The sequence below is a fragment of the Cervus canadensis genome, chromosome 4 (genome assembly GCF_019320065.1).
Source record: "Cervus canadensis isolate Bull #8, Minnesota chromosome 4, ASM1932006v1, whole genome shotgun sequence".
Classification (NCBI taxonomy): domain Eukaryota; kingdom Metazoa; phylum Chordata; class Mammalia; order Artiodactyla; family Cervidae; genus Cervus; species Cervus canadensis.
The window spans coordinates 72544314-72616402 of record NC_057389.1 but is presented as its reverse complement, the minus strand read 5'-3'; the positions used below and the strand labels follow the sequence as shown (position 1 = coordinate 72616402).

The 72089-nt window shown below is 38.2% G+C and overlaps 1 long non-coding RNA gene and 1 pseudogene across 1 annotated transcript; one reads left to right on the top strand and one right to left on the bottom strand.

The window, feature by feature from the left end:
• Nucleotides 1-5525: 5525 nt before the first annotated feature.
• LOC122440067 lies at nt 5526-6342 on the bottom strand (annotated as a pseudogene).
• A 12141-nt stretch (nt 6343-18483) lies between these two features.
• On the top strand, nt 18484-63678 carry LOC122440068. Its single transcript, XR_006269037.1, has 3 exons — nt 18484-18550; nt 18807-18903; nt 63589-63678. It is a non-coding gene; the product is annotated as an uncharacterized LOC122440068 (long non-coding RNA).
• Nucleotides 63679-72089: the final 8411 nt, after the last annotated feature.

Below are 72089 nucleotides of genomic sequence, written 5' to 3'. Positions count from 1 at the left end.
TCTCGGCCCTCCTGCAACCGCGCAGCCGCCGCTCCTTGAGCAGGGGCTAGCTCCTCTCCGCCGCCGCCCCTGACCTTGGACATGGGGTAGCTCCTCTCGGCCACTCCTGCACCGTCGCAGCCTGGTGCTCTCGGTCACCACCCCTGACCTTGGCTATGTAGACAAGTGTGTAAAAATGGGAAATATTCAACTTTGCCAAATTTTCCAATTCTCTTTTGTGCTTTAGATACTCTTGAATTATGCCATATTTGACCTAACTAGGTGAATGTAATAGAAAGTAATTCTTTCATGTTTTATACATAAAATCAATGGGAAGCAATGAGAGGTCAATAATGTCTTCCTCTTTTGGTAATAGTAGTAGTGAAAGTCCCGTGGTCGTGTCCGACTCTTTGCAACCCCATGGACTGTATAGTTTATGGAATTCTCCAGGCCAGAGTACTGGAGTGGGTAGCCTTTCCCTTCTCTAGGGGACCTTCCCAACCCAGGGATCAAACCCAGGTCTCCTGCATTGCAGGCGGATTCTTTACCAGCTGAGCCACAAGGAGTTTTGGACTTTCTGAGGATGTAATTGGTATTGTTGAATAAATATTGGACACCTAGTTACATATAAATTTCAGGTAAATAGTGAATGTTTTGGGGATCGAGCTTCATTCTCCTGCATTGCAGGCAGATTCTTTACCATCTGAGACACTAAGCAAGGCCTTTAAAACATAAGTATGTACCAAATACTACATGGTACATGTTTATACTTAAAAAAAGTTTATTATGTAGCAGGGTGCCCTATATTTTTATTTACTGAATTTGGCAACCCTATTCTAGTTCTGGTTAGTATACTGCTTCTTATTGGACACTGATTTTTCTCAGGCATTCTATTTAAAACTAAGAATTTTATCATTTCTAAATGTCAAATTGACCCCAGAATGGGATTTAAAGGCATTGTGAACAAAATCAGATAAATAAATGCAGGAAGGACAGCCATGCAAAGATTGTAATTAATTCATTTTTGTTCGTTTAAGGCCCACAAGGAAGAACAATAAAATCACCCCTCTCCTCCATGCTAAATCTGTCCTGGAGACAGGGTCGTAGGCCAGGGGTTGGACAGAGGCTCCTAAGCCTTATCCTAGCAGCATGGTTACCCCACCTGGTCGTTCTGCAGCTCTCAAACCGGATCAGCCTTCTTTATTGATAGACGTGTTATATAGAATGTGAAAGCAGCCCAGACAGCTTATTGCTGCTGGGAAATACTATATTCAGTGCACTTCTTCCCCTTGCTCCCCTGCTTTCTTCCTGTCCTGCCTTTTGTCTGTCCTTGCCCTATGCAGGCAGATTTTTTGATTGCCAGCAAACACTGGGAGGGATAACCCACTTAAACTCATCCCCAGTACTTAGCACAATGCTTTGGACCTACTAGATATTAAAAAAATTGTTACACCAAACAAAATACTATAATCCTATCACAGCAAAGGCTGAGAAAAAAAGTGTTCAGATCCTATTTGGGATATTAAATTAATATACATAAAATTGAGAAATTATGTTGACTTGGTTTATAATGATATTTTCTGTAATAGTATTGACTTTTATAATGGGAATGGTCTTTGCTATGAACCCTGAATTGCCAAGCCAATCCCATTCTAATTTATGCAAACAATAGTATTATTAAAATCTTGATAAATATTCCCTTTCCCTCTTAAATACAGATTAATGAGAGTGAAAGTGCCTTCTTCAGGGACAAGAAATAAACAAAGTGAAGTCTATTTAATTTAACTTTTTTGTTTGTTTGAATCGAATACTTCTGTAAATTTTCCAAGCTTTAACTTTTATTTCTCCAGTTTTAGCTTAATCTATTGAAAAAATAAACTAAAAGTTGTGTTGATATAAAAAAAGAATAATTTCATTTGGTAGATCTTATTTCACTCAATTTTTTGAGTGATTCATAAAGTATCTATCTTTCTGTGGCTAAAATAAAGTGTTGTTTTTCTGAACTTTGATCTAGAAATACAAATAAAGCACATAAAATGAGCACCAACACACACATATATTCTTGTTATATATTATTACAAAATATTTAAGATTCTTTTCTATTATCAGTTATTACATGATACTGAATTTAGTTCCTGTGCTATACAATAGGTCCCTGTTTTTTATTTATTTTAAATATAGTAGTGTATATCTGTTAATCCCAAATTCCTAATTTATCCCAGTCCCTCCTTTCCCCTCTGGTAACCATAAATTTGTTTTCTACATCTGTGAGTTTATTTCTGTTTCATAAACAAATTCATTTGTATCATTTCTTTTTCAGATTACATATATAAGTGATATGATATTTTTCTTTCTCTAGCCAACCAAATTTTGGCATTCTTAATTCCATCTTGGGACTTGGTTACCAGGCAGGCTTTTTTACTTCCCTTCAAGAATATCATCTACAACTCTTCAATGAAAAAGAAAACATTGTTGATGGAAGAACCTTCTTCGGAAACTGAATCTTCTTTTTAGTTCCAGAAATGGCTCATCACTTATGGAGAAAACTTGAACTAAAGAAAATATATTCAGAACACTGACAGTTCAGTGAGGATTGTTATTCAACAGAAAAATATTTGACCTCTAGGCAAGGGCTCTGACCCCGTGCCCTTTCCCCAAACAGGCTGTCTGACTGTCAGGCACTCAGATAATTTTCCACCCTGTGACACCTTATGCGCTGGAAGTGACAGCCTGTCTGCGGTGGGACAGCATGTGGCCGCTCGCTGCAGCGTAGCAGAGGGGGCACGTCTTTGTTTTTCTAAGCTCTCTAGTATGTGACTAGTTCAGTTAATAGTGACAGTAATGTATATCCAGTCCCTTCTCAGGGACTGGACTATTCATGAAACATGCTTTTGCTCAGATCAGCTGAGTTAATGGCAAGTGGACTATTCTTCATTTTAGTTATTCTCAAATTCCTTCTTCTCACAAGATTACCTTGTGCAGGACACTTGGGTGAGTAGCATTTCCATCTCCTTTCCTCACATGTTGATGCCCTAAGAGGTCTTCTTAATCAAGGAAGGGTGAGGAAAATAAAGGGGAGTAGCTGAAAGAAAGATCCATTTTCATGGCCTGTAGTCTGTTGATTTCATTTTTGGACAGAAGTATACACCATTCAAATGTCTTTGGATCCTTGACTTCTTCAGGAAATCATTTTGCCTGGAATCATTACCCTTCTCAATATAATTAGGTCGCGTGATTGTTTTGTGCAAACCACAATGTTAGTTCTATCCTGAATTATTCAGTTTTCACTGGCACCATCCTTAGGAAGCTCACATTACAGCTAGCCAGTCAAGCTGCCCTGCGATTGTGAGGCACAGCACAGTAAAGGACAGAACGTTTGAGACCGGAACCTTGCTTCCTGGGGTGGTGTGGCCACATATTTCCTATTTATTCCCGAAGAAGCTTAACTCTGAAGCTCCTCAGCATTAACAAACAAGAGGAGCTACCAAATGGTCTCTAACAGGTCCTCCAAATTGGCAGTTGAATGATGTCAGGTGACCTTTTTGTCAGAGGGCTTCTTATGATCATGAGAGTAAAGTGACTTTCCCTTTAGGCCCTGGTGTTGGGTTATTTCTTTGTATCTGATTTTGATTTTGCCTCATTCTATAGGGATTGTTTCTGGTCTGCACAACATTCTTCAAAGGACACATTCATAAAGGCCATTTTCCAGGTGAGTCTAGAGACACTAACTTCCAGGCATGATACTTGTGGCGCTCTATCAAGTTCCAACGTGTCATATTACTCAGAATGGTCCACTCATAAATAGGCTGCATTCAAAACAGAGACCCTTGTTTTTTGTTTTTTTTTTTTTTTTAAATAAGCTAAGCCTTTCTGAGGTTTCAGGCTGCTCTCAAGTGTTTGTCCATTGACTCTATTTTTTTCTCCTAGAGAATGGACTTAATTTCCTTGTCTCTGCTTTGAATAGGAAAACAACAATAACAAATCGATGAGACTGCTTTGTTTGTAAAGGGAAGGTGGGGGCAGAGAGAAGGCAAAGGATGTGTGTGGGTGTGTTTGTGTGCACATGGGGGACTCCAGGGAGGAATAGCATTTGTGAGATGTTTTCCTGGAGGAGCAGTTTCGAATTTGTTTTGGTGTACATTGAGCCAGAAGTTTGAAAATAAAGAAGCGACTTCATAAACGTTTGCTCTCTGTATCACCACCTTGTTAAATCAATGCAGCATTTGGACCAATTTTGTTTTTCTAGTTCCATTGTACACTTGGGAAAGCAGAAGGCATTTTACAGAATCTGGCATTATGCAGAATCTGGCATTTGGTTATTTGGAGAAGGCTGCTTTACCCACTAGGTCACAGTAAACGACTACAGACGCTAAGAATATGTTGACAGTGTCAGTAGTGAAATCTTTGCCACACAGATTGTGAAAAATTGAAGGAGGGTGGGAAATAATTTATTTTGCTAACAGTCTATTTCCCATCTGTACTTTGTATCTGCTGAAGCTGGAAGTCCTTGCCTCCCCTCCTCAAAGTCTGTCTCTTTTCTTTGACAGATGTGCAATCCTTGAAGCTTTCAGTTCAGATGAGTGTTATTAACAGCAACCTTTAGAGTACATCGGGGATTAATTTAATTTTTTGGTATGTATTTTTTACTACAGTTTCAAGATGCTGGAATGTAGGTATAGTTCTTGTTTTTTTTTTTTTTAAAAAAAAGTTTAGACAGGTTGATTCATTTAACTACCCAGCAGGATATGATTACTTTTACTAAAATTAAATTCCAAAGAAGAAAATCTAACAACTTTATCCACATACATAAGCACACGCTATATAAATAAATGTATGTGTGTGTGTGTGTGTATGTATATACACACATACACAATGTGGTAGTGAGGTCTAGACCAGGCAAGAAATGTTTTCTTAAATGGAAATTGATTGGGTTTTAATTAATATTTAAAAGCATGTTTTACTTTGGTCTGTTTTTCCTTTGGATCAGCTATGATGTATTAAATAGATATTTCTTTTTTGTTTGTTTCGATGAGCTACTGATATATTTAATACATGAAAATAAATACATGACTATTACAATTTTTAAACATCCATCCACATATCACCCAGATCCTGGTGTTCCCCGCTGGTCCACACATGGTGCCTGGGAAAATTCCTGAGGCCTTCAGGCTCAGCTGGAAACTTATCCTGAGCAGGAGCTTGGCGTGAAGGGAGGGAGGAGGAACCCTCCGGGTTGGCGATCATACCATTTATTCACACTTGGCCGTGAGACAGTGTTGATGGAGGAGGTAGGGGAACCCTCCTGGGGACTCTCTGGGCTGGCACTGATATAGCATGTGGCTATGACAGGACTGGAGATAGGGATGTCAGGGGTTGACCCTCCAATCCATATCAGTGTGGAAAGTGCCCACCCTCACTCTCTGTCCTCAGCAGTGCTCCATTAATGCCTGGTGGTCTCCCCCAAGGCCTGCTTACCAGCCCCAACCTCTGAAATTCTGCCCCTGGTTGTGACCCCAGGGGCAAATATACAGAAAGGACCAAGAAACTCACTTCCAAGGGGGCTTTGCTTTCTGGGTGGCTCCGCCTTGGGGGGTGGGGGGCATAGCTGACACTGAAACACTGACTGAAGGAGCGCTGGGAGTCATCAGGGGTCTCTAGAAGGTGACGCCTGAAGGGGCGGGCTTGGGATCCCTAGGCCCATCTGTGCAGGGGGTGCTGGCGGGTGGCGACCTGTGCCAGGGACAGTAGGTGGGTGAGGGAGTGGGAATGCTCCTGCCTCAGAGGGCGCAGAGTGTCTAACCCATTCACAGACAGCCTCCAGGAGCTGGCCACCACCCTGCACTCGGTCTTTGAGGGACCAGCTGGGTGAACGGCTCGCGCTGGAGTCTCCCTGAGGTGGGGTGATTGGCTGCCCCTAGGGATAGCTGGGGTTGTATGGAAGAGGGCATGGAACTTTGCAGCTTCTCCCCTCACCATCCACTTGGCCTCCCAGCTGGGGCTCTCAGGTCAGAAGCCAAAGAGAGACTCACCGCAGTAAGAAGGGGTCTGGCTGGTCAATCTGTATTTGTTCTTCCTTGTTGTGAGGGTTGGGGTGCTGCCACTGGAGGAGGTGGACTCACAGCTCCCGTTGGCCCCTGATGCCTGTGACACCCCTGTCCCCACTCCTCTGGTTCTGTTGGCCTTCTTCCTCCAGGGTGGGTCAAAGTCTCGTGGTGTGGGCCAGGTGCCTGCGGGGCTGCCAAACAAAGTCTCCTCCACATATGATGGTCGAACCTTGATCTGGTAGCCGTCCTGGCAGCCGTGCTGAACTTGGAGGGTCTGCATCCCGCTGATGGCCAGCTCCGCTGGGGTCTTCATGCCACCCGTGGTCCTGCCTCCAGGGCTCCCTCCTGCAAAGAGATTTACAAGCATTGTCTCATTTCATCCTCTCAACAGTCCTGTGAGGTAGCTTCCATTATGTCCATTCTACAGATGAGAAAATCGAGGCTTCAAAGGGTGAAGTCACAAGTGTCAGTCACACCTGAGCATCTTGGCTCGCTGACGTCAGTCGCAAGCCTCTGTGTCCCCTGCTCCCAGGCCTGGACTCCTTTGAAGGGGTGCTTGGGCACCAGGGGCGCACACTGTACATCCGTATCCGCAGCTCTGATCTCAGGAGCCTGTGACTTCCGGAAGTTCAGGCCACCCTCAGCCCCAGCTCCACGAGGACCAACTCAGCACGGGCATCTGGGCCCTAGCGACCTAAATAGATAGTTCTATAACTTTGTTCTTACTGAACCTTTATTTTTCAACGATTGGACCCTCCAGATTCTAATGGAAATTGGCAAGGTATTAATATGTTGAGAGCATGCAGGTGTATTTTATTTTAGCTGTTGGTTTGTAGCTGCTGCAGTTAGGAAACCTCTTTGTCTTTTTTTTTTTTTGACCTCATGGGAACTTCATTTCAATGCTGAATATGTAGGTAGAGTTATAAATTATGTGTATTGTAGATATGTTAATAACAAGTCAGTCTTTTCTTAGGGCCTTTCCAAGAAATCATTCTGGAGAAGAGGCAGCAGAAAGTCTGTTTTGCGGTTTTCGAGCTCACAGAGAGTGACTGATACTCAGGAAAAAATGAAAATGTTTAATTTTTATATTTCCACCTCAGTTTGAATGCAGATGAAAGTTGCATTTTTATTTATGGCTTGGAGGATAGCAAGGCTTGATAAGAAATCATAAAGAAAGATGGGAACCTCAATAGCAAATTTCATGCTGAAAACTTCATCATTTGTCACGTATCAGTGACTTAAAAAAAAAAAAAATAGAGAGGAACCTTGAATTTGTGCCACACTCTAAACTTTAAACAGAGCTGAAATTGCACTGTGTGGTAGGCCATTCAGACAGCACATGCAAAGGCCTGTGCTCATCTCTGGTTGAGCCATTGTCCTGTGTACACCCTGGAAACCTAAAAGTCATTCTGTGGGAGAGTTAGCTTTCCAAATAGCTTCCCTTTTTTTTCCTGACACATTGGAGTCTTAAAAGTGCCAGTGTTGTCACAATCTTTATAAGACACAGACAAGAAGAGACTTTGATTAGAAAGACTGTTGCAGTAGGGAGATTGCTCTTATCTTAGAAATCCACAAGCATGTCAAAAATCATAAAGAAAAAGGTATGAAAAAGCTACCTGTTGCAAAGATTTTCCCCTCATACTCTGTGTCTCTGGCCATACGAAGAGCCATGCTTTGCACAGAAAGACAAGAGGTCAAAAAGATAGCTGAGGATATTGAATTAGTGCATTTGGTAGTGCGGAGGTTAGAGGGCAAGAGGCCGCAAGATTTCTCATGGTCACCTAATTGCATTAATACCCTGTAAAATTAACTCAATTTTGAGGAGCTGGACTCCATGAAGTAGGGACCTTTATACTATGCATTTCATTTTAATTGAGAGACAGTGTCTAAAATAGACATTTGAATCAGATGACCCAGGCTTTTTATCTCAGTCCTATCTTTTATTAGCTGGGAGATATTGAACAAATGGCCCAGTATCTTTGAACATTGCCTTCTTTGATTTATAAATCAGGAATGGTTATCAAAAGATCCTAATGAGATGGTGCAAGTCAATACAAACATGGAAGGTGTGTAAAAATGTTAGATATCATTAATAATGAATAGTTTCCAATCTTTTTTAGAAGCATCGCTTACTTGCAAGTTAATTAAAAACCAATTAGCTATAATATGTTAGTGGAAAAAAAAGTGAACAGGGGGTGGCAAAGCAGACTTCTAAAAGATTGGGACAATTATGTAAATAGCCTGAATTTATTGATTTAATGCTAATTGTTTTTAGCTTGAGTGAGTTTGTCAGACATATAATGGTTATATTAATATATCTTTGCTAGTTGGATTGGCTTAATTTTCCATGTAATTTTCAAGGCAGCATTGAACAGACAATAGCTATCATATGGGTTATTAGAGAACATTGCAGTTACTTTACACTAAAGAGTTGTCATTTTGGGCAATGATTTTAGAGAAAAGTGTAGCAATAAAAGCACTGTTAGATTTATATTTATCCATTCCATTGGAAGAGCTTCAAAAGAAAAGAAAATACATATCAACAACTCTAATGAAGTCAGTTTTATTTCAGTGATTTACACATAAAACTTTCATTCTTAAAAGAGAATGATATAGGCTTATCCCACTGAAGAAGACTATTGAAACTCCCTTGGTTAGAAATGGAAGATCCATGCATTATCTATAAGGCTAGTGATGCAAATATTTTTGACCAGTATTCACAGGAACTAGTGATCAAAATTCATTATTTGAATATGTGAATTCTTAATACAACCTCTGGAAACCCCTGGGTTTCAGGGAAGCATTTGTGACCCAGGAGAAATGAGGAGAAATTCAAGTGAACTATTTCTGTGACTATTTATAAGGGGAATTTTAAAGAAGCCCACGGAAGGCTACAATTCAGCATGAGACACCAAGGAAAAGCACCCAGGAAATGGCTCTGATGACTCCAGGATGCTGTGTTTACCTTTCTGCAGCTCCCACTTACGTGCAATGGCACGTGGCTGGATGCGATCGGAGGAGGTGACAGGAACATTCCTTAAGCTCGCAATTACAGAGTGCTAAAAATCCGAGGGATTTTGACATCATTTGGTTTAAACTTCTCTTTTGGTGGAGGAGGTGAATGAGGTTGAAGTAGTTTGAATTCCACAAATACTTATTGCCCCAAGGAAACAGATGAGGGCAATTAACAATTATTATATACTTGTTATTTTTTTCAGTATATCCTATACCACAGAGCTATATTTAGGTATTATTATATCTATTTCACATATGAGAACATTGATGTTCAATAAGGATAAGAAATTTTCATAAAGTTCACCAGCTAATAGTTTTCAGGATTTGAACGTGGGATGACCTCACCTTTGCACTATGTGAGCGTGTCTCCTCAGGACCAGAATTCACTGCGATGAAGAAATCCACCTTGACTTTAAAGTATTGATTTCTTTTTCTTTTTATACCATTATTTGCTGTGAAAGGATTGAATCTGAGTAGATAAAGCGGAAGAAATAATCCAAGAAGGGAGACAGGAAGAAAAAAAATTCTGTGATGCTGAAGTGATATCAGTGCTAGGATGAAGTAACTGGTAAGTGGATGAATGTAATAAAACAGAGCAATTCACTACTTTGGGAGCTCTGTAAACACCTGACAGCCTAGAAAATTAAGCTATACCTTTACTGGAAGATTCAGAAAACTGGAGTATGCAAAATTCTAAAGATGTGAGAAGCACACAGAACTATAACTCAAGAGTTACTGATGGATAGTATCTTTCAGCTGTTCAGTTCAGTCGCTCAGTCGTGTCTGACTCTTTGCGACCCCAAGAACCGCAGCATGCCAGGCCTCCCTGTCCATCACCAACTCCTGGAGTTCACCCAAACCCATGTCCATTGAGTCGGTGATGCCATCCAACCATCTCATCCTCTGTCATCCCTTTCTCCTCCTGCCCTCAATCTTTCCCAGCATCAGGGTCTTTTCAAATGAGTCAGCTCTTCGCATGAGGTGGCCAAAGTACTAGAGTTTCAGCTTCAACATTAGTCCTTCCAAAGAATACCCACGACTGATCTCCTTTAGGATGGACTAGTTGGATCTCCTTGCAGTCCAAGGGACTCTCAAGAGTCTTATCCAACACCACAGTTCAAAAGCACCAATTCTTCCGCGCTTCATCATTCTTTAAGCTGAGAACTCCAGAAAAGAGTAAGTTGACATACCTACCCAGGTTGCGAACTGTTTCATGGAGGTATAAGTCTTAGATTCATTGTAATCACTAATTATTTAACTCCAGCTGGGTTTGAAGGAACAAAATAAAGCATTTGTTTCCAAAGGAAACAAATTTGTTCCAAAGGAAACTACAGTAAAAAGGGAAGAAAGACTTTGTGCTAAAATAAGCTTAGGCAATACCACAAACTAAATTTTTGCTCTTGGACAGTTTCAGGGTGTCCTGAAGTTTTGTTCAGCCCAGATAGTTTCCAAAGAGATTTGACTATGGAACACTTTTTTTGGTAATATGTATTACTGTATGGAACAAAATGTGTCAACATGCAGTTCTTGAATACCTAGTGATATTCCTTGGGCTGTCAACTGATTGGAAAAGAAAAAAAGTTAAAGACCAAAAATCCTGAAATAAAATACTAGTAAACAAAATCCAACAGCACATTAAAAGAATCATACACCATGATCAAGTGGAGTTTATCATGGGGATGCAAGGATTCTTCAATATACACAAATCAATCAATGTGATATACCATATAAACAAATTGAAAGATATAGACCATATGATAATTTCGATGCAGAGAAAGCTTTTGACAAAATTTAATACCCATTTATGATAAAAACTCTCCAGAAAATGGGCATAAAAGGAACATACCTCAACATAATAAAGGCCGTATATTGCAAGCCACAGTAAACATTATTCTCAATGGTGAAAAGTTGGAAGCATTTCCTCTCAGATCAGGAGTAACCAAGTTGCCCAATCTTGCCATTATTATTCAGTATAGTTTTGGAAGTCCTAGTCATAGCAATCAGAGAAGAAAAAGAAACCAGAGGAATCCAGATGAGAAAAAAAGAACTAAAACTCTCATTGTTTGCAGATGACATGATACTATACATGCAAAGCCCTAAAGATGCCACCGGAAAATTACTAGAGCTAATCAATGAATTTAGTAAGGTTGCAAGATACAGAATTAATATACAGAAATCCCTGGCATTCCTATACACTAACAAGAGCGATCATAAAGAGAAATTAGGGAAATAATTCCATTCAGCATTGCAACAGAAAAAATAAAATACCCAGGAATAAACCTACCTAAGGAGACAAAAGACCTAAATACCAAAAACCATAAGACAGTGGTGAAAGAAAGATGACACAACAAATGTAGAGATATATCTTGTTCTTGGATTGGAAGAATCAATATTGTGAAAATGATGAATGAGGGTACTACCCCAAACAACCTAGAAATTCAAAGCAATCTCTATAAAATTACCAACGGCATTTTCCACAGAACTAAAACAAACAAACAAAAAAATCACAACTGATATGGAAACACGAAAGGCCCCAAATAGCCAAAGCAATCTTGAGAAAGAAAAATGGAGTTGGAAGACTTCAGATTATATTACAAAGCTACAGTTATCAAGACAATATGGTACTGGCACAAAAACAGAAATATATAAAAATGGAACAATATAGAATTCCAAGAGATAAACCCATGCACCTATGGGGACCTTGTCTTTGACAAATTAGGCAAGAATTTTATGTTCTTGGAGAATGGAGAAAAGATAGCCTCTTCAATAAGTGGTGCTGGGAAAACTGGACAGCTATGTGTAAAAGAATGAAATTAAAACACTTCCTAACACCAAACACAAAAATAAACTCAAAATGGCTGAAAGACCTAAATGTAAGGCCAGAAACTATAAAACTCTTAGATGAAAATGTAGGAAAAACTCTTTTTGACATAAATCACAGCAATATCCTTTTTTACCCACCTCCTAGAGTAATGGAAATAAAAACAAAAATAAACAAGTGGGACCTAATTAAACTTAAGAACTTTTGCACAGAAAACTATAAACAAGATGAAAAGACAACCCTTAGGATGGGAGAAATAATTGCAAATGAAACAACTGACAAAAGATTAGTCTCCAAAATATATAAGCAACTTATGCAGCTAAATATCAGAAAAACAACTCAATCAAAAGTGGAAGGAAGACCTAAACAGACATTTCTTCAAAGATACTTAGATGGCCAACAAACACATGACTCATTATTCAGTTCAGTTCAGTCACTCAGTCGTGTCCAACACTTTGCGACCCCATGAACTACAGCACGCCAGGCCTCCCTGTCCACCACTAACTCCCAGAGTCCACCCAAACACATGTCCATCGAGTTGGTGATGCCATCCAGCCATCTCATCCTCTGTTGCCCCTTTCTCCTCTTGCTCTCAATCTTTCCCAGCATCAGGGTCTTTTCCAATGAGTCAGCTCTTTGCATCAGGTGGCCAAAGTATTGGAGTTTCAGCTTCAACATTAGTCTTTCCGATGAACACCCAGGACTGCTCTCCTTTAGGATGGACTGGTTGGATCTCCGTGCAGTCCAAGGGACTCTCAAGAGTCTTCTCCAACACCACAGTTCAAAAGCATCAATTTTTCAGTGCTCAGCTTTCTTCACAGTCCAACTCTCACATCCATACATGACCACTGGAAAAACCATAGTGTTGACTAGATGGATCTTTGTTGGCAAAGTACTGTCTCTGCTTTTTTTTTTTGTCTCTGCTTTTTAATATGCTATCTAGGTTGGTCATAACTTTCCTTCCAAGGAGTAAGCATCTTTTAATTTCATGGCTGCAATCACCGTCTGCAGTGATTTTGGAGCCCAGAAAAATAAAGTCAGCCACTGTTTCCCCATCTATAAATTTAAATCAAAACTACAATGAGGTATCACCTCACATGAATCAGAATGGCCATAGTAAAACAATCGATAAATAATTAATGCTGGAGAGAGTGTGGAGAAAAGGGAACCCTCTTGCACTGTTGGTAGAAATGTAAATTGATGCAGCCGCAATGGAGAACAGTGTGGAGATTCCTTAAAAAACTAGGAATAAAACTACCATGTGACCAAGCAATCCCCCTACTAAGCATATACCTTGAGGAAATCATAACTGAAAAGACACAAGTACCCCAATGTTCATAGCAGCACTATTTCAGTAACTAGGACATGGAAGCAACCTGGATGTCTGTCGACAAATGAGTGGATAAAGAAGAGGGGGTGTGTATATACAATGGAATATTACTTAGCAATAAAAGGAACACCTTTGAGTCAGTTCTAGTGAGGTGGATTAATTTAGGGCCCGCTATACAGAATGAGGGCTTCCCTGGTTGTTCAGCTGGTAAAGAATCTGCCTGCAGTACCAGAAATGCCAGTTGGATTCCCGGCTCAGAAAAATGCCCTGGAAAAGGGGTAGGTTACCCACTCTAGTATTCATGGGCTTCCCTGGTTGCTCAGGTAGTTAAGAACCCAGGTCTTCCACCTGCAGTGTGGGAGAAGTGGGGTCAATCCCTGGGTTGGAAAGATCCTCTGGAGGAGGGCATGGCAACCCACTCCAGTATTCTTGCCTGGAGAATCCCCATGGACAGAGGAGTCTGGCAGGCTACAGTCCATGGGGTTGCGAAGAGTCAGACAGGGCTGAGTGACTAAGCACAGCACAGCAGACAGAGTGAAGTAAGAAAGAGAAAAACAGATTCATATATTAACATATATATATATATATATGTATATATGTGTGAAATCTAGAAAAATGATACTGATGAACCTATTTACAGGGCAGGAATAGAGATGCAGACATAGAGAACAGACTTTGGACATAGTGGGTAAGGAAAGAGTGGGATGAATTGAGAGTAGCATTGAAACATATACGTTACCACATATAAAAGAGATAGCTAATGGGAAGTTTCTGTATAATACAGGGAGCTCCACGCAGTGCTCTGACAACTTAGAGGGATGGGGTGGAGTGTGGGTAGTGGTGGAGAAATTCAAGAGGAAGGGCATATATACATATACACTTATGGCTGATTCACATTGTTGTATGGCAGAATCCAATACAATAATGTAAAATAATTATCCTCCAACTAAAAATAAATTCAAAAAATTAAAGACATAATTTTGTTTATATATATTTCACTGTTTTTGACTAGAAGGTTAATTATTAGATTTTCAGAAATTTCAGTATATTTTTAAACAGCCTCATAATGTGCTACGTGCACATAAATTGATCAGTCCATCTTGGGTTTAAGTATTTGTACATCATTTACTTATTGCTTAAAGTTGAGTTCAGGTTTTATTTTTACAGTTGTTAATTTGAGCTCCAGTTCATGAAAAATTGATTAAAATGTTTTACAAAAGCATAAAAACCATAGTAAAATTATAAGTAAAAGTATCCTCTCAAAATCATGTGGATATAGAAATATATCTATATGTTCTCAAAAAATTAATCAAATGCTGTAAGTTCACATAAACAGCCAAAAGAAGAAATTGCAGGTAACAGATAAAAGTTTGGCTGAAATGTTCTTTCATGTTTTTCCATAAGATGAGATGTAAAAACCTGAATAAACCTTTTGGTCAACCAAATACAATGAACATTTAGATGGATATATGAGAAAGAGATTTTATAGGATCTGCAATATACTTATTTCTACACTTCTATCAAATATTGACAAGATGCCAAATTATTATGATCCTGTCTTCAAAGTATTGGTAAATCAGTCAAGTCAATCTAGATTCTTCTAGGACAAGAATAAAACTAAAATTATGTTTATTCAGAGAACTGCTGAGGTCTCCAAGGTGTCAGAGCACAATGATCACAATTTTGGAAACAAGAAAAGGAAGCAAAAGGAAATTGATGAAACTGGAAACCTGAAATTCCAAGTTTTGGGGAGCTTAAGAAAAGTTCACATAAGCAATTATTAACTCGTTATTCAGTTGAAGATAGTAAATTTACTGTGGAATACTTTAATTGAAGTGTAGTTGCTTTATAATATTGTGCTAGTTCCAGATGTGTAATGTAGTGATTCAGTATTTTAAAGATTGTTTTCCTATTACAGATTATTACAGGATAATGGGCATAAAACCCTGTGTTACACAGTAAAGCCTTGTTGCTTCTCAATTTTATACATAATAGTTTGTTAATTCCATACCCCTAATTTGTCCCTCCCTCTTCTTTCTCCTTTTTGGTAACCACAAGTTTGTTTTCTATGAGTCTATTTCTGTTTTGTGTTTACATTCATTTGTATTATTTTTTAGATTCTACATTTATATGTGGAATATGAGATCATATAGTAGTATTTGTCTTACTCTGTCTGACATTTTACCAAGCATAATATTCTCTAGGTCCATTCACATTGCTGGAAATGACAGTATTTCATTCTTTTTTAAGGCTGAGTAATAATCCACTGTAACACATAGTGTATGTATGTGTGTGTGCGTGTATATATAAAAGTATGTATCATTTCTTTTTAATCCAGTCATATGTTGATGAGCACTTGGTTGCTTCCATGTCTTGGCTATTGTAAATAGTGTTGCTATGAATATTAGGTTGGGTATATATTTTTGAATTCGTTTCTTCTCTGGCTATATACACAGGAGTGGAATTGTTGGATCATATGGTAGGCCATTTTTAAATTTTTAATAAACCTCTACTGTGAGATTTTTTTGTTACTGTATTCTTCTCCCTACCTAAAAAAAAAAAAAAGCCTGAGTCCTAATATTGGGAATAAGATTATAAACCAGTATAAGCTGGATTTAGAAAATGCAGAGAAACCAGAAATCAAATTGCCAACATCTGTTGGATGATAGAAAAAGCAAGAAAGTTCTAGAAAAACATCTACTTCTGCTTTATTGACTAAGTCAAAGCCTTTGACTGTGTGGATCACAGTAAACTGTAGAAAATTCTTTTTTTTTTTTGTCTTTAGGGAACTAATTTATTTTTGTTTTTCTGAAAACATTAGGAACTATCAAAAAAAAAAAGCTGAATATCTGGCCATATCAAAAGCAAAATATAAGTAAAAACAACATTCAGAAATTATGTTTAATCATAGAGAAATAAGTTTTAAAATATAAAATTTAACCCTTTCCTCCATAAAGCAAAACAAGTCTACTAAACCACAACACTGAAGTGGAGTTTAACTAGTTTTTTAAAATAAAAATTAAAAGAGAAAAAACACTCCATTCCTACCCTGGATTCCCATCATATAAAAATAATATGCTCAAACATTAGTGGAAATAAACAATTGGTAAACTTGAAAATAAATCTTTCAATGAATGAACTCAGAATCCAACAGAACAGAACCCAGATTACAACAGAACACAGTACTACCTTGTATTTGCAGAAGAGCTTTTGTCACACTTAGGCCTTACCAAATACAAATATAAAAGGGGATTAAAAACAAACAACTAAATCAAAATCTTTATGTAGAGTAGCAGCTTTAACAAAATAAAACGAACTTAGTTCCATACAATTGTATGCATACAGCCAATTTTATTCCCAGAGTCCCAGAGTCTTGTACTATCAAAATAAAAGTATCTTTGTCTTGGAGGAAGTCTGATGAAGGCACCAAAATCCTATTATTCACATTCCCCCAATGACACTTAGAATGCTCTTATCATCCTTTCAAGATAACTTCAACTTATTAAGAGCTAACATTCTAAAGATATATAAGGAAGTGCCAACCTCATCTGCATTAGCAAGGTCTTTTCTATTAATATAGAATGGGTTGGCCTGTTCATTCACCTCTGACTCTTTGCAACCCCATGGACAATAGCCCACCAGGCTTCCCAGTCCACGGAATTCTCCAGGCAAGAATACTAGAGTGGTTTGCCATTTCCTTCTCCAGGAAAACTCTTAAAGAGATGGAAATACCAGACCACCTTACCTGTCTCTTGAGAAATCTGTATGCAGTTCAAGAAGCAACAGTTAGAACCGGACATGGAACAACGGACTGGTTCAAATTGGGAAACGAATACATCAAGGCTGTAGATTGTCACCCTGCCTATTTAACTTACATGCAGAATATATCATGTGAAATGCCAGGCTGGTGAAGCACAAACTGGAATCAAGATTGATGGGAGAAATACCAATAACCTCAGACATGCAGATGACACCACCCTTATGGTAGAAAGTGAAGAAGAACTAAAGAGCCTCTTGATGAAAGTGAAAGAGGAGAGTGAAAAAGCTGACTTAAAACTCAACATTCAAAAAATAAAGATCATGGCATTCAGTCCCATCACTTAATGGCAAATAGATGGGGTAACAATGGAAACAGGGACAGACTATTTTTTTGGGCTCCAAAATCACTGCAGATGGTGACTGCAGCCATGAAATTAAAAGACACTTGCTCCTTGGAAGTAAAGCTATGACCAACCTAGAAAGCTTATTAAAAAACAGAGACATTACTTGGCCAACAAAGGTCCATCTAGTCAAAGCTATGGTTTTTCCAGTAGTCATGTATGGATGTGAGAGTTGGACTATAAAGAAAGCTGAGTGCCAAAGAATTGATGCTTTTGAACTGTGTTGTTGAAGACCCTTGAGAGTCCTTTGGACTGCAAGGAGTTCCAACCAGTCAATCCTAGAGGAAATCAACTCTGAATATTCATTCATTGAATATTCACAGTCCTTCCAATGAATGTTCAGCTGAAGCTGAAACTCCAATACTTTGGCCACCTGATGCGAAGAGCTAACTCATTTGAAAAGACCCTGATGCTGGGAAAGATCGAAGGCAGGAGGAGAAGGGGATGACAGAGGATGAGATGGTTGGATGGCATCACTGACTTGATGGACATGAGTTTGAGCAAGCTCCGTGAATTGGTGATGGACAGGGAAGCCTGGTGTGCTGCAGTCCATGGGATCACAAACAGTCAGAAACGACTGTGCAGCTGAACTGAACTGCATGGGTAATTCATGTTGAGAACAAAATTTAAAATCAAATAACACTATTGGATGTTGCTTAATACAAGGGTATGTGATTTAGAAAGTTGCTTATTATCATGTACTTACTAAATACAAAGCAATTTCAACTGTTACCCACCAGTGATGTGCTGAACAAGGATACACATTTGGCATATACACAGTGAGTTTATGAGTGGAAAGTACTCAGTGACTCTGTTTTGGTCATCATTAAATATAACACCACAGAAAGATTTTAAAAATTGTATTAATAAATGATTGAATATTTCAGCTATGCTGCAGAGTACTAAAAGTGTTCTGAGATTGGTATGGCGGTGTACATCATTTGTATAGGAAGGAATTGCATTCATGGGTAGGTAGAAGATTGCCTTGAACACCACAGAACAAATAGATTTATCCACAGTTAATGTCCAGTTGGACACATTTTCTTTCTCTTCACTCAATAACATTAAATAGTGAAAACTATGTATATGGTGACATTATTATCAGTGTTCATATTTCTTTTCAGTGTGATTGGAGAAGAAATGGACAGCCTCTATAGGATTGGTTTTTCACTGGAGTGTTCCGGGTGTCGATGGGAAACAGGTATTCTCACCAGTTTTTGAAATGAAGATGATACAAATTATTTCTTCTTGATATTGATGATTCTTCAAATGATGAGTCTTAGTGATATGTTTGAATCTTGAAATCTAAACTTATTGCCTAAAAATAGAAATAGCATGATTTTATTTTTTGAATTAATGTATACCAAGATTTAAAATAAGACTAAATTATGGAATAAATGGCAGTTATTTTTTGGTATGTGGTGGTTAGCTGTGTGTCCTGTGTTTGTTTTTGCCAGTTCTGACAACCCTACCCCAAAGAGGAAAGGTGTTTGGATGCCAAGCAGCCCCCAAATGACGAATGTCCATTAAAATCAGTTAAATGTGAAGATTCAGGTAAGATCAATACACAAAACTAGAATCGGAGTACAGCACACCCAGTGCTATAATAGAAATGTTTGTAAAGATTTGTAAGGGAATATCTGAGATTATTTTTTCTGACTAAAAGAGAATTTTTTTTTCCTGACTAAAAGTTGGCTGGACATTTGCTCAAAGTTGCAGATTGGGATGAATTTTGAGCTGGGTCTCAAAATGAGTAAAAGTTTGCCAAGTGAGAAAACAGAGGGAGAAGGATTCACCAGCAGAGAGAATGACAGGGACCAAGGCACACAGTCATAAAGTGACTGTCATGGGTGTGTTAGAGTTTGCATGAAAAGTTTACATGTGTCAGTAGTGACGGGAGTCAGGTCTGCACAGGGAGCTATGGATAAAGTTGGGAAGGGTTTTATGTACTAGAAGAAAAAGGGATCCTTTAGATATGTTTGAATCAGCTGAGTTTTGAAAGCTTGTTTTAAATATAGAACTACTATTCATGAATTTGATTATGGTTTTATATGTTTTTAAATTATCTTAAGACTCAAATAGAAAAAAAAACACCTTAATTTGCTCAGTTATTATTAAAAGTGTGCTTGTTGGGTGGGAAGAGACTCTTGGTGTCTTGGTGGGGATTTAAAAGCCTGGCATGAAAGCCAGGATGAATGGTAAACCTGGTTGTGAATTACAATGTTGGATGTTGAAAACATGGTGAAAACTAGTAGTGTCCTTGCTGCAGCGCACTGAGATGGCAATTAGGCTGGGTGAAAATGTATGTGAGACAAGAAAACCTCTGGGGTGACAAGCCAATGGAGGTGCATTAGATGTGTTGCTACTTAATGAGGCTATGGGTGAATGTGTAATGACTCTCAAGACTTTCCTTTCAACTGCACATTTACCCACTTTCCCTAAGCAACAGAGATGAAAAGCTGAACCCTTGAAATGAAATCATAGGTTTTCTTCAAGAAGAAAGTATGTTGTAGAAAAAGGCATAGTAACTTTTACTACTTTGAGATTTTTTTATTCTGAGTACAGACTTACTTCTCTGGACTTTCGTAAATATTTGTCTGGAGTTTTTCAGGCGAAATCAGGAGGAGATTTTTGAATAGCTCTGCATGATGGGACAGATTCATTTGTCACCCAGTTAGCTTGTAGTTTGAAGATTTTAATCAAATAGAAGTGTAATGTCAGATTTGTTTTTTCATGGTTTAAAATAGTTCTCATTATGATAGTTTTTGCTTCATTCACGTGTCATTTCATTGGTTTTTAGATATATCTCAAGCACTTTGAGTCATATCAAGCCTGAAGAGTTTGATACATCAAATTAAGTACTTTCCTAACCTCTTTAAAAATTCTTTTGCATGTTTTAAGTCTTTGGTGTATATATTTAGTTTTTACCGCTGAGTATGTATACACTACTGGAGAAAGAGAAGCCAGAGACAAAAAAATTAACAGCATATGTTTTAAATGGCCTTTTAAGAGAATTGCTCAGAAACTTGATTACTTATATATTTCATTATTTTGACATCTGCCTCTGCCTCTCACATTAATGTGAATAATGGAGAGTTTGTGTACAAAGCTTCTAAATAGATCCTGTCATTACTCATGTAATAGATTTTTGCCATTATGCTGTAGAAGATATATACACATATATTTACAAACATGCAATTCAAATATATATTTTTGGAGTTCGTATTTTATAATGAACCAATAATCAGTATTTGAGCACAAGTAATGACCCATAGGGTTGCAAAGAGTTTGACATGACTGAAGTGACTGAGCACACACAAACTAGAACTAATTTTGTTGAGTATGAAGTATGCATTGAGATAAGGGAGAATTAAATAGAAGTAAATGAAAAACTGAATACAGAAAAGGACGTACTGAGAGTATTTGGTCAATTTGATTTAGCTAAGTTTCTGGGAACACAGATTTTCTTCTAAAGGAATAACTCTATAAATACAAATAACTAGGGGAATAGAGTACCACTATGAAGGTAACAGAGGCATGTCAGAGAATTAGTTTTGTCTTGGTAGGAAGAATTATAGCCATTATATGGCCATAGAATGGCTCTAACTTCTTTGAAAACTTGAGATCTAACACTTCTCTATCAGTAGACTTCCCACTGCTAATCTCAGGTCAACGCCACTCCTTCCCTCTCTAACCCCTTCCCCAAGCCTTCTGTACTCACACACATAAATAATAGTTCAACATAAATTTTATTATTCTGGAGATTTCAGGGTGTTTATATGTGTGTTTTTTCAATCTCTAATTCTTTCAGGGTTGATCTTGACCAAGGGATCCAACAGTTTTACTATTGAGTGACATTTTATTAGAACTGAAACTCTGTTTTTTAGATTCAGTATGTATTCTTTAGTTTTTCTCAGTTGTAATTTGCATAGCTGTTTCCATGAGACTACTTATTCAAATATACTAGATTATAACCAGTATATTTTTGTGTTTTGCTTTACATAAGACACTTTAGATTACGGGTACAAATTTTTTTATTTTTTCTTCTTTTTCTGGAGGCTGTGTGATGTCCTAAGTTGTTTCAGTTGTGTCCATTCTTTGGGACCCCAGAGACTGTAATCCACCAGGTTCCTCTGTTCATGGGATTCTCCAGGCAAGAATACTAGAGTGGGTTACCATTTCCTCCTCCAGGGGATCTTCCTGACCCAGGGATTAAACTAGCATCTCTTACGTCTCCTGCATTGTCTGGCAGATTCTTTACCACTGTGCCACCTGGGAAGTCCCAGCCACAGCATAAATGTCTTTAACTGCTACATTTATACTGGGGAAATTGTCCAGCTCCATGTAAAAGAATGAAACCAGAACATCTTCTAATGCCATGCGTGCATGTTCAGTTGCTCAGCTGTGTCCAACTCTTTCAGACCCTATGGGCTGTAGCCTTCCAGGCTCCTCTGTCCATGGGATTTCCCAGGCAAGAATCCTGGAGTGGGTTTCCATGCCCTCCTCCAGGGGATCCTCCAAACCCAGGGATTAAACCCAAATTTCTTACATCTCCTGCGTTGGCAGGAGGGTTCTTTACCACTAGTGCCACCTGGGAAGCCCAAAGTGAAAGTGTCTCAGTTGTGACTCTGCGACCCCTGGACTATATATTCCATGGAATTCTTGAGGCCAGAATACTGGAGTGGGTAGCTGTTCCCTTCTTCAGGTGATCTTCCCAACCGAGGGATGGAACCCAGGTCTCCTGCATTGCAGGTGGATTCTTTACCAGCTGAGCTACTTGGGAAGCCCCTTTACTGGAGGGGTAAGTGTAAATTTTAATATAAACTTTTTTAGGGTTAAAGTTAAAATTTATTTCCTTATAAATTTCTAAAAAAAAAATCACTAATCTTTATTTCAAATATTGGAGAAATAAGCCAATTTGGAGCTAGGAATTCCTATCTACTCTCACCCATTGGAGAAATACTTATGGTTACTCAAAACCATTGGTATAGTTTAGATGCATAGAACTTCTCTAGTCATTTTTGCCCACCAGTTCTGTAACACATTCAGTAAATAACAGCATAGGCTTTTTCAATATCATGACAATATTTAGGTGTTTGCACCCATTACATTATCAATTTTCCATTTTTCATTATCTGGTACTTAACCATATGGATCCTAAAATATGATTTTGCCTGCCCTTCAAGACACTTTTCTCTACATTGAACTCATTTGATCACCTTATCTCACAACTGATAATTTAAGCCAGATTTTCTCTTATACCTTAAGGGAAATATTAAGCAAAATATTAAGTATATTAAGCAAATAGCACTACTATGGACTAAGTTATTATGAAGGAGTTTGGGTTGCACATTCTTAAAATTCTTTTAGACAGAAAATATTTACCGAGAATATGCCTTGTATCAGACTTTGCCAAGGTAGTAGAAGTTTTAATGGTAAGTAAGTCCAACTAGTCCTGCTTTCTGAAGACATACAGTTAGGAAATAGAGTCAATACTGTATGAGATTCAAATTTCAACCTTGTTAACTTAGTATGAATGTTTACTACAAAGGCATAAGAATTTTACATCTGTGAGATTCTCACCTTCTCCTTCCCTGTGGGCATATCAGTATAATCAGTAGGAAGTGGCATACATGGATTCAGAAGAAGGACTTTTCCAGGGGGTGTCCAGTGAGTGTGTATTACAACAGGAATTGTCCTATAATTTGCTCATTTCCACATTTTTTTGAACATGAATGTGAGAATAATCACTGTAAACATGCATCTCGATCAATTCTTTCAAAAGTCGAAACTCTTTCTTTAAATATCAAATCAGGTGATAACTGAATCTTATTGGCTTTATTTTGCTTCCTTAGATAAATTTATATCTGAATTTGTTTTGATTTTTTTTTTGTTACAAGCTTGTTTTCAACAGCAAGATGAACTCTCATTAGGACATTCTCATTCCTATTTCCTAGATTTTGTTTGTTTGTTTTGTTTTGAGGTAAGCAACCTTACTGTACATACCAGATGATAAAATTTATTACTTTGAATTATTTCAAAAGTGCTAGTAATTTTTCTCATCTTTGCATGAGATGTTCCCTTGGTATCTCTAATTTTCTTGAAGAGATCTCTAGTCTTTCCCATTCTATTGTTTTCCTCTATTTCTTTGCATTGATCACTGAGGAAGGCTTTCTTATTTCAACTTGCTATTTGGAACTCTGTATTTAAATGGGGTTTATCTTTCCTTTTCTCCCTTGCCTTTCACTTCTCTTCTATTCTCAGCTATTTGTAAGCCCTCCTCAGACAACCATTTTGCCTTTTTGCATTTATTTTTCTTGGGGATGGTCTTGATCACTGCCTCCTTGATCACTGCAGTCCTTTGGACTGCCTCCAAAGTCACAAAACTCTGTCCATAGTTCTTCAGGCACTTTATTAGATCCAATCCCTTGAATCTATTTGTCACTTCTACTGTATAATCATAAGGGGTTTGATTTAGCTCATACCTGAATGGTCTAGTGGTTTACCCTACTTTCTTCAATTTCAGTTTGAATTTGGCAATAAGGAATTCATGATTTGAGCCACAGTCATCTCCCAGTCTTGTTTTTGCTGACTGCATAGAGCTTCTCCATCTTTGGCTGCAAAGAATATAATTTATCGTATTTGACTATCTGGTGATGTCCATGTGTGGAATCTTCTCTTGTGTTGTTGGAAGAGGGTGTTTGCTCTGACCAGTGTGTTCTCTTGCCAAAACTCTGTTAGCCTTTGACCTACTTCATTCTGTACTCCAAGGCCAAATTTGTCTGTTACCCCAGGTAGTTCTTGACTTCCTACTTTTGCATTCCAGTCCCCTATAATGATGCGGACATGTTTTTTTTTTTTGGGGGGGGGGTGTAAGTTCTAGAAGGTCTTGTAGGTCTTCATAGAACTGTTCAACTTCAACTTCTTCAGCATTACTGGTTGGGGCATAGACTTGGATCACCATGATATTGAATGGTTTGCCTTGGAAACAAACAGAGACCATTCTGTTGTTTTTGAGATTGCAGCCAAGTACTGCATTTTGGATGCTTTTGTTGACTATGATGGCTACTCCATTCTTCTAAGGGATTCTTGCCCACAGTAGTAGATATAATGGTCATCTGAGTTAAATTCAAAGGACAGAAATGGTATGGACCTAACAGAAACGAAAGATATTAAGAAGAGATGGCAAGAATACACAGAAGAACTATACAAAGAAGATCTTCATGATCCATGTAGCCATGATGGTGTGATCACTCATCTAGAGCCAGACATATGGGAATGTGAAGTCAAGTGGGCCTTAGGAAGCATCACGCAAACAAAGCTAGTAGCGGTGATGGAATTCCCTTTGAGCTATTACAAATCCTAAAAGATGATGTTGTGAAAGTGCTGCACTCAATAGACCAGCAAATCTGGAAAACTCAGCAGTGGCCACAGGACTGGAAAAGGTCAGTTTTCTCTCCAATCCCAAAGAAAGGAAATGCCAAACAATGTTCAGACTACTCACAATTGCACTCACCTCACATGCTAGCAAAGTAATGCTCAAAATTCTCCAAGCAAGGCTTCAGCAATACGTGAACCGTAAACTTCCAGATGTTCAAGCTGGATTTAGCAAAGGCAGAGAAACCAGTGATCAAGTTGCCAACATCCACTGGATCATAGAAAAAGCAAGAAAATTCCAGAAAAACATCTACTTTTGCTTTATTGACTACGCCAAAGCCTTTTACTGTATGGATCACAGTAAACTGTGGAAAATTCTTAGAGATGGATATACCATACCACTTGGCCTGGCTCCTGAGAAATCTGTATGCAGGTAAAGAAGCAACAGGTAGAACTGGACATGGAACAACAGACTGGTTCCAAATTGGGAAAGGAGTATGTCAAGGCTGTATATTTTCACCCTGCTTATTTAACTTCTATGCAGAGTACATCATGTGAAATGCCAGACTATATGAAGCACAAACTGGAATCAAGATTGCCGGGAGAAATATCAACAGTCTCAGATATGCAGATGACACCACCCTTATGGCAGAAAGTGAAGAAGAACTAAAGAGCTTCTTGATGAAAGTGAAAGAGGAGAGTGAAAAAGTTGGCTTAAAACTCAACATTCAGAAAACTAAGATCATGGCATCTGATTCCATCACTTCATGGCAAATAGCTGGGGAAACAATGGAAACAGTGGAAAGACTTTAATTTTGGGGCTCCAAAATCACTGCAGATGGTGACTGCAGCCATGATATTAAAAGACGCTTGCTCCTTGGAAGAAAAGCTATGACCAACCTAGACAGCATATTAAAAAGCAGAGTCATTACTTTGCCAACAAAGATCTGTTTAGTCAAAGCTATGGTTTTTCCAGTAGTCATGTATGGATGTGAGAGTTGGACTATAAAGACAGCTGAGTGCCAAAGAAATTATGCTTTTGAACTGTGATGTTAGAGAAGACTCATGAGAGGCCCTTGGACTGCAAGGAAATCCAATCAGTCACTCCTAAAGGAAATCAGTCCTGAATATTCTTTGGAAGGATTGATGCTGAAGCTGAAACTCCAATACTTTGGCCACCTGATGCAAAGAATTGACTCATTGGAAAAGATCTTCATTCTGGGAAAGACTGAAGGAGGGAGGAGAAGGGAATGACAGAAGATGAGACAGTTGGATGGCATCACCGATGTGATGGACATGAGTTTGAGTCAGCTTTTGGAGTTGGTAATGGACAGGGAAGTCTGCCATGCTTCAGTCCATGGGGTCGCAAAGAGTTGGCCATGACTGCGCAACTGAACTGAGTAATTTGGCACTTAATTCACAATTAATCTCTTTCAAATAGAATTGTAATTTTACTTTATTTTATATTACTTTGGCATTTATAATTTATTTTTGTCTTTGAATTTAAGATAATCTGGGAGAGTGCTCTGTGTAGTGAATTTCAGGCATGACAGTCTTCTGATAAATTATTTGCAAATGTGACATTTTAATATATTGATTGTAATTTTTTCCTTTCTATACATTCATTCCAGAAACTATACATATAGTATATTGGCATTTTTTGAAATATTGATTGAAGTATATTTGACTTACAATGTTGTGTTAGTTTCAGGTTACAGCAAAGTGATTCAGTTATATTCTTTTTTAGATTATTTTCTATTGTAGGTAATTACAAGATATTGGGTAGAGTTCCCTGTGCTATACAATAGGCTCTTGTTGATTATCTATTTCATATACAGTAGTGTGTATATTCTGAGAAAGCAGTGACAACTCAGTACTCTTTCCAGTACTCTTGCCTGGAAAATCCCATGGACGGAGGAGCCTGGTGGGCTGCAGTGCATGGGGTCGCTAAGAGTCGGACACAACTGAGCAACTTCACTTTCACTTTTCACTTTCATGCATTGGAGAAGGAAATGGCAACCCACTCAAGTGTTCTTGCCTGGAGAATCCCACGGATGGGGGAGCCTGCTGGGCTGCCATCTATGGGGTCGCACAGAGTCAGACACGACTAAAGCGACTTAGCAGCAGCAGCAGCAGCAGTGTATATATTTTAATCCTAAACTCTTCTTTCCTCTTTGCTAACTATAAGCTTGTTTTCTATGTCTATGTGGATATTTGGTATGGCCAGGCTCTTGTTTATAGGCTCCTCTGTCCATGGAATTTTCCAGGCAAGAGTACTGGAGTGGGTTGCCATTTCCTTTTCCAGGGGGTCTTCCCGACCCAGGGATCGAACCCAGGTCTCCAGCATTGCAGGCAGACACTTTACCATCTGAGCCACCAGGGAAGCCCTGTTTATAGAGCAGATATTATCTAATTTGTTGTCTGATTATCCCTGCTAGTATTAGAACATGGAAATAAATATTAACTTAAGAAAATTCACATTAACTAAGGCTTGGAGAACTGTAGTGAAAATCAGTCTTAGGAACATTCTGTCGTTATTTCATTTTTTTGTGCTCAATCTTTATTTCATTGTTCTTTACCTTGACAGTGTCATAATAGTGTTTGTTAGGTTTCTGTCATTTTAGAAAAATAGGTGGACCAGAACACAAGGACAGAATATTGGACTGTGACCATAACATGTTATTTCTGTCATATTATCTGTTTTTAGTTTGGTTAAAAATATGTTTGAACACCTTTGGTATAGAACAAATGATGTTTTATTTCACTCTGCTGAAATCAAGGGCTGAACTGTTCAGGAAGACAAGTTGGTGGTATTGTCAGAGGCTTCTCTATGACTGGGTGAAAACCTGATTTATTAACTGAAATTAAGTCCTAAGGAACATACAAAAGTGGATATAGTGGAACCAGAATCTATCAAGATTTAATGGCTAAGCTCATGAGGTTCCAAAGAAACCTGTGGATAAAATTTTAATTTTTTTTTCAAAAAATGTGCTTACTGTGTACATTTAACTTTAGTAGTGAATCAGAAGGAAAATTGGTTTTTCTCTGCATGACTGAAATGGGTAAAAGCAAGTTATGGAATTTGGTATAATGGAAAATTTTAGGAAAGGAATGAAATTGAGATTTGTGTCTCTCACTGGCGTTTTCCAGAGAGTTTGGACAGAAGAGAAATAAAACAGAACAAAAACAACCAGTAGCTCTTTCTTTAGACAAGTCAGAATGGTGAAGAAGCAGAACAGTGTGGACAATGCTAGAAAGCTGCACAGAAGGCATCTTTTTTTTGCATGCTAATGCAACCTAGACTTTCAGAGACTCATTTTTTTCCTACCTAGAGAAGGTAGGAGATGTTTTATTAGTAAACTGTGATCTTCTAAAAAATGTTTGGCTCTATTGGGTCTTCATTGCAGTGGGCAAACTTCTCTTGTGGTAGAGCGTGGGCTCTGGGGCATTTGGGCTTCAGTAGTTGCAGCATATGGGCTTAGTAGTTGCGACTCATGGAGTCTAGATCACAGGCTCTATAGCTGTGACACACAGGCCTATTTGCTCTGTGGCATATGGGATCTTCTCTGACCAGGGATTGAACCAGCATTCCCTGCATTGGCAGGCAGATTCCCAACCACTGGACCACCAGGAAATTCCCAACTGTGTTCTTTAAATCTGGTTTAAATATATGCTCTTGGACAAACTCTATAATCAGAACAGAAATTGATGCCATGAAATGCAGAGGTGGCCTGGGAGAAAACCTATAACAAACTGTAGCTCTGTTTTTCAATCCAGATACTCTAAGTGTGGAGTGAACTCTAAAGTTGGCAAAACAAGAGAAGGGGGACTTGAAGAATGAACATCCTCCCCATTTGCTTTTATCAGCTTTATGGGAAATTGCTCGTGTTAACACTGAAATGAATATCTTGAGAAACATGCTCTGTGTGTGTGTGTGTGTCTGTGTGTGGTGTTAGATTGGTGAAAATAAAACTGAGCAAGGGAAAAAGAGCTTAAATGCTTATCTTTTGGTAAATACCTGGCTATTTTCAGGAAGAATATAGAATATGTCCCATTTAAATTCTGGAGAGATTGAAGTTGTATGATTAGGGTTTATACAGAGAGATTTATACGTGAAAGCTTTTCAGTGTTAAAAGAATCTATAAGATTCTTCAATCAAAATAGCCTCATAGTCACCTTCATTCCCACTATTCTTTCAGTTCAGTTCAGTCGCTCAGTCGTGTCCGATTCTTTGCGACCCCATGAACCGCAGCATGCCAGGCCTCCCTGTCCATCACCAACTCCCAGAGTCCACCCAAACCCATGTCCATTGAGTCAGTGATGCCATCCAACCATCTCATCCTCTGTCGTCCCCTTCTCCTCCTGCCCTCAATATTTCCCAGCATCAGGGTCTTTTCAAAGGAGTCAGCTCTTCGCATCAGATGGCCAAAGAATTGGAGTTTCAGCTTCAACATCAGTCCTTCCAATGAACACCCAGGACTGATCTCCTTTAGGATGAACTGGATGGATCTCCTTGGAGTCCAAGGGACTCTCAAGAGTCTTCTCCAACACCACAGTTCCAAAGCATCAATCTAGCCTTGACTAGACAGCCGTTTGTTGACAAAGTAATGTCTCTGCTTTTTAATATGCTGTCTAGGTTGGTCATAACTTTCCTTTCAAGGAGTAAGCGTCTTTTAATTTCATGGCTGCAACCACCATCTGCAGTGATTTTGGAGCCCAGAAAAATAAAGTCAGCCACTGTTTCCACTGTTTCCCCATCTGTTTGCCATGAAGTGATGGGACAGGATGCCATGATCTTACCTTCAGCCAGTTAATTTCCTAGATTAAGTCTCTAGGAAGAACTGACACATTCCATATGCATGGCTCTGTCTGTAGGCCCATCTTTTGTCAAAGTCAAATGTGTCTTCTGTAAAGCTGGGAGGAAGCCCCTCCCCTCCCCTTGTACACACCTGCTTGGTTCTCTTGACATCTTCAAGTTCAGAGACTTCAAGAACAATTGGCAGTTAGGGAAATTAGCGAAACCACCCAAACTCCATTTACTGTTGGAAACCCAACGACAGAATACCCATGAGAAACATCTGACAGCAAAGATGAATACCACTTGTTGTTCAGTCACTCAGCCACGTCCAACTCTTTGTGATCCCATGTACTGCAGCATACCAGGCTTCCCTGTCCTTGACCATCTCCCAGAGGCTGCTCAAATTCATGTCCTTTGAGTTGGTGATGCCATCCGATTATCTCATCCTCTGACTTCAATATTCTCTTCCTGCCTTCAGTCTTTCCCAGCATCAGGGTCTTTTCTAATGAGTTGGCTGTTCACATCAGGTGGCAAAAGTTTTGGAGCTTCAGCTTCAGCATCAGTCCTTCCAATGAATATTCAGGTTTGATTTCCTTTAGGATTGACTGGCTTGACCTCCTTGCAGTCCAAGGGACTCTCAAGAGTCTTCTCCAACACCACAGTTCAAAAGCATCAATTCTTCATACTCAGCTTTCTTTATAGTCCAACTCTTACATCCATACATGACTACTGGAAAAACCATAGCTTTTACTAGATGGATCTTTGTCAGCAAAGTAATGTCTCTGCTTTTTTATATGCTATCTATGTTGGTCATAGCTTTTCTTCCAAGGAGCAAGCATCTTTTAGTTTCACGGCGGCAGTCACCATCTGCAGTGATTTTGGACACCGCTTGTAGGTGTTTACAGTTCAGATGACACTGAGGTTAGAAGAGGATAAGGAAAGCTATAGAGAAAAGCCTCAGAGATTAGTGAATATATTGAAAAAAAAAAGAGATGTCTAAGAATATGTTGATTTGGAGATGGAGAAGACTGTGATGAATTAAGCATGGAGGTAGGATCTGTGAGATGGTGGAGCCAATGCATGTGGAAGTGTACCATGTTGGAAAGATGAAAGAAACTTGGCTTAGCAGTAGCAGGTTTGGGATTATGCAGGATATAGCCAAACTGTGAGAACCGGGCGAGTTCCTCCTCCCATCAGAAGTTTCCCAAGGCTCCCTACTGAATCAGAAGTATGGTGAAAATGGTTTGTGATGCTTTAGGATGTGACTGCTGAGTCACTGCTGCTTTCTTATAAAAGTGCAGGTACGGGCTGAGAGTTTATATAGATAGGAAACTCCCTTCTAGCTTGGTTCTCTTACTCTCATATGTGATAGGACTTCTGGACCTAGTTAAAATCCAATGAGCAGAAGTGGTAGGTTCCATTCCTATAGAGCATTTAAACTTTGATCAGAAGGTTTTTTTTCATTTATTTTTAAAGACTTTATTGCATGTTTTTAATACTGGATTTAAGACAAATTTAAGACAAATTCTTCCACAGAAGCTGGCTGACGTGAATCGATTTTTGTTTTATTTACATGAATCCTCAATGAATATCCTCTAACCACATATATAATGCCATTTTAAATCTAATTATCTGTCTCCTATTGTACTAAGTAAGTAAGTTGATGTGATCAAGTATTTCTCTTTGTACAAATGATAAGCTAGAGCTCCTAATGTGGGACACACACTTTTCTAAAAATGTACTTTTGTGAGGAAAGGGTGGCATATTCTGTGGAGTGATAGGAAGGGGGTTTTGGTCGTCTACCAGGGGGTTTCCTTTACTTATTGATTATTGCCAGCTCCCTGGGATACTCCTCAAGCTCTCAAATTCAAGTCCACGCTCACTCTTAGAGTTTAGTATACTGAAGGTGGAGGAGGTTATTTGAGAGTCATTTGCATCTAGCAATCAGCCAGCTTGATATAGATGGGCTTTCCTTACTCCCAGATATACCACTGCAGTCATGTATGATTCCACCCCCAAAGACATCACATCTTGTCCAGCAGAAAGACTGGCACATGCTTTGAGTTATGGTTCCCTATTTCATGTGTTACCTAGTTTTCAGGGGTTCCTCAACATTTTGAGGTCCCTTTAAACGTTTCTCGATTTGGGGAGCTGTTATAGATTTAATTTATATGTAATTTATTTTCATTTCTGGAGAATTTGGTGAGAAGGAGAAAAACATGCTCGGCCCATTACTTTTCTCCTCTCCTGCAGATAAGATGGATTTTGTTTCTCTGGATAAAAATAATTTGGGGACAAAAATAGATTTCCATTTCCAATAATATGCAAGTGCTCTCATTTGCACAACTGCTATTATTGTCTTATTTTATTTTGTATATATTTGGCATCTTTCTCTAGTCTGATTAGAAGAATAATTATTCACATTATTTTCATTTCTCTAAGGAAGAGGAGGTCCAGTGAAGAAATAAAGCTGAAGGAGAGACCAGATGGCCAATTCTCTTCTGAGTCACTTGCATTTTGTTTATTTCTCTTTTTGATGAATTTCTCTGAGTACACAACAGGCTGAATTGGCATGTCATGAGATACACAGCCACAGAAATACAAATGTCATTTCCATCCTGGGTCAGCAGAAACACATATTCTAGATCAGCATTCAGCCTGGAGTTAAAATGTATGGTATTTTGTTAGGACTGATTTAGTAGTTTTTAAATCAAAAGACCTGTTGGTATGTTGAAACTAGATTATTGTAGAATTCTCCTGTTTAATCCTGTTTAATATTCTATTTAGGCCTTTTTTGGGGGGTGAGGTATTCATTACCAACCAATCCTGTTTGCCCAGGATTACATAGTCTGTGTCCTGGCAAGTAGCTCAGTGTATCCAGTGACAACAGGCACTTTTAATTTACCTGAGACCTAGCTACTTTGTTTTCAGCCTTTCACCAGATCTGTGAAAATGTTTTTTTCTATAATCTAATCCCTTAATATACATCAAGTTGCAAGAGAGAAATATTTTTAGAAGCATAAGGCTGATTTACTCGTTGGTTTGGAATGTTCACATTTTCTTTTTTGATGTATATCAGATTCTAAGAGGTGAAATAGATAAACAATGAAATTTTTACTTCTATATTTTTGAGAAAAAATATTTTAAGATTAGCTATTACTTTAGAATTTATTTTTAAATCATAATATGAAAGCTTTTTATTTTAAATTATTGTTCTCTTTCCTTTGATTTTCAGTATTAGAAAATATTACATCAGTATGAGTCTGTATGCTTCAGATATGAGCTTTTCTGTGTATTCATCTTCTATTGCTTATTATCTTTTAACTGTGTTTGAAGACTTGTGAAGAAATTCTGCCAAAGGATTAATGTATGAAGGGAATTCATACCAAATGATATTATAGAAAAATATATTGGAATATTGGAAAATAAAACTAATATTCTTATAAACAAATACTTGTTGGGTGTGTCCTTTGGGCACGGCCCTGTTTAGGAGTTAAAAACAAAGATATTAAAAAATAAATCTGTGCCTTAATGGGCTAACATTCTACAGAGAATAGATGAAACATATATATATGTGCAAAGTGAGATATAAAAAATAAAGTTTCTAATAAAATAGATCTAAATACAGGAAAGTTGTCTAACTTCATCAAGTTGAGGATAATTTTTAATTTCAACTTCTAGGAAATTTTTTTTATATCAGAATTCTAAAGATGTCTGAAAGGGTCTGAATACTACTGACATCTTTTTGGGAGGTAAAACATATTTCTTGATTGAAAGTGTATCAAGCAAGGCTTTAAAAGTTTTAAACTATATTGAAATGGTATTATGCTTTATCAGTCTCCAATTTTTTTCATCTTGATCTCTATCTCTTTTACCCTCTTTGAACCATCTAAACTGTTAGGAGTTATCTCTCCCATTCTTATATAATAGTAGTTAATATTTGTTTAGTGCTTACTGTAAACAACATGGTGTTTTATGTACTTAATCACTTTTAATCCTTATGCATGATAATATTAGAAGAGTGCGTGCAGTTGGGAATTTAATCACTGAAGTTTACTGTTGATTCAACGGTATGATGTTGTTCAGTCACTCAGTCGTGTCTGACTCTTTGCAACCCCATGGACTGCAGCACACCAGGCTTCCCTGTCCTTCACCATCTCCTGGAGCTTGCTCAAACTCATGTCCATTGAGTCAGTGATGCCACCCAACCATCTTGTCCTCTGTCATCCCCTTCTCGTGCCTTTAATCTTTCCCAGTGGCAGGGTCTTTTCCAATGAGTCAGCTCTTCACATCAGGTGGCCAAAGTATTGGAGCTTCAACTTCAGCTTCAGTCCTTGCAATGAATATTCAGGACTGATTTCCTTTAGGATTGACAGGTTTGACCTCCTTACAGTCCAAGGGACTCCCCAGAGTCTTCTCCAGCACCACAGTTCAAAAGCAACAATTCTTAGGCACTCAGCTTTCTATATGGCTCAACTCTCACATCCATTCATGACTACTGGAAAAACCATAGCTTTGACTAGATGAACCTTTGTCAGCAAAGCAATGTCTCTGCTTTTTAATACGCTATCTTGGTTTGCCATAGCTTTTCTTGCAAGGAGCAAGTGTCTTTTAATTTCATGGCTGCAGTCACCATCCGCAATGTTTTTGGAGCCCAAGAAAATAGTATGATGGGCCACCTGAATAATGAGTCAATCACACTTTAGCTGAATATTTTGCTGTGTAACATGTGGATGTTCAGTACCCACTTGATGATTGACAAAACAGTGCATGAGGATGACACAGCAAGTTCAATACAGCTTTTACATCATTCCTGTTCCATTTTTAACACTTCATCTGTGTTCATTTTAGCACAAGAAATCTAATAAATCTTACTGACTAGCCTTGGCAGACCTTGAAAATAAAATTGGAGAGCAAGCCTGGGAGATATCAGTTTCAGTGTTTGGGGGCTATGTAAAAATGATCAAAAGTGATGCCTTTCCTTATTTCTAATATCCTAGTTCCCTCTTGAAATTTCTCTAATGCTTATTTCAGGATATGTGACCTCAACTGATAATCGATTGGTTCTTCTGTATTAATCAACCTGTCTTGACAGTTAATATTGATAGTTCAATCAACTAGTAATGGGTTTTTGATTGATAAAATGTGGGTTCAGTAAGAATAGTAGAGATGGCTGTCCAGTTAGTAAAACATCATTTTGAGAACACGTTCACTTGATCATTCATGTGAATTGTGGCTTCTCCTTAAACTCTAACTGATCCTAGCACACCTTGTCTTATGTGTACTTAAAAGTGAAAAATCACTCGATTCCTGAAGTAGATTTAATTTATACTGTATAGCACAAGTCTTTTTTCCCCCTCAGATGTTTAGAAACACAGCAGGAGAGATGGCATATTCATAATAGCCTGCAAGTGCAGATCCTGGCTAGATATTATCAACAGAAAAAGAGAATTTCTTCTGGGCCATGTTTTACCATTTGTCTTGAATTGCTAAACATACAAGACAGCATGTGAAGTATATTTATGCAGCTGTAATTGTGATGGTGATTATTTTTTCCCCAAGTCCTGCTGGGCAATCAGTCTTTCTAGAAGAATTACAGTCATCTCCTGTTTTTGATCAGTATACTGCATAATCTGATTTCAAGATAACAAAGAAGATTTACTGACTCAGTTTAGCCACAATGGAATATGATCTTGTGGATTTAATGAAGATGCTTTCAGAAGTTAAAAATAATATGAAAATAAAGATAGAAACCATGATATATTTTAAAGCTAAGGAGATCTCTTCATAAAAGCTTGCCAATGATAGTTCAATTTTTGTCAGATTTAACCACATGCTATCATGATGTTAAACTAAAAAACAAGCATGGTTCAGTTACACAGATAATGGAGAGAAAATAATAGGGTTTAGATGTACTTTTGCTTATGAGTTATGTTATCTGGGTAATCTAAAAATTTTTCCAAACAGACATCATGATGCATAAAAGTCTAGCTTGATTTGAAAAGTCATATTTATTAGATTTAAGGCAGTTTGAAGACAAAGGGAATCTGAATTCCTGGCGGGCAATTTTTACCACAGCCTTCACATAAGTAGTAGCTCAACAAACCACAAAAATAAACATATACACACATCGAATCCTCCCTTACCTCCCCTATCAAAAGAAACGAGAGCTGTTTGAATTGATTTATGTCATTATTGGATATCTTGTGGTATTGAGGAGTTTCTTCCCATGGAAAGTGAGGTTATCTGTTTGTTTTGATTTTGGCAAAATTAATTTTATTAGGCTGTGGAATTTAACAAATTTAGGGTTGACTTTGTTGTTGTCAGTTGCTCAGTTGTGTCCCACTCTGAGACCTAATGGACTGTAGCACTCTAGGCCCAGAGTTTGCTCTAACTCATGCCCATTGAGTTGGTGATGCCACCCAGCCATCTCATCCTCTTTCGTCCCACCTCTCCTCTTGCCTTCAGTCTTTCCCAGCATCAGGGTCTTTGCCAATGAGTCAGCTCTTCCCATCAGGTGGCCAAAGTATTGGAGCTTCAGCTTTAGCATCAGTCCTTCTAATGAATATTCAGGACTGATTTCCTTTAGGATGGACTGGTTGGATCTCCTTGCTGTTTAAGAGACTTGAGTCTTCTCCAGCACCACAGTTCTAAGGCATCAATTCTTCAGCACTCAGTCTTTTTTATTGTCCAGCTCTCACATCTGTATATGACTACTGGAAAAATCATAGCTTTTACTATATGGGACCTTTGTAGGCAAAGTAATATATTTGCTTTTTAATATGCTGTCTAGGTTTGTCATTGCTTTTCTTAATTTCATGGCTACAGTCACTGTCCACAGTGATTTTGGAGCCCAAGAATATAAAATCTGTCACTGTTTCTATTGTTTCCCCATCTATTTGCCATGAAGTAATGGAACCAAATGCCATGATCTTAGTTTTTTGAATGTTGTTTTAAGCCAGCTTTTTCACTCTCCTCTTTCACTGTCATCAAGAGGCTCTTTAATTCCTTTTCACTTTCTGCCATAAAGGTGGTGCCATCTGCATATCTGAGGTTATTGATGTTTCTCCCTGCAATCTTAATTCCAGCTTGTGCTTCATGCAGCCAGCATTTCGCATGATGTACTCTGCAAAGGAGTTAACTCAGCAGGGTGACAATATAGAGCCTTGACGTACTCCTTTTCTGATTTGAAACCAGTCTCTTGCCAGTTCTACTGATGCTTCTTGACCTGCATACAGATTTTTCAGGAGGCAGGTCAGGTGGTCTTGTACTCCTGTCTCTTTAGGAATTTCCACAGTTTGTTGTGATCCACACAGTCAAAGGCTTTGTTGTATTCAGTGAGGCAGAAGTAGATGTTTTTTTTTTAATTCTCTAGTTTTTCCTATGATCCAACGGATGTTGACATTTTGGTCTCTGGTTCCTCTACCTTTTCTAAATCCAGCTGTATAGTTGGAAATTCTCGGTTCACATACTGTTGAAGCCTATCTTGGGGGATTTTGAGCATTACTTTGCTAGCATGTGAAATGATTGCAATTGTGTGGCAGTTTAAACATTCTTTGGCATTGCCCTTATTTGGGATTGGAATGAAAACTGACCTTTTCCAGTCCTGTGGCCACTGCTGAGTTTTCCAAATTTGCTGGCATATTGGATGAAGCACTTTAACAGCATCATCTTTTAGAATTTGAAATAACTCAGCTGGAATTCCATCACCTCCACTAACTTTGTTTGTAATGATGCTTTCTAAGGACTACTTGCCTTCACAGTCAAGGATGTCTGGCTCTAGGTGAGTAACTACACCATCGTGATGATCTGGGTCATTAAGATCGTTTTTTGTACAGTTTTTCTGTGTATTCTTTTCACCTCTTCTTAATATCTTCTGCTTCTATTAGGTCCATACCATTTCTGTCCTTTACTGTGCCTATCTTTGCATAAGATGTTCACTTAGTATCTCTAATTTCCTTGAAGAGATCTCTAGTGTTTCCTATTGTATATTTTCCTCTATTTCTTTGCATTGTTAACATAAAAAGGGTTTCTTATCTCTCATTTAAGGGTTGACTTAGAAGCAAGTATCCCCATTATGCTTCAATTTCTATCAAAGAGTAGTATATATTAATATAATATCATAGTGTACTATGGTAACTGTTATCTAGAACAGGTCAATCATTTGATTTATTTTCTATTTCCTTATCTTGAAAATGAGAATAATAATACTTAGTTTATAGGGTTGCTGAGAGGTTATGAAAGTTAATTTTAATAACGTGCTTAGAGGAATATGTTTGATTAGTCTTATATCTGTGGTCTCAGTCATCTAGTTAGGGAAGCCCTTTCTATCATTTTTAGGCCCTTGGGTGACTATTGTATTGAACTCACAGTGAAGAGTGTGTTAAAAGAGGTCTCAGAGCTGCTTAGATACATTATTTTGTTTAATACTAGATCCCATTGCAAAGAACATGGCAATATGAACACTGGGTCATGACTTAATTTGGTTGGGATAAAATATCAGAGAAACAAGGTTAAAGATTTAATTTTTCTTTGAACTGGTCACCCATGAGGGCACAATTAAGTGTTATCAATTAATTATCTATTAATATTATATGCCAGTCATTGCCTAAGGTATTTTATTTTCATGAATTATCTCAGGAGAGCCTTGCCTTATGACTGTTTTGCAAGGCAAGAATCTGAACCTCAAAATGTGAAGTAACCTCTGTGAAGTTAAAAAAATGAGCAGTGAAGCCTACATTCAAACCTAGGTCTTACTACATTTGTAGCTTAGTCCCTTGACTCTATGAGACCAGTCTGAATTTACAAATCCTGTACACTGTCTTACAAATCAAGTTATGTAGCAGAAAGGCAACTATGGGGTGATGTGAAAGGACCTGAATAGACATTTAGAGCCAATTACAAATCTTAGACAAGAAAGTTCTATCAATCTCTGATTCTCTTTCTGTCTGTATCAGAGAATTCATTGTTGTGTTTGCTGGTAATAAATCATCTATCTTACAAGTCTCAAAATCTGAAATTTTAATTAAATCATTTAAATAATCCATTCAAATTGAAAAATTCTTAAGTTCTGTTTTGAAAGAGATTTTATTCAAAGTTGGGACAGTGTGTTCCTATATCACAAGTGTTTTAAATTCTTTAGTGAAAATGGTATTCCTTTAAATTAAATATAAAAGAAGAATGACCTTTAATGTAAATGAGTAAGAAATCTAAAGAGTCATATAGATCATATAAACTTAATTTTTTCCTTACTTTTGTTCCTCATTTAAAAGTTAAAGATCAACTCTACTATTCAACAAGCTTCCAAATTTTATAGATCAAATTTTCCTCTGTCTTTAGACTGTGTCTCTCAATAGGGATTTCAGACCATATGCAAGGGTGTCAACGTCTTGAAGGAATCATCATGTAGTCTGAAGAAGATCCAGCCCAGATTCACAGCTTTGTTTTAGTAGTGAGCATGAATTATTTTCCTTCACTGTAGTTTCATTCTGAAATGCTATCAAATACTGCATTTGACAAATACATGCAACCTCTCCTTTCTTAGTGAATTGCAAGTGAAGTGTGTTAAATACATTGTCTTGAGCTGGTATTGTCATTTTGGTAATCCAGTCCACCATCTGACTTTCGTATTCCACTTTATTTCTTGTGAAGAAATCTCTAAATTTTATGAGAGACTTGAGTGGTTGGGGGGTACATATAGGTGAGGGTAGTACATGAGAAATTGCTCAGAAGTTGACTGATGTGGTGGTAGAAGGCCTGTTAAAAGGCAAGTTTGAAACCTTGAAAGAAATGAAAGATAAAATTTATATTTAAATGAGGTTTTTCAGTTTTGTCTTTGATATCAAACTGACGAGGTAAATTGCTTTCAGAAGTTAAAATAGAGATCTAAAGTTTATAATAATATCAATGCAAAAATAGCCCAGAGAGGGAGAGTTCATTTAAATATGCAAATGATTCATGGGAGTGTAATGGTTTTATTAATATTAAGTACGCCATTATTCAGTGCTTTCCAAATTGAAAATCGCCAGTCTATATCTTAAACTGGCAGAGATGTTGAAACGTAAATAGAAGTTGATAGCCTTGCTTCTATGCACACAGGTTGTCCATGATTTTTAGCTTAAAACCATTCTAGCTAATCTAACATTGAGAGAAGTCTAGGTTTGGTGAAACTTTGGAAATGGCAAATTTGTTACTCCCAAGTGTTGCTCTTATGGTAGCTTGAGTTTGGTTTTCAACTAGATTTTGAAGTGCTAGATTTTGCCTGCTCTCAGGTTCTGGTTCCATCACAAGTCTGTTTAAACTCCTTGGCAAGGGATAGAGGAAGAAAAAGAGTGCTGTCCAGCCTCTGGAGGTGCTCTTGACAGCAAGGAGATAACCAAAGGACAACTGCCTCTTTCTAACTAGCTGGGACATAGAGTATGGCTTGTATTGAAAACCATTGCTTAGACCAGAAGTTTTTCATAATTTTGGGAGGGGTGATCTTGGAGATAAAGTATTTTATGCCTAAAAAATGATCCCATCAGGAATAAGATAGTCTTTTAACTCTGCACATTGGTCTTTTTTTTCTCAAAGCAATTGACATTTAACGAGGAAGGAAACAAGATTTTGAAGGTTATATTTATTTGTTTAATAGTGTAACTGTCCTAGTGTTTGGAAGATAATGTTTTTATGTGTGGTTTAAAATGTTGGGTATCAATTTGAGCCCTAAACAGATCCATTTCATTAAATTCTCAAGACTTTGATTTTCACCCCATTAAGTTCCATTATCCAAATTACCAGGCACTATCTGAAATGCTTAAATGTTATATCTCTAATAATTGCACAAGTCTCTTCCTCCTTTTTAAATGTAAAATGCTATTTTAAATGAATCATAGTGTGTGTTCAGCTGCCAATTTGAATCCCCACATCTGGGAATCATCCCAAGATTATACACTTCCTGTCTGGATGAGGTCGTATTCTCGGTCTGAGCCTCACCAGCACTGATTTGATGCAAGAATAAAAAGAGGCACACCAGGCGAGTCCATGTGATAAAATATGGGAAAGCGGGTATGGATGTCTTAGGTCCTCAACACATGATGATAATTAAATCTACAAACTCTAATTTTTCCTCTTCTTTTTATAACTATGCCTACCCTAAAGGAAATAAAAAAAATAATTGAAATATGGGCAGAGGGGTGCGGTGCCATATGGCAGCACAAACAAAATTACCTAAACACTTCAGAAACAAGCAGGGTGCGTTTCTCGGTTTCTCCCTGCTTTCAGTAACCATATGTGGGCTCAACATGTGAGAAGCTCCCTTCGAGTTGATTCAAACAAGCTCTTTGTCTTTTGGCCTCCAGTGTGTTTCTTGGAAACAAAAACCTGGGGTCCTTGGAGAGGAGTTACAATGAGGTCCCTGCAGGGTCTGAATCCAATATTGCAAAGGTTGTAGATCTACTTTTTAAGTGAAAGAATTTTCTGAATAAGAAAGGAGACATATAACAAAAGAAGCATTGTCATCAACAAGCAGCAAGCCTGCTTTTGGCATTAAACTGTTCTGAGAGCTGTTTATAGAAAATTAAAGAGAACTATTCCTACCCTGTGGTGTTGGAGAAAATTCTTAAGAGTCCCTTGGACAGCAAGGAGATCAAACCAGTCCATCCTAAAGGAAATCAAGCCTGAATATTCACTGGAAGGACTGATGCTGAAGCTGAAACTCCAGTACTTTGGCCACCTGATGCAATGAACTGACTCATTGGGAGAGACCCTGATGCTGAGAAAGATTGAGGGCAGAAGGAGAAGGGGACGACAGAGGATGAGATGGTTGGATGGCATCACTGACTCAATGGACATGTTTGAGCAAGCTCCGGGAGTTGGTGATGGACAGGGAAGCTTGGCATGCTACAGTCCATGGGTTGCAAAGAGTTGGACATGATTGAGCAACTGAACTGAACTGATTCCTGCCCTAATGGTGTTTATCATTCAAGAAGGACAGTTCTGGTTATGGTAAACAATGGGCACACAGACATCTTTATAAAGCCCTGAGAATAAATTAATAGCTAAAGAATCAATGCAATATATATGAAATTTTAGTAAAATGTGGTTATAGGTTATTGGTGGATCCTTGACACCTAACCTTCTGAACATGATTTTCATTCTTGCATGATCTATAGATACACATGTTTTCTTGTTGATATCCATCACAACACTTTTGATTTTTTTCCTTTGAAGTTACCATTTGGATTATTTAAAACATACATACTGCCCAAGGACCAGGAAACCTTGTGCAAGCTATGACATTGCATAGGCAGTATAGAAACTAAACACCTAAAATATGATTGAGAATATAGTATAAATCATAGGAAAGGAATCTCAAGAAGTATTTACCAGAAGAAATTAGAGCATAAAAGAGATTTCTAGAGATCTAGAAATGTACCTGGCAAATCTGAACAGGAGACAAAATTTAAACATTTGAAAGGATCCTACATTAAGTTCTAGATCTAATTTAAGTTCTCAGTTAGAGACCACTGATTTTTCAGTTTAAAAGAAAAAAAAAACCTACCATATTGATTTGAGTAGCTGGTGGATGCTTTAAAAGGTAAGGTTAATGAATGACTAATTAATGCAATAAACAGTTTTGAATATGTATTAGGAAACCAGTTTAGTCAATATTTTAAGTGGCCTCACTGCAGGACGATTGGAACAGAGTAAAAGCATGAATTACTTCATTTTTGTTAACTACACAGTTTCCAGTGTATTTAATCACTTTTGGAGTTTTTGTTATAGAAGTTTTAATATGCAGACACTTTTGAACTTCTGACACCACTAATTAATTTTAGCTCTTTATTTAGCATATATATAGTATCATGCTAGTTACCAAAATAATAATTAAGTTACTGTAACACTTTCTTATTGAAAGGTCAGGCACTTGACTGCTTGAAATCTATTAATATTTGTAAAAGGTTGAATTCTTTTCCTTCTCTGTTATGGTTTATTACAGGATATTGAATATAGTTCCCTGAAGGACTTTTTATTTGTCCATTCTTTATATATTAGTTTGCATCTGCTAGTCTCAATCCTGCAATCCCAAACTTTCCTGACCCTCCTTCTTGGCAACCACAAGTCTCTTCTCTATGTCTGTAAGTCTTCTGTATTGTAGATAAGTTCATTTGCTATGTTTTAGATTCAACATATAAATGATATCGTATGATATTTTTCTTTTTCTTTCTGACTCACTTTACTTAATATAATAATCTCTAGGTCCACTCATGTTGCTGCAAATGGCATTATTTCTTTTTTTGTGTGACCAAGTAATAGTCTATTGTGTGTGTGTGTGTATGTGTGTATACACACACCACATCTTCTATATCTATTTATCTGTTGATGGACACAGGTTTTTTCCATATCTCAGCTATTACAAATAATGCTTCTGTGAACATTGGGATGCACGTATCTTTTCTAATTACCATTTTGTCCAGATATATGCCCAGAAATGGGATTGCTGGATCATATAACAACTCTATTTTTAGTTTTTTGAGGAACTTCTGTATTGTGTTCCATAGTGACTGCACCAATTTACATTCTCACAAATGTAAACTGCAGTAGGGTTCCCTTTCCACCACACTCTCTCCAGCATTTCTTACTTGTATACTTTCTAATGATGGCCATTCTGACCAGTGTGAGATGGTATCTCATTTTGATTTTGATTTGAAATTCTTTAATAACTAGTGATGATGAGTATCTTTTCATGTACCTTTGGGTTATCTGCAGGTCTTCTTTTGAGAAATATCTAGTTAGGTCACCTGCCCATTTTTTTTATTGCATTGTTTGCTTTTTTTTGTTTTTGAGTTATATGAGCTGTTTGTATATTTTGGAAATTAAGCCCTTGTCAGTAACATCATTTACAAATATTTTCTTCCGTTCTTTTGGCTATCTTTCCATTTGCTTATGGTTTCCTTTGCTGTGCAAAAGCTTTTAAGTTTAGTTAGGTCCCATGTAATAGGGTGAATTGTTAAATGTACTCATACATACAATATGGGGGGCTTCCCATATTGTGGAGCAGTGGTAAAGAATCCACCTGCTGATGCAGGAGATGCAGGTTCAATCCCTGGGTTGAGGAGATCCCCTGAAGAAGGAAATGACAACCCATTCCAGTATTCTTGCCTGGAAAATTACATGGACAGATGAATCTCTCAAGCTACAGTCCAAGGGGTCACAAAGAGTTGAACACTGCTGAGTGACTGAGCGTGCATACATATAACACAGGACACACTTGGGTCTATATCCATTCACATGTTCAAATATTTCCTTATTAACAGCTTGAAGACTGTTTGAAAATTAAGAACAAAGAGAGCTTTGAAATATCTGCTGATCCAGAATATAAATCACTAAATGTCCATCTTCTTTTCTACATTTCTTCCATCATCCCTGACAAGTTTATGAATATACTGGCTTCTGTAGCATAACCTACACTAAACTTGTTGAAAACACAGAATTAAGCCATCACTGTTATCAGAGAAGCAAGTGTGACTTTGGCTCACTAAAGTGTAGCCTCGCGGTCCAGAAGCTGGCCTTTCTTCCCTTTCCTGTTTATTTTTAAACTCCTGTTTTTTGAAAATTAAAATTTGCACCCGCCAAAGCAGTTCAACAGCTAACTAATTTATAGTTCATTATAGTCCATTGATTTTTAAAATTTACAAAGAAGGATACACTTTTCTAAGTGGCTAGCCCATATATACATGTCAACACATATCAGTGTAGATCACACAAGTGACCCAGAGCTTTGAAGGAAAGCTCTATATTGGCCATCTAAAAAGTTATTGGAATAGACTTGACCTTTGGTAGAAACGCGTTGGGATGGAATAGCATCTCTTGTGCACTCAAATGATGTGAGTCATGCTTTCAGTGGGTATCACAGCATCTTCTATTTTAAACAAATGGAGCAACAGATTCTAAATGCAAAACAAAGTTACTTTCTATGACTCTACTGTTCTATATTGATGGAAGTTCTGTAGTTTGCTTCCCTTAAGATTGTTCACTAATACAACTTTCCATGTGACTTGAATTATGCAATTTTTATATCAATTTTTAGTTTGGAAAAAGCAATATAAAACATAAAAGCTCATTACATTCTCCAATTCTAAAGGGTCTGTAGCAATAAAGTAATATGCTAAATGCTATCTCTAACTTGACTTAAGGGACAACACATTGAGGAATAATAATGATGATGTGTTCTAGATGATACATTGTAAGGATTACCTAAATTAATAAAGTAGTATAGCATGGGTGACATGCAGCTAAACTACAAGTTAAGATCTGTGTCACTTGATCTTAAAATTTCTTACTTGAATTGCTAAGATAATCAAAAGAAATAGCTGCATTTCTCAGGCATTAGCCATATATTGAGAGTTTTGATTGTAAGACAAGTTAACTATTGGAGGCTCCTCCTTTTTAAAGTTATGCTTAATTTTGTTATCCTTAGGTTTTTATCTTGGTTAGAATTTAAGGAAAATATATTTTATTGTATTTTAGTTACCCCATAAATGCATAAAAGTTAAAAACATCAGTCCAAAAAAGGATAAGAATAAAAGTGTTAGAAATTGTATATGATGAAAGACTGGAAATGTCATCGAGACCTCTGTATTTGTTATCTGCCGTTGTTCCTTTATGATTTATTGCTTTAATTCTGGATTTTAAACCTATAGGTCTTTGTGACTGCTTTCTTGAAAGCAGTTTACTATGTACTTAATTGGCCTGACCCTAAGATTTGTACTTGTATATTTATACAGGTGGTGGACCACAACCTATAAATCTCTATATATTAAGAATCTTAGACTTACCATGAGTTTACTTTGAATTATTAAGATAAGTGAGTTTTCTGCTTTTTTCCCCCCAAATAATCAACTTTTCTCAATGGAAGGGGAATGAGTACATTACCAGGGCTTGGATGCTAGTGTTCCCTGTCAACATACTTAAACAAGGTGGTTATTAACTCCCCTTTACCAGGATTGCTGAGTGGGGAATATAAAGGGGAAAAACCATGCTGTCTAATAGGTAGTTAATGAAGCAGTGAGTGTCTTGGATGAAATCGCCATCTTTCATTCTAACCTTTTTGCTATTGTGTGTGGGGGGATGTGTTACAAAATTATTCAACATGTATTAAGCTCTTGATATTTCTCCTAAGTATCTGGTCCTCCTCCTAGGTTCCTTGCTTGCATAAATATAATTTCTTTTGACTCAACTGTCCAAGCCAGAAACATGGGAATTATGCTGGACTCTCCTAGCCTCAATATATATTTGAATCCATCTACTTAACTTCATCTTCACTATACCCCTAATCCAAGCCACATCACAGTCATTAAGATGATTTCAGTAATTTTGTAACTGGTCCATCCATCTTGCTCTTAATTCCTTCCAATTCATTTGATATGAAGCAGCCAGAAAAGGAGGATAGTGGTTTTTGTTTTTTGTTTTTAATATAAAAGCCCCATTAATTTTCTCTTGTATCTGAAATAAACATAAAGTAGAATATCCTTAAGATAGTTTTTCAAGGCTCTGTGCAATGTAGTCCCTATCTAGTGTTCTGCGTTTATTTTGAGCCATTTTCTCCTTTGATTCATGCTCTTTCGAATACACTGGACTTGATTTAGTTTTCCAAAGGGGCTAACCTCTCTCCCATCTGAGAAATTTCAAATTTGATGCTGCCCCTGGTTGAAACACGTCTGCCACTACTTTTTACCTACTTGTTCTTCAAGTCTCAGATTAAATGCTCTATCTTCATTGAGGAGATCCCTGAAGGACCAATTTAAAGTAGATATGCCCTGTTATTCTCTTCCATAGTGTGCCATAAAGGGTGAATTCAGCAAGCCAGGGTGCTAAAACCCTGCATATTCCAAAGAAAGGTCTGTTGTAGGACTATCTCATAAAAGATAAATACTAAACCTTTGGGGATACTCTGTCTAATGGGGAATTTTTGTATGTTTGAGGCCTTAGACTTATACTGTGACATTTTGATTAGATAGTTTATCTTAACAATATGATTGATGATAAATTATTGCTTTTGCCATGGGGGCTAAACTCTGAGTAGTTGAGGGTAGTCATGCAGAAATTACACATCTAAGTGTAATCTCGATTAAAACCCTGAATGTCAAAGCTCAGTGACTTTCCCTGGTTGGCAGTGCTTCAAATGTGTGGTCTCACACTGTAGCTGCAAGAGTTACGTGTATCCCCATGCAACTACACTAAGAGGGAACTCCTGGAAGCTTGCACCTGGGTTCTCCTAGATTTTGCGCCATCTGCCTTTTCCCTTTGCTGATTTTCGTTGTGTTCTTTCTCTGTAATAAACTGTAACTGTGAGTTCTTCTAGAAAATCATCAAGATTGGGAATATTAGGAACTTACTATCTTTTTTTTTTTCTTTAAAGCAGTTTTGCTAACAAAGGTCTGTCTAGTCCAGGCTATGGTTTTTCCAGTAGTCATGTATGAATGTAAGAGTTGGACTATAAAGAAAGCTGAGTGCCGAAGAATTGATGCTTTTGAACTGTGGTGTTTGAGAAGACTGTTGAGATTCTCTTGGACTGCAAGGAGATCCAGCCAGTCTGTCCTAAAGGAGATCAGTCCTGAGTGTTCATTGGAAGGACTGATGTTGAAGTTCAAATTCCAATACTTTGGCCACTTGATGCGAAGAGCTGACTCATTAGAAAAGACCCTGATGCTGGGAAAGATTGAGGGCAGGAGAAGAAGGGGATGACAGAGGATGAGATGGTTGGATGGCATCACTGACTCAATGGACATGAGTTTGAGTAAACTCGGGGAGTTTGTGATGGACAGGGAGGCCTGGTGTGCTGTAGTCCATGGGTTACAAAGAGTCGGACATGACTGAGCAACTGAACTGAATTGATCTTTTTTTTTTTTTTCCCTCTAAAGCGGTTATTTCCATTTATCATTATGTACACTTGTCTTTCATTTTTTGCTTGATTTATACATATTCTACTGGAAATTAGGAAGTGCATTATTTTCTTTCACTCCATTTACCTAGTCCTTGGCATAGAATGGTAGGTACTCAATAAATACCTGTGGAATTAGATATAAATTTACAGTATTGAGTGAAAATAAAATTTAATCCACTAAAAAGAAGTTTAAATAAGATATGATAATATTGTGTTTCAATTTGACTTTAACCTTAAAATATTATGATTTAGATTTACTACCTCAATAATTAGCATATAATTAGAAATAAAAAGCCACCTAAAAGGTCACAACTGGAAAAAAGAAATTTACAAAAGAAACAGATCTCATTGGTAAAGGCAAATACACAGTAAAGGTATTTGTAAATACCTTTACAACTGATTGTAAAACTAGTAGGAAGGTTAAAGATAAGGTTAAATGACAAGGTTTAAAGTCATAAATCATCTATATTCACATAATTAATTAAGGGATACACAAAAGGAAAAGATGCAAAATTTGATGTCAGAACAGTAAACATGGAGTTCAGTTCAGTCACTCAGTTGTGTCCGACTCTTTGTGTCCCCAGGGACTGCAGCATGCCAGGCTTCCCTTTCCATCCCCAACTTCCGGGGATTGCTCCAACTCATGTCCACTGACTTGGTGATGCCATCCAACCATCTCATCCTCTGTTGTCACCTTCTCCTCCTGCCTTCAATGTTTCCCAGAATCAAGGTCTTTTACAATGAATTAGTTATTTGCATCAGGCGGCCAAAGTATAAGATCTTCAACATCGGTACTTACAAGGAATATTCAGGATTGATTTCCTTTAGGATTGATTGGTTTGACCTCCTTGCTGTCCAAGGGACTCTCAAGAGTCTTCTCCAACACCACAGTTCAAAAGCATCTATTCTTCAGCTCTCAGCTTTCTGTATGGTCCAACTCTCACATCCATACATGACTACTGGAAAAACCATAGCTTTGACTAGACAGACCTTTGTTGGCTAAGTAATGACTCTGCTTTTTAATATGCTGTCTAGGTTGTTAATAGCTTTTCTTTCAAGGAGCGAACATCTTTTAATTTCATGGCTGGAGTCACTATCTGCAGTGATTTTGGAGCCCAGGAAAATCAAGTCTGTCACTATTTCTATTGTTTCCCCATCTATTTGCCATGAAGTGATGGAGTCAGATACCATGATCTTAGTTTTTTTTGAATGGTGAGTTTTAAGACAGCTTTTCACTCTCCTCTTTCACTTTCATCAAGAGGTTCTTCTGTTCCTCTTTGCTTTCTGGGATAAGGGTGGTGCCATTTGCATATCTGAGGTTATTAATATTTCTCCTGGCAATCTTGATTCCAGCTTGTGCTTCACCCAACCTGGCATTTCACATGATGTATTCTGCATATATGTTAAATAAGCAGGGTGACAATATACAGCCTTGGTGTATGTATTCCCTTCCCAATTTGGAACTGTAAATTTGTGGCAGGGGCCAGTAAAAATGCATGGTTGTTAAAAGGTATTTGAAATTAAGAGATCAGTAACTTGATTATGTATGTATGTGAGTATCTAACTACCTCATGGTAACCACAAACCAAACATATAAAATAGATACACACACAAAAAGAAAGGAATCCAAATGTAATGTTAAAGATAGGCATGAAATCACAAGGGATGAGGACAATAGAAAGATAAAGGAACAAAAAAGAGCTACAAAAACATTCCCCAAACAATTAACAAAATGATAAGAAGTACATGCTTTTCAATTTCTTTAGCTGTAAATGCAGGAAATGCCTTAATCAAAAGATATAGAGTGACTGAATGGGTCCGAAAATAAGGCCCATATACATGTGGCCTACAAGAGTCTCACTTCCAATCCGAAGACACTCACAGACTGAAAGTGAGGGGATAGAGGAGATATTCAATGTAAATGGAAATAAAAAAAGCTGGAGTAGTAATACATACATTAGACAGACTAAATAGGCTTTAGAACAAAGGTTACAATAAGAAATAAAGAAGGATATTATATAATAATCAAGGGATCAAAGAAGAAGATATAACCAGTGTAAATATGTATGTCCCCAACATAGGAGCACCTATATATGTAAAGCAAATATTAACAAACATGAAGGGAGAAATTTATAGTAACACAATAGGGAACTTAACACCCCACTTATATCAGTGGACAGATCATTCAACAGGAAATCAGTAAGGAAACAGTGGCCTTAAATGACACATTATACCAGAGACACCTATTGGATATTTATAGAGTATTTCAAAAAACTCATACAACACATCAAAAGAAAAAAAGTTTGATTTAAAAATGGGCAGAAGAACTGATAGACATTTTCCAAAGAAGACATAGGTGAATAGGCACATAAAAAGTTGCTCAGTATCACTAATGATCAGAAAAGTGTAAATCAAACCCACAAGAAGATGTCAACTCATGCATATCTGAATGATCATTATTAAAAAAAATAAAAAACAGAAATGACAAGTTTCAGCAAGGATGTGGAGATAAGGGAATCCTTGTGCACTGTTGGTGGGAATGTGAATTGGTGCAGTCTTCATGGACTACTACAGTATGTAACTGAAAATTTGTACCTCATTTATTTTGTAACTGAAAATTTGTACCATCCTTTCTCCATTATGTGTTCTTGGCACCCGTTTCAAAGATTAGTTGGCTGTAGATGTGTGGATTTATTTCTGGGTTTTGTATTATGTTTCATTGTATAGAGGTATATATGTGTGTGTGTGTGTGTATGTGTGTGTCTGCTTTTGCGCTTGTACTGTGCTGTTTTGGTTTGTGAAATCAGGTGGTTGATGCCTCCAGTTTTGCTCTTCTTGCTCAAGTTTGCTTTGGCTCTTTGGGGTCTTTTATCATTGTATATGGATTTTAGAATTTTTTTTAATTTCTATAGCAATTTGGGATTTTGATACAGATTGCCTTGAAGAAACTAAATTTCTGGAGATCTCCTATACAATATTGTGGCTATAGTTAGTAATAATATAGTGTATACCTGGTGTTTGTTTAGGTAGATATTTTCATCACCATGAAAACAAAAAGAATGATAAATATGTGAGGCCATAGATATGTTAATTAGCTTGATTGTGTTGATTATTTCACAATGCATACATATAATAAATCATCAAGTTGTACACCTTCAATATACAACATTTTTAATTGTCAATTATACCTCAGCAAAGCTGGAGGTGGAAAGAAAATAAAATGAGGAAGTAAGTGAGCTGAATTCTAAAGCTATGAAGAGGATAATTAATTGAAGAACTTTGTAACTTACTCCTGATCCACATTTTAAATTGTAGAGTTAATAAACCAGGACTAGAAATCTCCAAAGAATAAAGTGGAATAGACACAAGTTTGACTTATAAATGGGAAGAACAGGGGTAGTGAAAATCTAATTTAGAGGTTAAAAATAACATATATTGCAGTAACTGATAAGAAGTATCTACTATTTTTTTACATGTCTTTAAATTTATCTCTGCGTTCTGAGCAACTTGAAGCTATTTTTCCATTTTTCTGCCGTGCTATAAGCAGTTGGTGGAAACTGACATGCAAGGAAGTATAGGGTCAAGAAATTAGGGGACTTGGCCCCATCACTTCATGGCAAATAGAAGGGGAAAAGGTGGAACCATTGACTGATTTCTTCTTCTTGGTCTCTAAAAAATCACTGTGGATAGTGACTGCAGTCATGAAATCAGAAAATGATTGCTTCTTGGCAGGAAAGCTTATGACAAACCTAGACAGTGTGTTGAAAAGCAGAGACATCACTTTTCCAACAAAGGTCAAATATGGTTGTGAGAGCTGGACAGTAAAAAAGGCAGAGCGCCAAAGAATTGATGCCTTCGAATAGTGGTGCTGGAGAAGACTCCTTAAAGTCTCTTGGACAGCAGGGATATCAAACCAGTCAGTCTTATAGGAAATCAAAGCTGAATACTCATTGGAAGGACTGATGCTGACGCTGAAGCTCCACTATTTTGGTCACCTGATGTGAAGAGCTGATTCATTGGAAAAGACCCTGATGCTGGGAAAGATTGAGGGCAAAAGGAGAAAAGAGCATCAGAGGATGAGATGGCTAGAGGGCATCACTGATTCAATGGACATGAACTTGGGCAAACTCTGGGAGATATTGAGGGACAAGGGGGCCTGGCTTGCTGCAGTCCTTGGGGTCACAAAGAGCTGAACCTGACTAGGTGACTAAACAAAAACAATAGAAATCAGTCACGATGTGGGTCTACTAACTGAAAGTGAGCACTCATTTCCAAAGACTCCAGACCTGATGCTCCAAATACATCTTGTAATGTTAATATCAATATTATTAATTTTTCTAAATCAAACACCCTTTGTTGTGTCTGTTAAAAGCTGTTTCTGTCAGTAGAGAGTACTGAAGTGGTCCTGTTTGCTTTTTGTCTGTGTGGCATTCATTCCTCTTCTTGTAAAGTATCTAGATTCCCCACTGAGGTTCTATCATTTCCTGGCCAGGGCCTGGGCATATGACATTTGCTCTTTCAATCAGATTTAAATCAGGGAATTTAAATCTGAAATAGAAATATCAGCCAGGAACTAGTTCCCCCAGTTACTAAGCCCTGATGAAACATTCATTAATTTTCTCCTATTTGTGATCTCAGAAGTGCCTTGGTTTTTCATTTTTCTGAGGCAAAATACTTGTGTTGAGTCTATATGCATGCATGCTAAGTCACTTCAGTCCTGTCCAATTCTTTGCAACCTTATGGACTGTAGCCTGTCAGGCTCCTCTGTCCATGGGATTCTCTAGGCAAGAATACTGGAGTGGGTTGCCATGCTCTCCTCCAAGGGATCTTCCCAACCCAGGGATCAAACCCACATCTCCTGCCACTCCTGCATTACAGGCAGATTCTTTACCACTGAGTCACTGGGGAAGCCTTGTGTTGAGTCTATGAGATACCAAATACAGTCAAAGCTGGAGCCTCAAGGTTGAGGAGTGTTAACCTCTTGCTGTCAGAAAGATATACCTAGTGAAGTGAGGTATGGCTTGGCAATGTGTTATGAGCTATTTGGAGATGTATTCAAGCAGCTGTTTTCATAGAACTTTATAATGTCCCTTATGGCAATAGTGCTTTTATTCTCATTTGTTAATACATGGTCTATTCCTGAAGTAAACACTTCTTAGTGTACTTTTTTTTTTCATTTATTTTTATTAGTTGGAGGCTAATTACTTTACAATATTGTAGTGGTTTTTGCCATACATTGACATGAATCAGCCATGGATTTACATGTGTTCCCCATCCTGACCCCCCTCCCACCTCCCTCCCCATCCCATCCCTCTGGGTCATCCCAGTGCACCAGCCCTGAGCACCCTTCTCATGCATCCAACCTGGGCTGGTGATCTGTTTCACCCTTGATAATATACATCTTAGTGTACTTTTAACTGAAAAATTGAGTCTAGTTACTGTTACTCCAAAGTAGAGTGAATTCAGTCAAAGAAGCTTCTGGATTTTGATTACTGACTTACTCTTTTAGACTTCACTCTTTGTCATTCAATAAACATTCACAGAGTATATGTTATATACAGTGCATTGTGCTATGGCCTAATGGCGCTTCATTTTAACACATTTCGATATGAGCAAAATGAAGAGCTTTGCTGTGGAAAAACATAAGATTTGAGGAAAAATGTCATTTCAGACAGATAATGATCCATGAAATTTTAAAGACTTAAGAGATTGTGGTTCCACAAAACAACTGTCCTTGTTAACAGTTCCCAGATATAGTATAGTATTTAACTTCATAAGATTTCAAAAGATTCTCTTATTAACCACCTTAATTTTTCTCCTAAAATCCATTTCTGCCTTCTCTCGCATCATGGCGTCTATAGAATAACTGTTTCCGTATGATAATCCTTCATTTAGCTAATAGCGTTAACAAGAAATCCTTTATATATTTAAGACAGTTACTAAGTCACTTTTCAACCTTTTCCCTCTGCAGGCTAAATAATCTAATTTTTTCAACCTTTATATCATAATTAAACTAAAGATTACTTTGGAAGAGTTTAATTATGTTAGTGAAATATCCTCCAATCAAACCAGGTGTCTGGCGAAGAGAACTGTAGTTAGTAGCCTTGTAAAGCTAAAGAGGTTTCCAATTATGTGCGATTCTGTGCTATAAACTTCCATCTGGCAGAGACCTGGAGGAAATAAGCAAGAGAGTCACAACTATTGGCTCTCAGTGGGGCTTGACACCTGAGTGAACCACCAAAAACAGATCTGAATCATGCCCCACTGATTAAAAAGTTCCCAAGTACAGGATATTCAGTGGTTTTTGCAGTAATATGTTATAAAATCAACTTTCAAATCAAGTTGGAATCTGGTATCTGCTATATGAAAGTGAGAACTACCTTAAAATTATGAGGCTAAGTGATTTCAAGAGAATATCACATGTCTTCTGCCCTCTGCTGAGGACAGTAGTGGGGGTCGTGGTCCATTGCTGTATGACCTTGCCACTTTGCCATGAATCAAGGTACATCTTTGCCACCAGGGCATGGTCCCCCCTTATTCTTAGGGTGTACATTTCAAGTTCCCCACTGGGTGCCTGGAGCCGTGCATGTTGTTGTCTTTGCTGTTCAGTTGCCAAGCCATGTCCGACTCTGCGACTAAACGGGCTGCAGCGTTCTAGGCCTCCCTGTCTCTCACCATCTCACAGAGCGCGCCCAGGTTCATGTGCGTTGAATCAGTGATGCCATCTAACCATCTCATCCTTTGTCACCCTCTTCTCCTTTTGCCTTCAGTCTTTCCCATGCTTACATGCTAAATTGCTTCAGTGCTGTCTGTCTTTGTAACCCTAGGACTGTAGCCCGCCAGGCTCTTCTATCCATGGGATTTCCTAGACAAGAACACTGGAGTGGGTTGCCATTCCATCCTCCAGGGGATCTTCCCAACCCAGGAATTGAACTTGTGGCTCCTGCATTCGGTGGGTTTCTTTACCGCTGAACCACGGGGGAAGCCCCATCTTTCCCATAGTCATCTATATCAGTTCAGTTCAGTTCAATTCAGCACAGTCGTGTCTGACGCTTTGTGACTCCATGGACTACAGCACGACAGGCTTCCCTGTCCATAACCAATTCCTGGAGCTTACTCAAACTCATATCCATCGAGTTAGTGATGCCATCCAACAATGTCATCCTCTGTTGTCCCCTTCTCCTGCCTTCAATCTTTCCCAGCATCAGGGTCTTCTCAAATGAGTCAGTTCTTTGCATCAGGTGGCCAAAGTATTGGAATTTTAGCTTCAACATCAGTCCTTCCAATGAATATTTAGGATTGATTTCCTTTAGGATAGACTGGTTGGGTCTCCTTGCAGTTCAAGGGCCTCTCAAGAGTCTTCTCCAACACCAAAGTTCAAAAGCATCAATTCTTTGGCACTCAACTTTCTTTATAGTCCAACTCTCACATCCATACATGACTACTGGGAAAACCATAGCTTTGACTAGACAGAGCTTTGTTGGTAAAATAATGTCTCTGCTTTTTAATATGCTGTCTAGGTGGGTCATAATTTTTCTTCCAAGGAGGAAGCATCTTTTAATTTCATGGCTGCAGTCACCATCTGCAGTAATTTTGGAGTCCCCCAAAATAAAGTCTGTCATTGTTTCCTTGTTTCCCCATCTATTTGCCATGAAATGATGGGACCAGACACCATGATCTTAGTTTTTTGAATGTTGAGTTTTAAGCCAACTTTTTCACTCTTTTCTTTCACTTTCATCAAGAGGCTCTTTAGTTCTTCTTTGCTTTCTGTCATAAGGGTGGTGTCATCTGCATATCTGAGGTTATTGATATTTCTCCTGGTAATCTTGATTCCAGCTTGTGCTTCATCCAGTCAAGCCTTTTTCATGATGTACTCTGCATATAAGTTAAATAAGCAGGGTGATAATATACTCCTTTCCCAATTTGGAACCAGTCTGTTGTTCCATGTCCAGTTCTAATTGTTGCTTCTTAACCTGCATCCAGATTTCTCAGGAGGCAAGTCAGGTCATCTGGTATTCCCATCTCTTTAAGAATTTTCCACAGTTTGTGGTGATCCACACAGTCAAAGGCTTTGGCATATTCAATAAAGTAGAAGTAGATGGTTTTTTTCTGGAACTCTCTTGCTTTTTAGATGATCCAACGGATGTTGGCAGTTTGATTTCTGGTTCCTCTGCCTTTGCTAAATCCAGCTTCAACATCTGGAAGTTCATGGTTCACATACTATTGAAGCCTTGCTTGGAGAATTTTGAGCATTGCTTTGCTAGCATGTGAGATGAGTGCAATTGTGCAGTAGTTTGAACATTCTTTGGCACTGTCTTTCTTTGGGATTGGAATGAAAACTGACCTTTTCCAGTCCTGTGGCCATTGCTGAGTTTTCCAAATTTTCTGGCATATTGAGTGCAGAACTTTCACAGCATCATAATTTAGAATTTGTAATAGCTCAACTGGAATTCCATCACCTCTACTAGCTTTGGTCATAGTAATGCTTCCTAGGGGTCACTTGACTTCGCATTCCAGGATGTCTGGTTCTGGGTGAGTGATCACACCATTGTGGTTATTTGGGTCATGATCTTTTTATATATTTATTCTGTGTATTCTTGCCACCTCTTAATATCTTCTGCTTCTGTTAGGTCCATTCATACCATTTCTGTCCTTTATTGTGCCCATCTTTGCATGAAATTTTCCCTTGATATTTCTAATTTTCTTGAAGAGATCTCTAATCTTTCCCATTCTATTGCTTTCTTTGCATTGATCACTCAGGAAGGATTTCTTCTCTCTCCTTGCTATTGTTTGGAACTCTGAATTTAAATGGGTATGTCTTTCCTTTTCTCCTTTGCCTTTTACTTCTCTTCTTTTCTCAGCTATTTGTAAGGCCTCCCCATTTTGCATTTCTTTTTCTTTGTGATGGTCTTGATCACTGCCTCCTGTACAATGTCACAAACTTCCATACCTAGTTCTTCAGGCACTCTGTTTATCAGATCTAATCCCTTGAATCTATTTGTCACTTCCACTGTATAATCATAAGGGATTTGATTTAGGTCATACCTGAATGGCCTAGTGGTTTTCCCTACCTTTTTCAATTTAAGTCTGACTTTCACAATAAGGAGTTCATAATCTGAGCCACAGTCAGTTCCTGGTCTTGTTTTTGCTGCCTGTATAGAGCTTCTCCATCTTTGGCTGCAAAGAATATAATCAATCTGATTTTTGTATTGATCATCTGGTGATGTCCCTGTGGAGAGTGTTCTCTTGTGTTGTTGGAAGAGGGTGTTGGCTATGACCAGTGCATTCTCTTGGCAAAACTCTGTTAACTTTTGCCCTGCTTCATTCTATATTCCAAGGTCAAATTTGCCTGTTACTCCAGGTATTTCTTGAGTTCCTATTTTTTACACTCTGGTCCCCTATAATGAAAAGGACATCTTCTTTGGTTCTTAGTTCTAGAAGGTCTTGTAGGTCTTCATAGAACCATTCAGCTTCAGCTTCTTTAGCATTACTGGTCGGCGCATAGTCTTGGATTACCGTGATATTGAATGGTTTGCTTTGGAAACAAACAGATCATTTGTCGTTTTTGAGATTGCATCGAAGTACTGCATTTCAGACTCTTTTGTTGACTATGATGGCTACTCCATGTCTTCTAAGGGATTCTTGCCCACAGTAGTAGATATAATGGTCATCTGACTTAAATTCACACATTCTAGTCCATTTTAGTTTGCAGATTCCTAAAGTGTCGATGTTTACTCTTGCCATCTCCTGTTTGACCACTTCCAATTTTCCTTGATTCATGGACCTAACATTCCAGGCTGCTATGCAGTATTGCTCTTTACAGCATCAGACTTTACTTCCATCACCTGTCACATCCACAACTGGGTGTTGTTTTTGCTTTGGCTCTCTCTCTTCATTCTTTCTGGAGTTATTTCTCCACTGATCTCCAGTAGCATATTGGGCACCTACTGACCTGGGGAGTTCATCTTTCAGTGTCCTCTCTTTTTTGCCTTTTCATACTGTTCATAGGGTTTTCAAGGCAAGAATACTGAAGTGGTTTGCCATTCCATTCTCCAGTGGGCCACGTTTTGTCAGAACTCTCCATCATGAGCCATCTGTGTTGGGTAGCCCTACACCAAGTTGACGGGTCATGGTGGAGAGTCACCTATATATACCATATTTTTTCCTAAAACCACGTGTACTACCCTCTATTAGGCTTCCCTGGTGGCTCAGTGATAAAGAATCTCCCAGCCAATGCAAGAGACACAGGTTCAATCCCTGAGTCAGGAAGATTTCCTGGAGGAGGAAATGGCTACTCACTCTAGTATTCTTGTCTGGGAGATCCCATGGACAGAGGAGACTTGTGGTCTACAGTCCATGGGGTCACAAAATAATCAGACAACATTTAGTGACTAAACAACAACAACAGATTACTCTGTGTATACCATGTTTTTTCCTGTACATGTTTTCCCGTGATAAAGTTTAATTTATAAATTAGATACAGTATGATATTAGCAACAATTAATACTACAATAAATCCATTGTTATACTAGAATAAAAGTTATGTGAATGTGGTCTCTCTTTCTCTTACAATATCTTATTGTACAAATTTAATGTCTTTTCTATCTTAACTAAGTACTTATCACGCACTGTGGCAATAACTTACAGCTTGAAGTGTGATAGGAAAACTGGCACAAACTTCTTTTTCATAATTTCGTGAGTAGAAGATTCATTCTTACTGTAGATCTCAGCAACCTCAAAAAACTACTTTTTCTCTTTGCTTATTAAATCAAGAACTTTCACCTTTCACTTAAAGGAAGTACTTACAGCTTCTCTTTGGTATATTCAAATTGCCAACATCACTACTCTTGCACTTTAAAGAGGGCCATTATTAAATAGTTACTTGAATATGTGCACTGTGATACTTCAATCGTCCATTTGATAACTGAGAGGGCTAATCAGTTACTAAGGAGCAAGAATACCCCAAACAAAGGGATAATTCATGTCCTGATGAGAGAGAGCCAGTCAGGTTGAGATGTCATCCCTCTACTCAAAACAGTGTGAAACTTTAAAGTTATGAATTGTTTATTTCTGGAATTTTCCATGTAATATTTCAGACTGAAGTTGACCATGGGTAACTGAGACCATGGATGGTGAAATCATGGATAAAGGGGGACTAGTGTTTCTTTGGCCATAATTATTCTACACTTTTAAAAAACTACTCATTGGTTTAGTTGTTAAACTAAACCATGTCTGACTCACTCTTGTGACACCATGCACTGTAGCCTGCCAGGCTTCTCTGGCCATGGAATTTCCCAGGTAAGACTACTGGAGTGGGTTGTCATTTCCTCATTTCCTTCTCCAGGGGATCTTCCCAACCCAGAGATCAAAATCCTTCATTGCAGACAGATTCTTTACCAACTGAGCCAAAAGGGAAGCCCCACTCATTTCTTTCCTTTAAAATAGCAGATAGATTTTTAACATATTCTGTACATATTTTAGACAAAATATATGTTCAAAGTAACTTTATGCCCATCAGTCTCTTTAACCATCTTTATTACTTCCTCTTGCAACTGCTGTCTGAATCTTAAAACAGGAAATTATCCTGGTGGATCCCCAGTTCCCTGAAGTGAACATGAAGCTGACCTGAAATTTGAAACAGAAGCTATGCGACTTCTCAGCTTCAGCTCTTCCTGGGACTATTGTTGTAATGATGGGTTGTCCTGTGGACCAAGACTAGGATGAACCAAGAGAGATGTCCAAGATGCAGCATTGAAGGGGGCACTGACTCACGGTTCTGCAAGTGCTAACTCTCAGTGCCTCCTAGCCCCGGCCCTGCAGACTTTGTCCCAATGGGCTATGCTGGTGGTGTACAGATAAATTAGAATGTGGTGAGGGGAGGAAATGATACTTTTGCTGCAATTCTATGGCAATTTGACCCATGTATGAGTGCAATTCAAATTCTGTGGATCCGGGAGAGGAATCTTATGTATCAGCAAACTATGTAAATCAAGATCACTACTCTGGCCCCTCTAATTTTTCCTTCTCTTTTGTCTTGTTCTGATCCTATGTATTGAATTGTGTTCTCCCAAAATTCATATGTTGGTCTACTAACCTTCAATATAGCAGAATGTGACTGTGGACATAGGGCCTTTAAAGGAGTAATTAAGAGGAAATGAGGTCACATAGGTGGGCCCTAATCCAGCAGGATTAGTGTCATTAGAAGACCACAGAAATATGTAGGCCCAGAGAAAAGGCCACGTGAGGGCATAGGAAGAAGGTAACTATCTGCAAGCCAAGGAGATACGTCTCAAGAGAAACCAAACTTACCAACACCTTCATCTCAGATTTCCAGTCTCCAAACTGTGAGAAAATAAATTTCTGTCATTCAGGCCATTTGTTGTTGTTTAGTAGCTCAGTTGCATCCAACTCTTTGCAACCCCATGGACTGTAGCATGCCAGGCTTCCCTCTCAGGCCAGTAATCTGGTGTTTTTTATGGCAGCCCTAAGCTAAAGAATACAGCTGATCACATAGCCAATGTTGTGCTGGAAAGGTCTTTGTACAAGATAATTTTCCCTTCCTAGCCCTGCCTACAACCATTCTGGGATATTCACACACGAACACTTAGTTTATCTTTTTATTTTTTTTATTGTTTAAGTTAAAAGAAGCTATTCCTGAATTAAGAAATCCCTTTGTGAGGTATAATGAGAATTTGAGGCCAAGCCAAGAAAAACCCCTGGAGGTTTCTGTTTGCTCTAGGAATAAGACTATAAATTTTAATGGATCGGTTCAATATTCTTTAAGTTCGAGGCCTTGCCCAGTCCCTGCTGTTATTACCTACATAAGAAAAGAAATTGACTCAATGTCATTCTTGAATGATGAACCATGCCTTTCTTAAAAATGGGAAGTTGGCTTCTTTCCATAATGTACATTTAATGATGGGAACTGTTTATTTGTCTTCTCAATTCTCTCACTTAATTTAGGGTTAAACCACACTTATTCTCTTTCCTCTTAAACACACACATATTATACATAAATATATATATATATATACACACACACACACACATACATATATACTATATATATACAATGCATGTATTATAAATCTATTGATTATATATGTATATATTTATAATATGTATGCATGCATACATGCTGAGTCACATCAATTGTGTCTGACTCTGTGTGACCCTGTGGACTGTAGCCCACCAGGCTCCTCTGTCCATGGGATTCTCCAGGCAAGAATAGTGGAGTGGGTTGCCATGTCCTCCTCCATGGGGTCTTCCCAACCCAGGGACTGAACCCATGTATCTTATGTCTCCTGGATTGACAGGTGGTCAATCCACCTGGGCAGCCCATATAACATGTATACACAATATATGTTATACATACATATATACACATATATAGATATAAACTTCAATACCAGTAAATTACAATATTAAAGAATGGACCAAAATAACATTTTTTTTTATGGGACAAGGACAAATCTTAATAGTCTGTCAGAAGTTTGGTGGAACTGAGAGCCAGTAATAATATGAAAACCTCCTCGACTATAGTTGTAGGTTTGATTACACAGCTGACTGCACTCAAGTGTCCATATCTATAAAGGGAGTGTGTTAGGCTAGATCATCTCTAATTCTGTCATGGAAGAATTCTATAACAAAAGGTGAAAATATATATACTTGGAAAACTAGCTGGTTGTGCACATTATTTGAACCTCCACTTTATCCTAGCTGAGTTGAAAATTCTAAGTGAACCTGTTACTCATCTAGTGACAATATCCCAGGCATACCTCCAGGTCATCTATACTCAGCATTTGAAATTCACACTCTGAGCTAAGATAGTCAAACCTGATACCTCTAGGCCACGAAGGAATGAGTGGGGCCAGTGGTGAGCCAAAGAGCAGAACACATAGACTGTCTGAAGGGTGTACCCAAGATTCTATTCTATATGATGTGGCTGTTATGAAACATGAGTGGATCCATGGTTGCCAGATATTCAGATTTTCTAAGAGAAGCCTAGTATCCAAATTTTAATATGAAATTTTTAAAAAGCTGGCAATGAATACTGGCTTTTTTGAAAAATTTTAGAGGGCAAATAAACATGCCCACCATTATTCTGTAATATTCCCATGATTCTCAAAGTCAGAGCTATGCAAGCATGAACAAAGCTAGTGGAGGTGTTGGAATCCTAGCTGAGCTGTTTCATATCCGAAAAGCTGATGCTGTGAAAGTGCTGCACTCAATATGCCAGCAAATCTGGAAAACTCAGCAGTGACCACAGGACTGGAAAAGGTCAGTTTTCATTCCAATCCCAAAGAAAGGCAGTGGCAAAGAATGCTTAAACTACTGCACAATTGCGCTCAGTCACACGTTAGCAAAGTGATGCTCAAAATTCTCCAAGCCAGGCTTCAACAGTATGTGAACCGTGCACTTCAGATGTTGAAGCTGGATTTAGAAAAGGCAGAGGAACCAGAGATCAAATTGCCAACATCTGCTGGATCATCGAAAAAGCAAGAGAGTTCCAGAAAAACATCTACTTGTGCTTTATTGAATATGCTAAAGCCTTTGACTGTGTGGATCTCAACGAACTGTGGAAAATTCTTAAAGAGATAGGAATACCAGCCCACCTGACCTGCCTCTTGAGAGGTTTATATGCAGGTCAGGAAGCAATGGTTAGAACTGGATATGGAACAACAGACTGGTTGCAAATAGGAAAAGGAGTATGTCAAGGCTGTATATTGTCACCCTGCTTATTTAACTTATATGCAGAGTACATCATGAGGAATGCCGGGCTGGATGAAGCACAAGCTGGACTCAAGATTGCCGGGAGAAATAACAATAATCTCAGATATGCAAATGACACCACCCTTATGGCAGAAAGTGAGGAGGAACTAAAAAGCCTCTTGATGAAAGTGAAAGGGGAGAGTGAAAAAGTAGATCATGGCATCTGGTCCCATCACTTCATGGCAAATAGATGGGGAAATGATGGAAACAGTGACAGATTTTATTTTCTTGGGCTTCAAAATCACTGTAGATGGTGACTGCAGTCATGAAATTAAAAGACACTTGCTCCTTGGAAGAAAAGCTATGACCAACTTAGGCAGCATATTAAAAAGCAGAGACATTACCTCGCCAACAAAGGTCCATCCAATCAAAGCTATGATTTTTCCAGTAGTCAAGTATGGATGTGAGACTATAAAGAAAGCTGAGTGCCAAATAATTGATGCTTTTGAACTGTGGCATTGGAGGACTCTTGAGAGTCTTTTGGACTGCAAGGAGATCCAACCATTCCATCCTAAAGGAAATCAGTCCTGAATATTCTTTGGAAGGACTGATGCTGAAGCTGTAACTCCAGTTCTTTGGCTACCTTATGCGAAGAACGACCTATGTGAAAAGACCCTGACGCTGGAATAGATTGAAGGCAGGAGGATAAGGGGATGGAAGAGGATGAGATGGCTGGATGGCATTACTGACTCTATGGAATGAGCTTGAGTAAGCTCTGGGAGTTGGTGATGGACTGCGAAGCCTGACGTGCTGCAGTCCACGTGGTCACAAAGAGCCTGACATGACTGTGTGACTGAAGTGACTGATGCAGGCATTCCCGGGCACTGGATTCATGATGTCCACCTCTGTGCAAAGTCTGTGACGGTGGTTTAAAAACTGTTCCCTCAGAGTCCAGCAGATCCTCGAGGCTTCTTCAGGACTATCTAAGGAGTCCTAATAAGACAGCGACTGTCTTATTATTATTTTGACTGGGCCTAAATTTTCATTTGAACAAAGGGTTGCTTCCACAAATACATGTGAAATGTTTGATATTGTATTGATTACATAACAAGCACTACTTAACTGTTAGCTACTACTATTAGTAAAGAGTTTGTAAGACATATTCTGTAGGAATCTTGAGTTAATGTCCTAATTATTCTACCATGTTGTTCTGAAGAAAGACTATTTTTCAATTTCATGAAACTCAAAAGCATTTTAAAGCACCTTTAAAATTTTTATGATATTCAGAAATAACTATACCTTATTGTGTAAGGCTTTAATGTGCAAATATCTGAAGGAAGCCTTTGCTATTTTGCAACCTCATTTTTGCTATTTTTGCTTTTAGATTAAAACAAAATTTACAGTTTCATTTTTTTTTTTTATCTAGGTTACCCACAGCTGGGACTGACTTGGGGGATTTTTACCTTTGGATCTGAGAGTACAAATACATCCATCAATATTCTATTTCCCAAAGGTATGCTAATTCTCATGAATAATCACTACCATCACGGCAAATTTTCAGAGATTATAACTGGATCATTCTCCTGCAATTGCTGTAAAGAAAATCTTGTATTAGAAGCTACTTAACTTGATGATCCTGTCACATTCTGGTCCCTGACCTACCTTTCCAGTCTTGCACTCCAAGGATGGGGAACATTTCACTTCCTTCCTTTGCTTACAGCGTTCTCTGTGCCCAGAATGCTTATTATCTCCCTTCGATTGTCAAAATCTTTTCCATTTTTCAAAGGAGGTTTCAAATTCTGCCTCTTCCAGGAAACTTTCTTACTCCTTCAGTATTATAATCACCTTGCACCAGCCGTGGCATTTTCTTCCTTTGAGACCTCTTAGTTGTTTATTGTTGTCTCTTTTGAAGAACTCACTTATTTGTGTATGCATGCATTTTATAGTTTCCTACCAGATTTTCTACTTCATGAGGGTATGTATCGATACCAATAGATAATCAACATTTTCTGAAGTAATATTGCATATGTAATTAAAGAAGGAATGACCTTGTACCTTTGCTTTGAGATATTGACTCTTGGTCCCCTTTTAACTCTCAAGTGTTAAGCCCTTCTGTAGCCAGTGGTTGTAATAGCACCTCATTTATTTTCCTTCAATCACATTTGAGCTCAAGTGATATATGGGGTGAGACATTTTCTCTTAATTTTGTTCTTACAGATAACACTTTCTCTTGGCTCTGTAACATTCCATATTCTCAGTGATATCTTGAGTTCTTAGGTATCCTAGATTGTTCCGGAGACCCCTTTTGAGATTAGGGCAAATTTAGATTGGGAAGCTTACTGTTATTTAATATTGCCAAAATTTCTCACAGAAGGCTGTATAATTGTTGAAATTCACTTTTCTTAGGCATAAGGGAGAACCCTTAAAGAGTAACCTAAGCACAAAGTGGCTTTCAGACACTGACTGTCTGGTGTATAAAGGCTCACAGATGATAAGTGAACACCTGCATCTCAAAAGCCATATGACTGTCATGAAGAACTGGCTCCTCTCTGTCATACAAATCAGGTGCCCACACATTCCCCTTTATCTGGAAGAGAACCTAGTTATGCTCGTTGCTCCTGTGTAAAGATTAATACTGATCCCTTGCTGCCTCAGAAAGTGTCTCTGTTCAGATAATAAAGTAATGGTCCCTCTACTCATAAAGTCCCTCTAGTTATTATGAGCTAGTCCCTCTAGTCCCTCTAGTTCAATATTGGAGGCCTGTGAATCAAGAGGGAATCAGGAACTAAACCAGAATGAAGAGAAGACAGACTCCTTAGAGCTGGAAACTCTTTCTTTCTGAGTTCAGTGCATTTAATAAGACCCTGCAATTTAGAGTGATTTCTTATCTTCTTAAGATGTCCCTCATGACTCCACAGGGCTATGGCAATGTGTGTTTGTGGAGGTTGGGTATGGTGTGGATGTAGAAGTGGATGCTCCTACTGGTAATATAGAGAGTCATTGATTTTCTTTCATAGTGGAATTGGCACAATTTAACAACTGTGTTATCCAGAGAAACCAGTCTTTGTCAGCTAGTCTTAGTCACAGTGCGATGTGACCGAACTGATTCTTGTGATGGAAGGGGCATCTTTAGGAAATTTTTACCTCCTGGGAGATCCCTGAATCAGGTGAATCTCTCATTGGCCTTGTTCAGATTACATTATTAACCACAGAATTTACATACCTGTTTGTTTTTCTGAGCTCTATACCATAATATTTTAAGCTTGCTTATCCTTCCAATGTCTTTGTGAGCTCATACCTAATCTTTGAGATTTAGAGATTTTGCTCTTTCTCTTGGCTATTCAGTGACAGGGCTATGCAGACTGCATTGGAGACAAAACTTCAGGTGAGTTTGAAAAGGGACAGGGATTTATAATAAAAGAATAGGTAGCAGAAGACTTACTTTGAAGTTTGACTGTTAAAGGTCCTAAGTCAGGAGACTTTGCTCAGATTTCTGAGTTTGTTCTTAACTCCCATCACACAGAGGATTCTCAACCATGTTATCGGAACACAAACTGATCTAATCAGTTGGCTCAGGAGCATGATAACCTGGATATGATCTGGGGGCTAAGGGAAACATTATGTAAAATTAAAGTCATCAATGATATTTCCTGAGTTTTCCAAATAGATTCTGTGATGCAATGGTTAAAAGCATGAGCCCTGTAGCTAGGGTAGAGAGGGTCACATTCTTATCCCCCCACTTACTGGCTGTGATTCAGACCAAGTTCCTGTTGTCTCTAAATCTCAGGTCGTCCATCTGTAAAATAAGGATGATGATGCTAATGGTAATGATGAACAACTTACTTTGTAGGGTTGTTAGGAAGTATTTGTAAGACTATGCATGTTGAGAATTTAGCACTGTGTCTGGCATGTATGAATGACTGGGTCTTAGTGTTAATCCTGTGTTTCTGATGCTATGACATCCAGGGCCTCGTTGATCCTGGACAGGCTGCTCCTCCCAGGGCTAGCCAATTACGTGAGATAGTCAATGACTGACCTGCAAGGGTGCCTTTCATATGTGCAAACTCATCAGTCCAGAACTCACACCTCCATCACCCCCTCTCTTGGGCATGTATTCAGAGCCACTCTTTCCCTACCTTAATCACCCCATGACCAAGTATCAGACAGCTAGGGACAATCCTTATGGCCCAGAGTCCACTGAAATTCTTCAAAGTACCAATCCTAACCTGCTTTTCCTGTCTCACTCATTCCTTCCCTCAGAAGTCATAGGAAAGGCTCTTGCCTGCATTTTCCACTTGCTTCTTCTGCCTCCTGACTGACTGGTACTTCTGTGTTGGCCCCTGTGTGGTAGGAGCATGTCCTTTTCTTTTGGGAATGGTGAATAACTATCTTATCAGTAGCAATTTGAATTAGAAGACAGGAAATTTGAGTTCCAGTTTTAAAACTATCACATTTTACTTGAGAAAATTTCTCAGTCGAGATCACAGATTCCTTGCTTTTAAAACAAGTAAATAAAATAATACAATCAGGTTGATAAAAAACATGATTATTAGAAAGATAAAATGAGAATGTATAGGAAAGGATTTTGAAAGTACAAGTTGGGAAATATGGTACATAGGGACATCAGTGACCCAGTTTGATGAATAAAGAGCCATCTTATTCCCAATAATAAAGAAATGCTGTATATTTCAATCATTTTATGCAGGAAAAATAATGAGGCTAAGCTAATATAGACACCACATCTAGGGAAATACATGCTAAACAATAAATGAACAATGCATGTGATGAATTATGCATGATTTTATATTAGTTAATGAAATAGATTCATATTAAATGATAATGAAGGATTTCTGGGCCTACTTTTGAGTTTGATGTTAAAGTAAATCACTGTGCTAGAATTCCTCCTGACAGACATGGCAGTGTAAATCTCTCCATGTGGCCTATTCAATGCATCCTCCTTAATGAGGAAGGAGGAAGGTTGGAAGTATTACAATGCTGAAATACAGAAGTGAAGCTGTAGGTGGATAAGGGACTAAAATATGGAGAAAGAAAATAGCATGTAGGCGTTTGCTTATGAATGAATGTTTTCAGCAAAGTCACCTACAGATCAGTCTCCATTGTGGGAAGTGGGGGTTCTGTCTTCTCCCTGACCTCTACTATCCAATTTTGCCGTTTCTTCTTTTCTGAGGTTTCTTTTGTCATGTAGTGATTTGCCTTCCATGAGTCCTGTTTTCCATGCTTTTTAGCCAGTTAGCTCAGCTGGTGGTAATGAGGCCATCGATCAGTTCTGGAGGCAGCACGGGTGGGGGGGTGACATTCATCGTTTGGTGATGTGTTTCCACGGCTGGAGCCAGCTGTCAGGCTTTCTTGCAAGAATAGTGGCTATGTTGTTGTCAGAACCTACTAAATATCAGGTGCTTCACATGCCTTCTCTAGCTGAATACTCACAACTTCCCTTTGAGCTGGTGTTTACCCTTCACTAGTCAGCAAACATAGGCCACTGGAGGACAGATTTATGGCCAAGGTCCCATCCTAGTAAGCAACCAACCGAGAAAGTAAGATCAGAGCTCTCACTCCAAAGCTTGTGCTCTTATCCAGTGATTACTTCTCAAATGTTTACCTGGTCACAGAGAGATATGAGTAAGAGTAGAACTAAATGCATGAGGAGTATTTGTCGCCACTTGGAAAAACTCCAAATATTTTGTCTATGGCTTTATTTTTATATATGAAAGATGGCACATGCACATTTGCCTCCCTGTGTTTGTACCTGATACTTATTCTTGACCTTTATAGAGGTAGAAATAAGCAAATGACCAGGCAAACAACTACTAATCCTAGTAATTATTAAGCAACCTCTGTGAAATGAATGAATGCTTCAAATGCACTAGACTTTTTCCTACCCCTGTTGGACTATTATTTTCCTCTTCAGGGATGTATACTTCTGTCACCCACAAACTTGAGACATATCATAGACTGGGGAGCTCCTTAATTGTATTTTTGGATCTTTTGGCACCTGCTTCAAGATCAAGTTACAGTCTTTTCTTTTGATTGAAGTATAGTTGATTTATACTATCACATTAGTTTCAGGTGAATAGCAAAATAAACCAGTTATATTTATCTTTTCTTTTTCAGATTTTTTTCCCATTGTAAACTATTCCTAGATATTGGATATAGTTCCCTGTATTATATAGTAGGTCCTTGTTGTTTATTTTTTATACAGTAGTATGTATATGTTAATCTTCAACTCCTAATTTATCCCTCCCTCTTTTCCCCCTTTGGTAACCATAAGTTTGTTTACTATGTCTCTGAGTCTATTTCTGTTTTGTAGACAAGTTTACATGTACTATTTTAGATATTCCATATAATACAGAGGAATCAGAAAGTACTTTTTGTGACTAGCTTATTTCACTTAGCAGGTCCCCAAAGTTCATCTGTGTCAGAATTCCCTTCCTTTTCTAGCCTGAAAAATATTCCATTGAATGCATGTACCACAATTTTTTGTCCATTCATCAGTCAATGAACATTTGGGTTGCTTCCATCTTTGAGCAATTATTGTGAAGAGTGCTGCTATGAATACAGGTGTGCAAATAAATATCTGCTCAATACCCTGCTTTCAATTCTTTTGGATATATACCTAAAAGTACAATTGATGGATCATATGACCATCCCACCAACTCAATAGACGTGGGTTTGGGTAGACTCTGGCAGTTCGTGATGAACAGGGAGGCCTGGCGTGCTGCAGTTCATGGGGTTGCAAAGAGTTGGACACAACTGAGCTACTGAACTGAATTGAACTGACGGCCATTCTATTTTTTATTTTTTGAGGAACCTACAGACTTTTCTCCTAATAGTTGCACCAATTTATAATCCCATTAGGAGTGCACAAGGATGCCAATTTGTCCACCTCCTCACCAATACTGGTGATTTTTAAAAAACTTTTTATTTTGTATTGGGGTGTAGCCAATTAACAAACCTTGTTGTGATGGTCTCAGGTGAACAGTGAAGGGACTCAGCCACACATATACATGTATCCATTCTCCCCCAAACTCCCCTCCCATCCAGGCTGCCACATAACATTGAGCAGAATTCCATCCACAAAACATTGAACAGAGTTCCATGTGCTGTACAGTAGGTCCTTGTTGGCTATCAATTATAAAATAGTAATCTATACACATTGTTCCCAAACTCCCTCACTGTCCCTTCCTTCTTCCTTTTCCCCAGCAACCCTAATCTCATTCTCAAAGTCTGTGAGTCTGTTTCTGTTTTGTACCTAAGTTCATTTGTATAATTTCCTTTTAGATTCCATGTATAAAGGGATGTATGAAATAATGCCATTTGTAGCAACATGAATGGACAGAGAGAGTTTCACATTAAGTGAAATAAGTCATATAGAGAAGGAGAAAGACCTATTTTTAGTTTTTAAAGGAACCTCTATGCTGTTCTCGGAGAAGGCAATGGCACCCAACTCCAGTGTTCTTGCCTGGAGAATCCCAGGGACGGGGGAGCCTGGTGGGCTGCCGTCTATGGGGTCGCACAGAGTCAGTCACGACTGAAGTGACTTAGCAGCAGCAGCAGCAGCAGCAGCTATGCTGTTCTCCATAGAGAGAACATTGCTACCAGCAGTGAAGGAAGGTTCCCTTTTCTCCACACCCTCTCCAGCATTTATTATTTTTAGACTTTTAATAATGGCTATTCTGACTGATAGCTAAATTTCTTCATGTAATCTTCTGATTTGTGCAACCGTCCATAGGTGGGAATTCCTATGCATTAATATTCTTAACCACATATTTCGCAGTTAACATTTAAGGAAGGATATTGCTAGCTAACGTTTCTGTCTGTACACTGTGTCCTGTGAATCATTTGTGAGAAAGGGCCACATGATGTTCCTTTTGTCTCCAGCACTGTATATAATGCTTGGCACATGGGAGGTGCTGAGTAAATGCTGCTTATTTCCACCTGGGCTCCACTGGAGAGCTCTAAGGAGTTCTCTGTAAGTTCATCAGTTGGATTATATCTAAGTAATAACTTGATATAGATAACAAATTACAGGTTATGATAAATTTAAGATAATTCCATAGCAATATTCCATGAGTAATGGAAACTGTAGAAGCTGCCTGCCTCTACTTGTGGCTCAGTGAACTACAGAATACTTTATTCTAGTTGAGGAAGCTGATCAGCATTGAAGGGAAGCATAAAGAAGAATCCTGGCTCTGAAGATTTCAGAATCACACGTGCTGAGCCCCTCTGTCTTCTCTGTCCCAGGATGCATTTGTTTCCACATATGTCCTGTATATTAAGCCTCTTAGGGATTAAGCAAAGTGCATTTGTTTGCATGTACGTGGAAGTATGATAGTCTCAAAATCCATATTTAATGGATATCTAATTCTCTTAGTTCTATAGTGTTTGTATGTACATTAAAACATAGCTTATCTAAGAGTAATTCTTTGCTTTTTCCATGTTCCCCCTGTAAGTATGAAGAAATTAGGCCCAGGCTTCTTGAAGATTATGCTAGCAGCCACATCAAAGTCAAGTGGCTATCATTAAAAATCACAATAATCCAAATTATAATAATCAAATAATTGGGAGTTCAGTTCAGTTCAGTTCAGTTGCTCAGTCATGTCCGACTCTTTGCAACCCCATGAATCACAGCACATCCAGGCCTCCCTGTCCATCACCAACTCCCAGAGTTTACTCAAACTCATGTCCATTGAGTCAGTGATGCCATCCAACCATCTCATCCTCTGTCGTCCCCTTCTCCTCCTGCCCCCAATCCCTCTCAGCATCAAGGTCTTTCCAATGAGTCAATTAGGTCAGCTAATTCAGAGAAAGATCATCTTCAACTTGTTACCCTGTGATGGTTACATTTCCCCTCTAATTCAATGTATAGAAGTAGATTAATTTTCACCAGGTCTTCTGGATGAGACCTGGTGGGAATAGAAGCTAGTTTTTCCTCTCTGGTATGTTACTTATGTTGTTTGAGTATTTTTCCTCCCTCTCAATTCTTCATGAACACCTACTAACTGATTCCCCAATGTACTTTGGGAATGCATATAATTAAACTAATTTTTAAAAATTAATGGAACAGAAACACTGACTATAGCTTTTTATTCCTTTTTCATATCCTTCAGTTATAAATCTATTTCCCATGCTTTGTTACTAGAATCACACATTGTGAAACATTATGACCTCATTTTAGGATGATTTCTTTAAGATAGTCTATTAGAAACTTGTGAAAACATGCCTCCGAACATAATGTTTTCACACAGCATGTATACTATTAATTTTTTGAAAATGCACTTTCTAAAACCTATTACATTTGTCATACTATGATGGAAACATTTACTCCTGGAAATGGCGTTAAGGCCATAAAGACTAGCAGCCCCAGAAGCAGTGTCATTACTGTTACCTTATCTGTATGTACATCCTCTCCTGCCAAACACCAGCTTTCATCAAGTTCACAAGTACACGACAAGGCAATGGCAAAATCAGGCTTTTGAAAGTTCATTTTGGGAATTGGCATTTTGTTTGAACCCTTCCCTACCATATTAGCCATTTTGGGCTGCCTTACCATAGACTGACTGGTTTCAACAACAGGAATTTATTTCTCATTGTTTTGGAGACTGGGAAGGCTAAGACCAAGGTACCAAGGTAATTTGGTTTCCTGGTGAAGACTATCTTTCTGTTTTGAAGAGGTTCATGTTTTTGCTGTCACTTTATATGGAGGAGAGAGAGGGAGAAAGAGACAGCCAGAGAGACCGAATGTGAGAGCAAACACTCTTTTGTTTATTTTTATAAGGGTTTTAATCTCATCTTGAGGGCTTCATCTAAGCTTAATTATCTCCCAAAGCCCCATCTTCAAAAACCATCACATTAGAGGTCAAGCCTTCAACATGTGAATTTGTTGTGTGTGTGGGTAGCACAATTTGG